At 35.8% G+C, this 72,089-nt stretch overlaps 2 protein-coding genes and 1 pseudogene across 5 annotated transcripts; 1 reads left to right on the top strand and 2 right to left on the bottom strand.

The window, feature by feature from the left end:
- Positions 1 to 17,994: 17,994 nt before the first annotated feature.
- Ifi44 (interferon induced protein 44) lies at positions 17,995 to 39,639 on the bottom strand. Of its 2 annotated transcripts, XM_070007378.1 has the most exons (9): positions 39,545 to 39,639; positions 38,213 to 38,679; positions 34,535 to 34,582; positions 34,047 to 34,083; positions 33,503 to 33,698; positions 33,073 to 33,219; positions 25,900 to 26,071; positions 24,526 to 24,626; positions 17,995 to 21,010 (listed from the first exon to the last, which is right to left on the bottom strand). In XM_070007378.1, the coding sequence occupies exons 2-9, from the start codon at positions 38,667 to 38,669 to the stop codon at positions 20,831 to 20,833; spliced, it is 1,338 nt and encodes a 445-aa protein (XP_069863479.1). In that variant the 5' UTR covers positions 38,670 to 38,679; positions 39,545 to 39,639; the 3' UTR covers positions 17,995 to 20,830. The 2 variants fall into 2 exon arrangements, with proteins under 2 accessions (XP_069863479.1, XP_069863480.1); XM_070007379.1 differs by lacking the exon at positions 34,535 to 34,582.
- Positions 39,640 to 41,883: 2,244 nt separating this feature from the next.
- On the bottom strand, positions 41,884 to 59,079 carry Ifi44l (interferon induced protein 44 like). 3 transcript variants are annotated; one of them, XM_070007376.1, is made up of 9 exons: positions 58,979 to 59,079; positions 54,400 to 54,881; positions 52,747 to 52,795; positions 51,858 to 52,053; positions 49,289 to 49,441; positions 47,368 to 47,536; positions 45,235 to 45,335; positions 42,783 to 42,957; positions 41,884 to 42,473 (listed from the first exon to the last, which is right to left on the bottom strand). In XM_070007376.1, exons 2-9 carry the CDS (start codon positions 54,869 to 54,871, stop codon positions 42,463 to 42,465), a joined length of 1,326 nt encoding a protein of 441 aa, XP_069863477.1. In that variant the 5' UTR covers positions 54,872 to 54,881; positions 58,979 to 59,079; the 3' UTR covers positions 41,884 to 42,462. The 3 variants fall into 3 exon arrangements, with proteins under 3 accessions (XP_069863477.1, XP_069863476.1, XP_069863478.1); XM_070007375.1 differs by having other exon boundaries at positions 41,884 to 42,957; XM_070007377.1 differs by lacking the exons at positions 51,858 to 52,053; positions 54,400 to 54,881 and having other exon boundaries at positions 41,884 to 42,957.
- LOC138816754 (transmembrane protein 230 pseudogene) lies at positions 43,114 to 43,798 on the top strand (annotated as a pseudogene).
- Positions 59,080 to 72,089: the final 13,010 nt, after the last annotated feature.

The following is a 72,089-nucleotide window of genomic DNA, read 5'->3' as shown; positions in this document are numbered from 1 at the left end:
TGGGTGGGTGAGGAGTGAATGGATATCTGATGAAAAGTCCGGGTTGCTTCCTTTCTACCATGTTTCCACATCTCTGAGAAATTCAGACTTTGTTCTCAAGCACACCAGCACACACAAATAAAAGCAACAATAAAACAGCTAAATGTGGCCAAAAATGTGGGAAATGGGATTTTGTAGATTCTGTGGGGGATTATTCTCTTAAAACTACTTTCAAACAGACACAAACTATGTTATACTTCTAGGAACATGATTGTATACCAACTTTTCCCTTCCCCCAAAATAAATAAATATTCTAAGCAAAATTGTATTGTGTACATTGATAGAAAATTGAATAGAAAGATTAAAATGAACATTTATGCAATATGACACATAATCATACTGCAAATACTTCTATATAATTTCAATTTTTTCTTTTGCTTTCTTTTTTGTATGTTTTTAATTGTAAAAATACTGTACAGAGGGGTTACAGTTACATGAGCAAAGTAATGAGTACATTTCCTATCAAGCATTGTTTCAAATATTTTAGAAACATTCAAGAAATATTAAAGGGCCATGTTTTCCCATTTAGTCTATAGAAGAAATTCCTATTGAAGTCAATGGAAATTTTAAAAAATCAATAGCAATTTGTGGTCCTTAATGAAAGAGGAAATCATAAGCATAGCAATGCTGGTACTATCACTACAGTTAAGGCTGAACAGCCTTTCCCATGATCACTTATCAGGATTTAATAGCTCAGCTCTTTTTAGTCCTACTTAGCTGTGATATACAACTCATTGGGTTGATATAATTAGTTACTATTATTTTAACTGCATAAATATTTTAATCAGTAGAGCATTTTTTAATTAGGGAGTTTAGAGGTACTTTTTTCCTGGCTCTGAGTTCCTGGTGACAGGTACAGGGATGGGAAAAATAAGGAGAAATGATTTTTAAGAGGGTCAATTACCTCTTTTAATGTATTAGGTCCTCAAGTAGAAGAAGTCCCCTTCCTTTGATTAGGAACACCAATATGATCTGATAGGAAAAAAACTCCTGCAAACTGTATGCAATTCAAGGAAATGTTATATCATTTTTCTATTTTTGGATGAGTGTATAATACATTACTTTGGCTTATCCGGCTTCTATTAATACCTACCATCGAGGCTTGTATACAATGGATGTGGATGGGCCTTAGATTCAACTTTCACATAGCTTCCCAAGGGAAGTTTTCAACCATTGTGTTGCAATGCTCCTTGGCTCATGCCTGTATGTGGGCCCTGTAGACCAATAATGATTATTCTTATTGATCCTCATGCACTGCAAAGGAAACTTGAGCAACAATGTCTTCTTTCTCCTTTTAGCTGATTTTTGCTTTCATACCAGAGTTTCTTGGCAAATGGAACAATTGTTACATTATGATTATGATGTTAAATTATGATTACTGTGAGACAGGGTTTTATCAAATGTAGTCAGGGGGAGAGACAAAGGAAATACTTGAAAACTGTCTATTAGTGTGTATTATCCATTCTACCTATGTTATAGCAATTACTCCTTATAACAACCTCAGAGTATGATGTTTCATTTTTATCCTCACTTTCTAGAGAAAACAAATGAAATACAAAGAAATGAAGTAAGTATTTTTCCCAGACAATCCTGATGGTGAGCAGCAGAGACGTATTGCAGTCTTGGAGCTTATCAGATAAGTTCACTGCTCATCCTGTTTCCCCCCTCACCTTCAAGATGAACACTGTCCATGAGGGATTTCATTCCCTTCCTTCAGGGAAACTTCTTTCATCAAGCCCATTCCCCAATCCAATAACCACTTTCCTGTCTTCATCCTTTACAACATCCCAGTGGCACCCAAGGCAATTGCCCTCTTTCTCCTTCTAGAAATCCTCCCTGATTTCCACCTTTCATAATGGCTACCAGCCAGAAGTGAGTGTTCTTCCTAGATCCAGGGTAGCTTCTTTGCAGTGGTCTTTGACAGCTTCTCCTCCTTTCCCAATGAGTCTCTAGCCATCCCAAGGCTCAATCCTGAACCCTCTTCACTGTTAACTCCTCAGCCAGGAGCTCCTATGCAGTTATGACTATTTTAATCCTTCTCTACCCCATGGCAACACTCAAATCACCATTCTGTATTGAGATGTGGACTTCGACATAGAACTGCTTACTCAATAATCCCATGACTTCTAGTAAACATCCTATATAAATGATGCCCTAAACAGACTCTGATCTACTTCTTCGAAAAGAAAAACAAAACATTGTTCTTCACAATTTTTGCCATCTTAGAAAATGGCATCACCCTTCTTCTGGCTGTCAAATGCAAAAGTGTTAGCTGGGCACTGGTGGCTCACGCCTATAATCCTAGCTACCAAGGAGGCTGAGATCTAAGGATCATGGTTCTAAGCCAGCCCAGGGAGGAAAGTCTGTGATACTCTTATCTCCAATTAACCTCCAGAAAACTCGAAATGTCACTGTGGCTCAAGTAGTAGCTTTCCTTGAGCTGAGTACTGAGGGACAGGGCCCAGGCCCAGAATTCAAGCCCCATGACCAACAACAACAACAACAAAAAGCAAAAAGTGTTATATCATCCCTTCCCTTCACTTATTATCTACTTATAATCCACCTGTCTTGATGCCTCTGCATCAAAATAACCAGTCTATTCAGTCTTTCTGGTACCAATATTCTAGGCCTGTAATAGCCTCTTTTTTTCTTAATTCTTTGAAATGCATGTCTATATTTTATCTGATATTGTATAATCCTCTGATCTTTTCCCACATTTTTATTAGCATCAATTCATTGTGCAATTGGATTTCCTTTTAACATTTCCTTATATGCATACAAAGTACTTTGATCAGAGGCAGGGCCTCTGTCATCCTCACCCATCCCTTCCTTTCTTCCCTTTCCCAACACACTTCATTGTCCCATTGTCACACCTGTATTTGAAGTATTTTGACAAAGTAGAGCTGTGGCTCAAGTGGTAGAGTGCTAGCCTTTTGCAAAACTACTTCAGGGACAGCACCAAGTCCCTGAGTTCAAGCCCCAGGACTGGCAACAGCAACAACAATAAAAATAAAACATAGCATGACAATATTCACTTTTCTCCATCTTCTATATTTGCACCACTCACAATAGTACCCACACCCCAAACTTTTTACATTCTTGTCATTTATTTTTTAATATATAATAATTGTTCAAGGATTTCACCCTTTGTGTTGGACACAGACATATACAGTATTTTAAGCAGATTAATCCACATTTATTCTCACTTTCCTCATTCCCAATGCTCCATATTATTCAACAGTTTTCAATGAGTTCTGTTTTGTCATTTTTATCACAGATGCAATGCATTTTGATGTTGCTCACCCTCATACATTTTTCTCCCCTTTTATCCTCAGTCACGCATTATTCTCGAATTCTAGCTTTGTGTGTGTGTGTGTGTGTGTGTGTGTGTGTGTGTGTGTTTCTCTTCAAGAGTAGGCTTTAAAATGCTGACTGTAGATCCAAATCTAAAATATTATATTTACTGTCTGAGATTTGCAATGGTCAGCATGTTATTTATTTAAAAAAATAAAATAGAGGGAGGGAGGCTTAAACCACAGAGATATATTTTCTCACCGTTCTAATTTCTGAAAGCCCAAAATCAGAGTAGAAGCATGGCATGACTTGGTGGTTACACTCTTCCTGACCTGCTGATGGGCTCCTTCTCATTGTTGTTTGTCCACATCGCAGAGAGGGTTCAAGCAGCTCTTCTAAGCCTGCCAGCCCTGTTGAATCAGGGTTCCATACCACTCCTTCATTTATTTATTGTCTATTCAAAGGCTATATCTCCACTGTGAAAGTTAGAACTTCACCTTGAATTTTGAGAGTATATAGCAATCCACATGGGTCTATAGAGAACAAGCCTTACCATTCCTGTGCCACATCAGCATTCTCACACAGATTCTTGAGTGACATATAGTCCTCCAGAATACATATTTATTTTTGCCACCACTGACAATTCCTGACTTTTCATGAGTTATCTTAAGAGATTTTAATTTCTCAGCAAGTGCAATATTTATCCAGAGACATTGTACTTAGATTATTGAACCTTACCCTGTCCTACACTAGCAAGATGCAACAAAAATTCCCACAATTTTGATAGCTAAATAGAAGCCACGACTCCAGATAGACATGCAATTAAGAGGCCTAGTGCTTCATACTTTGTAGTGTACTGTGTTGCTAAGCAATAATGTTTAATAGTTTAAGTATAATAAACATTTTGGACATTTTTAACTTAGGGTGGGCTTATTGGGATATTCGCTCTATTATAAGTTAAGAAGTATCTATATGTGCATTTATAATACACATGATATTGTTGCAGATCACAAACCAGTTATTCTCTTCTTATGACTATCTCACTTTTGTTCTTTTTTCAAAACATTATTAGAACAAGAGAGGAAAATGTCTGAAGGTGGAAAAAAATCCCATAACTTGTGTGTGTGTGTGTGAAAATACCGTACACAGGGGTTACAATTACATGAGCAAGGTAATGAGTACATTTCTTATCAAGCATTGTTTCCTCCTCCTTTGTTTCCCCTTCCCATCCCTTCCCATTCCCCGCCCCAAAGATGGTATGTCGAAAATCCCATAACTTTTGACCAAGAATATACATGCTTAACAAAAAAAAGTAAAACTTAGTAGTAGTAAGAAGTCCCTGAAGAAGATTTTCAGGAATAAGGAAAAATTCTAATAGAATTATGAGAATGTTTTTCTCAACACACACACACACACACACACATACCTTGATTTTTATACCTATTCACTATTTATTAAATTGTTATAAGCCATTTGACAACATATAATCTTTTCTAAAATCTAAGGATGTTCTAAGAAATGAAATGAGAAAAGAGAAAAGATCATCCCTCAGTAGCCAAAACTAAGTTTTGTTCATGACAATAGAATAAGAGTAAAGAGTAGTTAGAAATAAAAACACATTACTACTTATGAAAACTAAAAATATACTCATGAAAAAACAGCACCACCTTTCTAAGTGTACATAATGCCAAGAGTAGATAGCAAATACCTGAGTGTAAATGCCTATAGGGGAGATAAATTGGGAGGCCCAGAAAAAAGGAGGAAAATCATTTAGTTTGGGCAGAGGTTTGCAACCAATGCTAAAGCCAAGCCAGAAATGTACATGGCTTAAATATCTGCATCTGAAGTAGAGTAGAAAGAATGTTGGAGAGAGGGAGAGAAAGGGAAGAAGGAAAGGAGGGAGAGAAGAAGGGAGGGGTGGGAGAGGGGAAGAAGTATGGGAACAAACAGGATAATAGTGATGATAAGTACAATTCTCTCTGACCTCAACGTTTCATTGAGCTTTTAGCCCTTGTGCTCATGGACTATTTCTTGAATGTAGAATAAAGTCATCCTAGTGGTTAAGGGTGCTAAGACCAAAGACACAAACAGCATAAATTTAGACAGACTAGGTATACATAAAGATGCTGCCAAATGCTCTTTTTTTCTTTCACTGAGCCTCTGAGTCTATCCTGACTTATTATGCCATCTGCTGGTCCTTTCAGTACTTGCCTTTTCAAAACTCATTCTTGCTGTTTGGTTCAATGAACAAATATTACGGATTTCTCATGGAAGTACTCAATTCTTACAAAAGGTGTTTTCTCTAAAGCAATCTATTGCCTCCCAGATGGCATGGTCCAAGCTATGTTTTTGCTAGAGAAAGTCTGCAGAATTAACTCCTTTTCTAGAAATACTCTTTCAGAGCAAAAGAAAACATGGTTTCTGATAAATGTAAGGAAGCCATTTCAAAATTTTAGTGTAAGCAGTAGTTAGTTATGTTAAATCTTTTCTAATGCTAGATACCGGTCTTAAATAGAGGTATCCTGTATCCACCTAAAAGGCGTTGATGAGAGGTACTTATTAGAATTTAAAACGTATTTGCAAATTGATTATCACCTTTGGGACAATTTTCTAGAATTTTTAAATCCTTTCATGTAAATTTCTTCATGAAACAACCATAATCCATATGTTCTTTATTATTTTCTTGCCATCTTCACTGCCTTTATAACATCTTTACTCATTAAAGTATTCTCTGGCTTGACTCATCAAAAGTAATAAATGCCAATGTTCCTAACATGATTTCATTCATCTACTTCATTACCAATCATTCTTCTGAATGTGTGCAGGAATCTAATTTGGTCTTACATCTATTCATAACTATCAGCCATCCATTAACAAATATAAAATTTCAACAACTAAAATTCTGGTCTTATTTCACATTTCCTTCTTGACAGAACACTGAGTAATACTGAATCATTTCCTATTCATATGTTGAATCTATTACTCTGAAAAAGAAAAAAAATCAAGCAAGTTATTTCTGGAGCAAACTAATACTGGAATTACCAGTGATCTAACAAACGTATCTTCTCATTCTTGGTGATGTGGCTATTGAGCAGATGATGTTAATTCCAGGGACAGACTGTGTCTGAACATTTCCACGAAATCCCACATGGCTAATAATACTCTTCTTGCAGAGTAAAAAGTATATTGCATTCATTAATGTCTCTGGATGTTAGGGGAAACTTGAAACTCCAAAACAGGGAGCAGAAAACACCAGCTATGTGTGCTGGATATGTAACTCAAAAGGCAGTGTGTCTGCCTAGAAAGCTACAGCCATAGGCTAAATCTACTCCATCGCCTGCTTTGGTATAGCCTAGAAGTAAAAAATGGTCTTAGATTCTTCAAAAGAAGAATATTATTTCATGATACAGGAAAATCTTGTGGAATTTCAGTGTCCTTAAATGAAGTTTTTTTAGTCTAGAACCCAATATGTCCATTTATTTACTCTTGTTTCTGACTGTGCTACAAGGACACAGAGCTGAAACTTTATTAACTCGCCCTCTACAGGAAAATAAGAGATGCTGACCTCTACTCAGAAATCAAATTGATGAAAGAGCATGGAGGAGCTATTGGAGGAAGTCCATGGTTCAATCCAAGTCAAGTGCCCCAGTGAAGAAACTCCTAACAAAAGAAAAATGCAGTCCTACCCAGAAGAACTATTAGTCTTATTTCCTCACACATTTAAAATTTTCATCATAGATAATGTTTTCAAGAAAACAGAGGTTCTATCCTGAGGTTCATCATGAATTTTACCAAAGAAGGGAAGGTCTCAAACTAGAAACTCCCTGTGCAACTTTCCACAAATTTCTTGTAGTCTGTGAAGGTCACTTCTAACAAAGAGTTGAAAAGCTGTAGGTATATCCACAGAACACAAGCTGAGATTCATCAAAGTAAGATCCTGATTGATTTTTTAAAAACAGTACAAGGACAAACATCTTGCAGAAAAGGAGGTTCACATTTTTGTGGCGCCTGTTTCTTCAAGACCTTGCATGTGCAGTCATGAATTTTTTGGTATCTCCGATTCCTTGTATTTTATGTCACTAACCCAGTGAAACTCTGTGCCTCTGCTTTTGTTTAGCCTTTGGCCTTCAAAACTGTTAATCACCCAAAACCTCAATGAGTAAAAGTGACAGAGAAGAAGGAGGTCACCTTGGAGTCTGTTTTTTAATATTATGTCTGGTTGCTTTCAAATAGATTTTTTATTTATTCCTTTATAAAACTGTCTGTATCCAGCTTTTCTTGTTTGTTTCAAGACAGGAAATTTGTTCTGATGTAAGCTACTGCCTTGAGAACAGACGTAGAAATATTTTATTTTTAAAATATTCTTGTCTTATACTGTTTATTACCAAATATTAAATATGTATCCTTTATTCCCTTAAAATGAAACCTTAAACTGGAAATCCCAGCAATGTCTCTATTGCATGAAGTGTATGTGCACAGTGTCAAGTACGATGCTGTCCACAGCAGAGCTGTTACAGAAGAGCTTAAACTATGACCTAGAGAAGAGAAATCTGTCTTTCGTAGATGCTTAGCAAGTGGAATGCCATCAAGGAAGGTATCAGTGATGACATTTGGGTCTGATTTGTCAAGGAATGGCCTCAATTGTCCTTTCTATCCTGCTTGTAGGCAGCTATCCAGTGCTGAGAGGAAAGACTAAGGACCCAAGTGCTTCATCTTTCCCTGTTCACTGCTGCCTCCGTACTTAGTCATCAGAGAATGGTCATCTTCTCAAATCTGGAAGTGCAAACATTCAGTATGAGTTCAGATAACTTTTTTCTCATTTTTTTAATTTAAATTTTATTGTAAAGGTGTGTATGGAGGAGTTACAGTTATATAAGTGAGGTAATGAGTATATTTCTTTTTTAACAGTGTTACCCTCCTCTCCCATTTTCTACCATTTTTTCCACTCTGGACTACGAGACCCTCCCCTGAGTCACATAGTTCATTTCCAACATAGTATCTAGAGAGTATCACTGCTGAATTGGTTCACTCCTTGTCCCACCATTTCTGTGATTTGCCTTTCCTTCTCCAAATCAGAAAATTTTATGTACAAGACAAAGGGTACAGAAATAAAAAAACAGTGACAAAGGGAATAAACCAAGGAAGGAAAAAAGAAAGAAAAAAGAAATAACTGCGGACCATATAATAAAATAATCCTCATTTCCATTTCTTGGAGTTTATTTCAATAAGTATCATTTTGTATGGTCATAGGTATTAAGCCATTGTGATCCTCTCCTAAGAATATCTTCCATTGTTCAGTGTATGAATGCTTAGAGTGCTGTTTAATCATGTCTAAGTGGTAATTATTTGTCTTTTACTATCCATTGGATTAACTTGTAGATTTATAGACATATTCTAGTTATTACAAATAAGGGAAAACATGCAGCCTATGTTTCTTTGGGTCTGGCTTACTTCACTCAATATGATTTTTTCCAAGTCTTTTCCATTTCCTTACAAATGGGCTGATGTCATTCTTCTGATGGAAGCATAGAATTCCACTGTGTATATATACCACATTTTCTTCATCCATTCATCCACTGAGGGGCATCTAGGTTTATTCTATATTTTATGGTAAATAATGCTGCAATGAACATGGTTGTGCTAGTGGCATTAGTGCAGGATGATTTGTGGTCATTTGGGTAAATGTCCAGGAGGAGGATTTCTGGGTCGTAGAGAAGCTCTATTTTTAGTATTCTGAGGAACTCCTATACTGCTTTCCAAAATGGTTGAACAAGTTTACCTTCCTACCAACAGCATAGTGGTCACATCCCTGCCAGCATCTGTTATCATTAGTTTTCTTGATAATGTCCATTCTGACTGGGGTAAGGTGGAATCTCAATGTAGTTTTGATCTGCATTTCTTTTATATCCAGATATGTTGAGCATTTCTTCATGTGTCTATTAGCCATTCTAATTTTTTATTTGGAAAAGACTCTCTTTAAATCTTTAGCCCACTTATTAAGTTTGTTGTTTCTTTGACAATTTGTTGAGGGTAGTAATATTTGAGCTATAAGTATATATTAGATATGAGGCCCTTGTCTGATGTATGCCTGTTATAAACTTCTCCATTCTGTGGGCTTTCTGCTTATCTTGTGAGTTATATTCTTTGCCATACAGAAACTCTTCAGTTTAATGCAATCCCATTTATCAAATCTTTCTTTGATTTGTTGTTATTCTGAATCGTTACTTAGGAAGTTTCAAACTGTGCCAAGTTGCCTTAATATTTCCTCTGTCCCTTCCTGTAATATTTTCAAGGTATCAGATAACTTCTAAAAGGCAATGCTGCAGCCTCAGTACTAGCAGCACCAGTTTTGATTTAGGACTATAATGAATACCCTTGAACCTGTTTGATTAAAGTCAAAGAAAGTCTATCAACTTGAAATTGATTCTATACAAAATAATAATTTCCTAGTTCAAAGAGAACTCACAATGTTCCAATAGAAGAATAGGCTCCTATGAGATATGAGGGGTAGTTTTAGGGTATATTTAAGGAAAGAAATGGCAAAGCTGACTGCTCACTAAGATATCAGGATAAGAATCAAATTTTGTAAAGTAAAATCTGACAAACCATATGATCAAAACAGGAAAATTTACATACACACATAAATCTTAACACGTGTGTAATATTTGGAAACTGTGGAATTCTAGTGATCAATGCTTGATAAGAAATGTACTTACTATCTTGTCCATGTAATTGTAACCCCTCTGTATGGTATTTTTACAATAATAAAATGAAAAAAAAGAATGAGTGATCAGCCTGGCAGAGAAGTCCATGAGATTCTTATCTCCAATTAACCACCAGAAAACTGGAATTTGAGCTGTGGCTTGAAGTGGTAGAGCAGTAGCCTTGAACAAAAGAGCTCAGGGACAGAACCGAGGCCCTGAGTTTAAGCCCCACAGTGGACCATCAATCAATCAGTCAATCAATCAATGATGAAAGAAGCCATCAAAATAGAAATTTCAATGTATTTAAATATGAATGATAATCAAAACATGAACCTTTCTATATACCTATTATATACCTTTTGATTCATGTTCTTTTATTCTTCCTCAATTCCACCTGTAAGAGAAAATACTTTATACTGGTTAATACCACTCAACATGGAACCTCCAGTTCCATGCATTTTTTTGTACAGACAACATAATTGCTTCTTTTTTGGCTGAAGAAAACTCAATCTAGTTTATACATTACATTTTCTACATGCATTAATTGTTGATGGGCACCTAGGTTGATTCCACATTTTGACTCTTGTGAACAGGTCAACAATGATAAGGGTATGCAGCTATCTCTGTAGAAAGCTGACTTTCATATCTTTGAGCTACCGACAGGCTCAATAGATCTTATGGCAGTTATTATTTTAAACCTTTTGAGCAACTGATTTCCATAGAGTTGGATTTAGTTTGCATTCCCAACAGGTTATAAGGGTTTCTTCCCCAACCTTCACATCCTTACCAATGTGTGTTACATTTATTCTTGAAAATTCTACCTAGATATTCAAGTTGGGCTTAAATGGAGTTTCAATGTAATTTTGATTTGCACTTCCCTAATGACTAAAGATGTTGAATATTGTTTTCATGTATTTATTGACCAAAATTGTTGACTCCAGGCTCCCAAAGCCTCATTTTAGTGCTACCTCACGCCGATTATAGAATCTGGAGAAATGTCATGCATAGTAGACAATCGTATGAAGAATAATCACAGGGACTGAAAGAAATCAATTCTCTTGAATACAAATAACAAGTCTGTTCTCCTAACTTGCCATTTATGTGATTTTCACATAATAAACATTTGGAAGGCAAAGAAAATATAGCCCAGATAGGTACCAACATTTTTTTTATTGTGAAAATACCATACAGAAGGGTTACAATTACATGGGCAAGATAATGAGCACATTTCTTATCAAGCTTTGTTGCCTCCTCCAAATGTTTTAAACACAAAATATGCCTAGAGGAGAAGCAAAATTAGAACAGTAAAGCCATCAGCTTCAGCAATCTGTAGATGACAATCTCAGTTGACAGAGAATACAGAGGAATTGGATGGTTCTAGATACTATGTGATCATGGGACAATTGACAGAGACATGCATTTTGACATTCAATTCCTTGACATTGCTATGATGCAGCCAAAATGTGCTATTTTAGTAGCTCCAATCCTAACTCCTCAAAAAAAAAAAGATCTCATCCTCCCAGGGATCATTACAACCAAACCTCATATAGAACTGTCCTTCATAAATTATTCGCACAGTCCATGAACCATGGATGCACAGTAACAAATGTTACTACATGTGGATTAACTTTTCCCAGGATTCTAGAAATGTTTCATTTGACATACTTGGAAATCATAATTTGAGGTTATATTTGAAGCTACTGACCACCCCTAACATTTTATTACTTGAACAAGAAATATACACTGATTCTACTATCTTAGTGTTGGTAGCTTTATCTTGAAAGTCAGACTAGTGACCTTCTTTGTATTTACAAGGAGAAAGTATCTTCTAAAACATGTTAATGCAGGGCTGGGAATGTGGCTTAGCATTAGAGTGGTTACCTAACATGCATGAAGCCCTGGGCTCGATTCCTCAGTACCACATACACAGAAAAAGCCGGAAGTGGTGCTGAAGCTAAAGTGGTAGAGTGCTCCCTTTAAGCATAGAGAGGCTCAAGGACAGTGGCCAGGCCCTGAGTTCAAGTTCCACAACCAGCAAAAAAACAATCTAATGCATTTATTTTTACATAGAAACAGCTTAAGTCAAAGCTGAGAAGGCTTCAAAGAGAAAAGTGAAGGAAAATCTCTTCACCTTCCCATTCAAAGGAGAAAGTCCTTTATCTGTCAACTCTGAGCTACATCCTCTGTGTGGTCCATCAAGAAAAAGCAAATGCAGTGGTTACCAAGCTGTGGGTAGAGTCAGAAAAGCTAAGGCACTGTCCTCTGGAATTAATACACAGCTTTCGATGGAAGTGTACCCCTGCTTTCATTTACCCTTTGGGGTACAGTGCAGTGTCAGAACAGAAGAGTCACAGAATGAGGGCATTTCTGAGAATATGAGTGCAAAGGAAATTTGGAACTGAATCTAGCAACCACCACCCTTAAAACCCTCAGCACTGGTGAGAGAGAAGTGATCCTTCAGACAGTGCTGGAGTGAGGGAGCTGATTGGTTTTCATCCATTGAAAACAACAACAACAACAACACACACACACACACACACACACAGACACACACACACACACACAGGTCAACAGTTCTAGCAGGTAAACTCTAAGGCACCCAGAGGATTTGCCATGGAAAAAAAATTAAAGAAAATTTCATTGTTGTATATAAATCCAGACAAAATAATGGATATGTGTGTTAACAGTATGTTATTTTGAGATTGTTATTTTAGCCTATGGTCCTTTCTTCTTTGCCAATTATGAGAAATTGACACAATATTCAGATTAATTGAAAATATTTGACAATGTGAGGGCTGGGAAGGTGGCTCAGTGGTAGAGTGCTTGCCTTGCATGCCTGGGGCCCTGGGTTCGATTCCTCAGCACCACATAAGCAAAAAGAAAAAAAAAGCCGGAAGTGGCTCTGTGGCTCAAGTGGTAGAGCACTAGCCTTGAGCTGAAGAGCTGAGGGACAGCGCCCAGGCCCAGAGTTCAGGCCCCAAGACTGGACCCCCAAAAAAAAAATTTGACAATTTGATAATCCAGCCTATAAACAAGGAATACTCAAGTAGTCAGTTTCTATGTACATAGCACAACTTTTCTGTGAGTGACATTTCTTGGGTGGGACAAAGTCTTTTATTTTCCTAGTACAGTTAGTTGTACTCACAATTAATTTTCATTACTTTTTAGACTTTTTTGTCCTTAATATGTTTCAAAATATATCTTTTTTTTTGGAGGGTGGGGTATCATCGTGGGCCTGAACCCTGGGCCTGGGCACTGTCCCTCAGCTCTTCAACTCAAGGCTAGTGCTCTACCACTTGAGCCACAATGCCACTTCTGGCTTTTTTTTTCTGCTTATGTAGTGCTGAGGAATCGAACCCAGGTCCTCATGCATGCAAGGCAAGCACTCTACCATTGAGCAACTTTCCCAGCCCTCAAAATATATATTAAAGTGTGTGTGTGTGTGTGTGTGTGTGTGTGTGTGTGTGTGTGTGCACGCATGCGCGTGCACATGTGCAGGTTCTTAGGGCTTTGAACTCAGGACCTGGGCACTGTCCCTGAACTTTTCTTCCAAGGCTAGCACTCTACCACTTGAGCCACAGCTCCATTTCCAGAGTTTTGATGGTTTGTTAGAGATAAGCATCTCACAGACCTTCTGGAATAGCTTCAAACTTCAATCCTGAGATCTAAGCATCCTGAATATCTAGGATTACAGGCATTATCCACTAGCACCTGGCTTAGATTGTATTTTGAAACCTAACTTTAAAAGGTAAATTGTTTAAATAGGGATACAGGCTGACCCATTGTAACAATGAGATATATAAGACATTATGCCAAAAACGAACTGGGGGCTGGAGGGGGTGGCAGGGATGGGAAGGGGAAACAATGGAGAAGGCAATAATGCTTGATAAGAAATATATTCATTACCTTGCTCATGTAATTGTAACCCCTCTGTATGGTATTTTCACAGTAAAAAAAAAAATCTTATTAATAATAAAAAGGCAAGGTTTTAAAATTTCAGACTGAAACATAAAAAAGACTTAGAAGGAACAAAACTTTCTCCTCCCCTTTTGAAGTTGAATAATAGACACAGATATACCTCAGACATACATAAAAAACAATGATTTGCTATTAAAGGATCACTTTTTTAAAAAAAAATTTTTTTGGGGGGGTCCGGTCGTGGGGCTTAAACTCTGGGCCTGGGCGCTGTCCCTTAGCTCTTCAGCTCAAGGCTAGCGCTCTACCACTTGAGCCACAGCACCACTTCTGGCTTTTTTCTTTTTGCTTATGTAGTGCTGAGGAATTGAACCCAGGGTCTCATGCATGCAAGGCAAGCGCTCTACCACTGAGCCACCTTCCCAGCCCTAAAAAAAAAATCTCTAACCATTGACAAAAAGCATATCTAACTTTCATGGTACTGGTAATTTTTTTTCAGAACACCACTTTTGTCGTAGTAATAAGGAACTCCACACATCAAAGCACTAAAATTAATATTAAGTCTGTGAGGTTGTCTAGTCAAAGCAATGACCAAAACTGGGACAAGGAGGGAAATGTGGTGAGCTTGTTATGACTGTCCTGAGTTGTCCCACACAAGGGAAATGGGAAGACAGGAGAGGGGAGAATGAGAAAGAAAAGGAAAATTAAATACTTTTTTAAATATTGTAAAAAAAAAAAAAAAAAAGCCTGGTTCCAGTGGCTCACACCTCTAATCCTAGCTACTCAGGAGGCAGATCATGGTTCAAAGCCAGCCTGAGCAGGAAGGTCCATGAACCACTACAAAACCAGAAGTGGCGCTGTGGCTCAAGTGGTAGAGCGCTAGCCTTGAGCTGAATTGCTGAGGGACAGAGCCCGGGCCCAGAGTTCAAGCTCTATGACCTCATTAAAAAAAAATAAAATAAAATAAAATAAAAGAGGGAAAAAAGCATGTTGGTCAGTGAGTTATTCATTGGGCTGAAGCTACAGTTGTAGATATATTTAAGTGTGTTTCTGTGTTGTGACATAATCCTGTCACTATTTACTTATTATTTATTATTTGCTTATATATTTATGTTCTGTTTATTTATAGTTTTATAGATGCTATTGGTTCCATCTCTCTGGATAACCATACTGAAGTCAATGTCTAGTCAAAGTCACCAAAACAAATTAATGACAATTCTCTATAAACAAAGAAAGCATTGGCAAGAAATAGGGATACATTGTCATTTTTTGTAGTAATTTGCCATGGTAAACAACTCAAGCTTCTGTACAATAATATGAAAGCTGGAGATAGTGGCAATTGAAGCACAATGTTTCTTGTCTTTGAAAATGCCATTCATGTGTAAGTGTCTTCAAAACTTCATTATCCCCAAATCTTGTAATTGGTAACCACATATACAAAAAGCAAAAGTACTCATTTTGTTTTTATTTGTCACTATAAGCCCTAAATTATGGTTATATTTATGTTTATATTCCTATTGATGATGTGTCTGTTAAAATACGATACATTCATGTTAAAGTGTAAATATATATGAAAAATAAGTTCAATAAAAAGCCAGAATTGAGTACTAAAACACAGAATGGCATTTCGACATATTTTCACTTAATCAATGCAAAGGGAAAATTATATTCAATTTAAATGTTGTCTGTTTAATAGTTAATGCAAGCCAATGGATTAAATTTTGGGTTGTGATTTTTTTCTTAATGGCAATGTGAAGCCTTAGCAGTTTTTGTTCAAACTTCAGAATTCCATTCTCAACTTCTCTAGCTACAGCAGTGACCACTAGAGGTCAGACATTGTCAAGGTATTTAGAAAGTTTCTGCTACTTTAAAATTCATAGGCACTTGTGGTTATATTTTCTTTAGGAGTGAAATCCTTGACACTTTACCAAAAACTCAACTTTCAGTCTTTCACTTAGGAGCTACTTTTTTCTTAATTGCAATAAAATTCAATAGATAGTACAAGAACAAAGTAAGTTGTTAGTTTGTTATCATAGACTGGCAATACCCACAATCAGATTTGAGTATTTTTGTTTCTTAGTGTAGTTACTTATAATGTAGATAGGTAGAGTGTCTAATTTATTTTACAAAATACCTGTAAATTAACTACTGTCAGCCTCTGCAGGATGGGGAAATCATAGCCCTTTCAAAGATCAGAAGTTATAAAGCAGAATAGACCTAAATTTGTCTAATTCTAAACTTGGGTAAGTTATTACACAAGGTTATTTTTCTATAATTTTATATATTTTATAGATTTTCTATTTTTATATTTTTCTATAATTATGAAATATACAGTACATGCATGCAATGGATCCATACACCTATGATTTTAAAATAATTGTAATTCATATCACCACTTGGCCCTATTCAAAACAATTGTAGCCCTGCCAGAAGGGCTTTTTCCACCCTGTCCCCCAAGAAAACTACGATTTTCATTTCAGTGATTATTGTTCCCATTGGTTAGAACTTGGTGAGATTTTTATGAGTCTATTCATAGTGTGTTGATTCATTCACATCTTTCTTCTTTTTGTCAATGTTACATTTGTATGATTTATCTAAACTGTGGTATATAATTATAACTCTTTGGTGTTCAATGCTCTATGAAACAAATTTTCCTAAATAATATACCACAATTCTTCATATATTCTTTAATTGATAAGTGTGAGGGTTAATCACACTTTTACATGATCACAAAGATTTGTGCACATATATAACACATATATTTTGATATGGATATTAAAAAGTATCCCTAACATAAATGATTGAGTCCATATTTATTGTATCTGCAGTGTTACTGGAATCAGTACAAATACCAGGAAATAGGTGCACACATAAAAAAAATTGTGGTAAATCCATAAAATGTAACTATATTCAACAATGAAAAGGAAAGAATGGCTGATAGATGTAACAATAGCACTAAACCTGAGTGCTAAGAAAACTAGACAACCAAGAATGTAGGCTGCACGGTTCCATTTGTACCAGTTCAAAAAGCATAAACTAATTTAGAGTGAGAGAATGAAGACGTGGTCATCTGAGAGCTAGAATACTAGGAGGAACAGAGAAAATTATTCCAAGGACATCAGACACCTTGCAGAGAGATGAAGGTATTGTTAACCTGACTGTCAACATAGTTCTACAGATAGGCATAATCATATCCTCAGAATGCTTCAAATGGCAGTTACATAATGTGCAGTTTATAATGTTATTTAAATATTAATAAAGAAATAAGAGGATGTATTTTTGTTTGGTCCATCATGGGGCTTGAACTCTGGGCCTAGGCACTGTCCCTGAGCTCTTTGGCTCAAGGCTACTATTGTACCACTTGAGCCACAGCATCACTTTTGGTTTGCATTAATTGGAGATAAGAATCTCACAGACTTTTCTGCCCTGGCTGGCTTTGAACAGTGATTCTCAAACTCCTGAGTAGCTAGGACCACAGGCATGAGCCACCAGTGCCCGGCTATGTAATTGTTTTCATCTGGATTTTTAATGCTAGGGTATATTTTTCCCTATTAATAAACATTTGGATTTCCTATTCTGAAGAGAGATTTCTTAACTTACTTCTCCATTTGTTTTTATAATTCAGTTTTCTTCCAGACTTTCAAGATTCGTTATGCATCCTTTCATTCGTTCTTCGTCAGTCATGCGTGTTGCCAACATATTTTACTTTATCTGTCTGCATTGTCTCAACGTTAACATATAAATTAATAGTTATGTATTCAAATTTTTATTCTTTTTCGTAGCTATCTTTTGTGTTTCGCTTTAAAAACATGATTTGGAAAAAGATTTTTTTATCCCCTATATAAAAAGGTATATTTCTAACTTATCCCCTACAAATCTTAGCATGTAGATATTTAGTACACCTGGAATTGACTTGTATGCAGTGTGAAGAAGGGTTTATTTATTTATTTTATTCAGTTAGCATTCTTGTTTCAATCATACAGCTTAACTTTGTTGTGATCAGACTCAAGACCTCCGAAAGATCACCAGAGACCACAACCAATGCAAACAGAAAAAGAGTAGTTTATTCACAAGCTCTAGCTTGGTCCTCCACATACTCGGCAACCAGTGACGCTAAGAGGCCCTGAGCATAAAGTCAGCACAGCTTTTAGAGCATTAAACAAGTTTAGGGGATTTCCACACAAGCAGTTACATGATTGGTTGATATTTACAGAAATTGTACCATAGGTCCATGTTTAACGGTTCGAGCCCTGCAAAACCACACTCTCCTGTCTCCAGGACATCTGGCACTCGGGCAGTTTGTCTATTTTCTTTTCTTTTTTAATATATTTTTTATTGTGAAAATACCATACAGAGGGGTTAGAATTACATGGGCAAGGTAATGAGTACATTTCTTATCAAGTATTGTTGCCTCCTCCTTTGTTTCCCCTTACCGTCCCTACCAAAGTTGTAAAGTTCGTTTTTGGACATAACCTCTTGTACATCTCATTGTTGCAATGGGTCCACCTGTATCCCGATTTAAACAAGTTGTTTTTTCCCCTCTCCTCCACAATTATAGCAACATCAAATACAGTGAAAACAAGGGTTTTACAGTAAAATACAGGAGTGTCATCCTAAACTGTTTGTTTGTTTGTTTGGTGTGTGTGTGTGTGTGTGTGTGTGTGTGTGTGTGTGTGTGTGTGTGTGTGTGTGTGTGTGTGTGTGTTGTCTGCCGTGGGACCTGAACTCTGGGCCTGGGCTCTGTCCCTAAAGCTCAAGGCTAGTGTTCTAGCACTTGAGCTACAGTACCACTTCCGGCTTTTTCTGCTTATGTGGTGCTGAGGAACCAAACCGAGAGCCTCATGCATGCAAGGCAAGCGCTCTACCACTGAGCCACCTTCCCAGCCCCCCTAAACTTGTTTGTAAGTGCATTCGAAAAATAAAGTTGTGAGCTGATGCCACGGTCCAGCTGCAGCACAAGCAGGGACTCCCAAGGGGCAAGGGATGATGAAGGAGGATGAGAGAAGGCTGATGATACAACTTTGTTTATTTGAGCAAAAGCCTGTCATAGATCATCAGAATAAGATATAATGCTGAAGTCAGGCACCAGTGGCTCACACATGTAATCCTAGCTACTCAAGAGGCTAAGATGTGAAGATCAAGATTCAAAGCTGGCCTGGTCAAAAAGTCGGGAGACTCATCTCCAACTAACCACACACAAAAAAGCTGGAAGTGGAGTTGTGGTTCAAGTGGTAGAGCACTAGCCTTGGGCACAAAAGTTCATAGACAGTGCCTAGGCCTGGAGTTCAAGCCATATATATATATATCAAAGCTATGTGTAAATTTCATATTTTTATAAATCTAACCATAATTTCTCCTTAATTGACTTCATTTAGATTTGCCTTCTGCTCTTTTTGGCGAGTACCTCCTTAAGAGCTGTGTGTTAATTCTATCTAGGAACTAATCATCTGGAAACATGAGCTCCATCTGAGAGTTCCACCTTTAAAGAATCAATAAAACAAGTAATTTTAATTAAAAAATAACTAATGTGAATATTCCTCTTCTTTCTTGTTATTACTCCTACTTGATGTACTAAATAAAGTGTTTTGGTAAAGAAAAAAGTCTTTCTCATTATCCCACACCCATATACCAAAACTTTATAATGATTTTTTCTATGTTATATTGACATATCAAACCAGCCAGCCTTTCATGTATTTATCATCACTGGTCTTTAATTGACAGGTATTTTAATTGCCCATTATTATTATTTAGAGTGGGTAGAAGTAGAGAAAATGTGTGTGTGTGTGTGTGTGTGTGTTGCCCTGATTCACAGTCAACTTAAACTTAGGTTTCATAAGAAGAAACTTTATTTTCCCAGATATAGAATGTAAATCCAAGAAAAATGATTCCTCACAATTAATTTAAAATTTGCCTCTCCTGATTATTGAAAATACTATACTGTTATATAGAGATAAAGAAATAAATGCAGCCCATTTGGCCTCAGCAACTGATCTCCATTTTCTCTACTCTTAGTCTCACTTTTCTGTGATCAGATAGAAATATTAATAGGTAGAAAATACACATTTATTTTCTTCTTCAACATACTTTCAAAGAAAAACAAAAAAAAATTTTTACAGTTGATTTTCTAGAGAAAACAACCAAAGGTAAAAGGAATGTTGGGTCACTGAAGATCCAAATCCCTCCTGAGTTTACATGCATGTGCACTATGAAGAAGAAAAGAAAATGACAGAAGAGGAAAATGGCAGCCAGTACAGCCATGTAAGTACTATGAAACTTTCTCAGCAATATGACAATAACAGAGAATTTCCCAAGAACTACCATAATATATAATATATTAACACCCTCTGTGATCTTTAATTCTAACAATGAAGTAGATACTGTGTGCCGGTTGATAATAGGAAACACACATAGACCAGTTTCTGAACCAATAGGTATAAAAGCTCCAGGCTTTACCTAGCACTGACTGCACTGCAGAAATACAAATATGAAGGGAAGTGCAAAAAGTCAACTAATAAAGGCAGAAGCATATAATTACAATGTATTACATGTGATAAGAACAAGTGTTGATCCCATTCAGTTGTAGGTCCCAAAGAAAGAAGCATATTCTCATGAGAAAAGAGGCTGAAAATAAAGCATGCGATTCTTTTTCAGAAATGGGAATGACAGACTGACATGATCATTTCCAGATTTTCTCCTTAAAACAGGGAGAAATGAACTGGTGCTGATCTTCTAAGGATGTGTGGAGTGGCAGAAACAGAAAGGAAGGAAATGTGAGGAGAAAAATCTATCTAGCCAGTGAATTAAAGAGCAAGACTAACCACACAGCAAAACCACACAGACCCACAGGGGAACTGGCCAAGTAACACACCCTACAAGCTTTAACATGTTTCCTTCAAAGGCTGGTCCTCCAGGTAGTCATCCGCAGTCCACAGCATTTGCTGCAGGGCAGAGAGGATCAGAACATCCTTTACCGGATCCAGCTCCCACTCTGAGACATAATTACTAACCACCAAGATGTCAGAGAGTGCAAATCCAAGCTTTTTGTGGACTTCCTGTAGCTGTAAAACAGAAATTAAAAGCCAGAAATCTCAAAATAGCAAAAAATATTTCATGTCAGTATGAATGATAACAACAAAAGTAAAGCAGAATAGCTCAATACCCATGTATATATGACCATATAAGATGATGCTAAGTGAAATGAACTCCAAGACACGAACACAAGAGATTTTTCTTTGTTGTTGTTGTTGTTTTTAATGTACTATATGATTTCTTTTTTCTTTTTCGTGTGTTTTTTCCCCATGGTTTATCCCCTGTTGTCCCTGTATTTGATTTTGGTACTCTGGGTATTGTATATATATGTTTATATCTGACTTACAAAAGCTAGAGGAACAATAAAATAGTGAGACAAAGCACAAAGGGGGAACCAATGCAACAGCAATACTCACAAGACAATATGTTGGAAATGATCTGTACAACTGGGGGGGAGGGGTTTGGAGAAAGGGAAAGTGGGAGAAAAATGAGAGGGGGTAACAAGTTTGACAAAAAATGTACTCACTACCTTACTTATGTAACAGTAACCCCTCTGTACATCACCTTGACAATATTGTCAAGAGCTTGTCAATAATTTTTCCTGCTGGTAAAGAAATGGTGTTTTGACCCCATGAACTAATTTTTTGAAAAAATTCATGCATCTAGTTTTAATATCACTATTCATTTGTATTTAGAATACACATAATGAGTTCAACATGAGTTAGAAACAAAAGGCAACTAAGGTTCTCCAGAAATTATTATGAAATGGAGGCATTTTAATATAGTTACATTGGAGTCCACAATTTTCCTGTTTTGCAAGTTATTCTTGGGATCACTGGATTTCATTAAAATAATTTAACATTTAATTTTTCTTTTGTTGTGTGTGTGTATGGGTGTTGCAAGTATCAGAGATTGAACTCAGAGCCTTGAATTCTTATATTCTTGCTTGGCATTTTCACTGTTTTCTGCTTAATTGAAGATTAAATCTCAAGGCCTTTGCTTCAACCCCAAATCCTCAGACCTCAGCCTCCTGAATTTCTAGAATTACAGGCATAAGCCACATGTGCCTGGCTTACTGTTTAATTCTCGGTAAGATTAGTTTATCTCTGAAGTCAGACCAAAGAAAAATCAATAGGGTTCACAGTACAGCTGTGTCATTTTTTAACATTATAAATGGACAGATCCTGTGTGCTTTGATTTTCTCATCTGTAATATACAATAAAAACAGTTTCCATCTCATAGGATTCTTATTAGGATTAAGTAAGAAAATCTAGCACATAGTTAGTGGTCAGTAACTAGTAACTAGTGTTATATTCTTACAACTGGTGTTCCCACCTCAACAACCCTTGCCTCCCACCTATTCTGCCTGCAATGGCAAACAGATCAATAGCTGGGGAACTTTATACAAAAATATTTGTTTCCCTACAATGCACACATTCAATAGTGTCATGTCATAAACTGCTCTTTCTCATTTTATCTCCCCCAACACAGATGCAGCCCTCCACTAAACTGAGCAGCTCCATGATTCTGAGTGATGCTCATGTGCTGATGGTGGCCGTCTGGCAGGAAACATTTCCCTTTCTTCACTTCCTGAAACCCTACTCCTTGGAAGCCCTGTGACACCATACCTCCCTTGCAAAACCTTTCCAGTGACATTCTCCTCCTCTACACTTGGAATGCACTTTGTGTTTCATCATTTCTTGACATTTCTTCACTTAATCATGTTTCTAACTTCCTTTTTCAACCTTTTCTCATCCCATTTCCCCACCTCTTACCCCCACCTATAAAAGTAAATATTTCTTAGAGCTGGAGAATTGTTTTCATTATGCACCTATCTAGAAACTAGCATAATGGCTTGTTCATAAAGGTAATCATAAATATGGTAATGCAGTTAGAATCAAATAGCAGTGGATAGTGTAAGAACCTGAGGGGCATTCCCACCCACACTGAGCACGCCAGTCCTCTAGGGACAGGGCATCAAAGGTGGCTTGGGGGGGGGGGGCAGGCCACTGGAGAGGGAGAGGGAAAGGGGGGAAAGGGAGCAGAGGGAGAGGATGGAGAGGGAGAGGGGGAGGGAGGAGAAAGGGAGGGAAAGGGAAAGAGGGAGTAGTAGAGGGGGGAGAGGGAGAAGGTGGATAGGGAGAGTCTGTGAGAGGGGGAGGAAGAGGGGAAGAGAGAGCAGTAGAGGGGGGAAAGGGTGAGAGAGAAGGGGAGAGAGGGAAGAAAGAGTGGGGAGGAAGAGAGAGGAGAGGGAGAGGGAGACTGAAGAGATATGTGGCAGAGACACACCTTGCCTACCTGAGGGGAGACCCAGGCATACAGAGAGGCCCTGGGCAGAGAGAACAAGAGAGGCCCGGGCCAGTGCAGAGGCCCACACAGGGCTGAGAGGCCTACACAGAGCCAAGAGGCAAGAAAAGGACTGCAGAGGGACAAGAGGCTTTCACAGAGTTGAGAAGTCTGTGGAAAGGCCTGTGGAGAGCAGAGAGGCCTGTGAAAGGTAGAAAGGCCTGTGAAGAGCCAAGAGGCCTGTGGAGATTGGAGAGGCCTACAGAGACCAGAGAGGCCTGCAGAGAGCCTAGAGGTCTGCTCAGAGGCCTGTGAAGAGTGGAGAGGCCTGCAGAGATCAGAGAGACCTGTGGAAAGGTAGAGAGGCCTGTGGAGATCAGAGAGGCCTGCAGAGAGTGGAGAAGCCTGTAGGAAGAAGGAAGAAGGAAAATGGAAAAAAACTTGTCCCCTTGGAGGTTGCGGCTGCTCCTATTTCTGAAGCAACCTAGGACAGGGTTGCAGACCAACTAATAAAACTCCTTTGTTCCCCCGGCGCCGGTGGCTCACACTGTAATCCTAGCTACTCAGGAGGCTGAGATCTGAGGATCATGGTTCAAAGCCAGCCCAAGCAGTAAAGTCCATGAGACGCTTATCTCCAATAAACCACTAGAAAACCAGAAGTGGTGCTGTGGCTCAAGTGGTAGAGTGCTCGGTAAGCTGAGGGACAGTGCCCAAGCCTAGAGTTCAAGCCCCATGACCAATAAAAAACATTAAAAAACAACTCCTTTGTCACCTTTAACAATGCCTCCATGAATTTTCTTGCTGGCGGGTTATTAAAATAGAATTATTCACTAGAGTCAGTATAAAAACATTATAGCTGGGTACTGGTGGCCTGTAATACTAGCTACACAGGAGGCTGAGATCTGAGGATCACAGTTCCACAGCCAACCAGGGTAGGAAAGTCTGTGAGACTCTTATCTCCAATTAATCACCTGGAAACCAGAAGTGGCGCTGTGGCTCAAGTAGTAAGTGCGAGCCTTGAGCTGAAGAGCTCAGGGACAGGGCCCAGGCCCAGAGTTCAAGCCCCACAACTGACAAAATAAATAAAAATAGTACATATTATTAGATTTAATTTTTAAAATGAGGAATGCCTTCTAGTTCTTTTGATGTTTCTTAAAATTGCTGAGTGTATATGTTTTCTATTCATGTCCAGTAAATAACATATATTACAGCGTAATAATCCAAAAAAAGTGCCTAAACAAAAAGCACCACCGATTACCTTGAGTTTCACAGGCACACAGCTGTATATATCCATTAAATCTCCTTTTATGATCAGATCCATGCTGTCCACATGGGTGAGCAAAACCACATGCATTGTGCCTACATCAAACAGATAGAGATGGACTTTTACCTTTTCAGAGATCATTATTATTTTTAAGTTAACAAACTATCAGTTATGTATTAGGCATATTTATATAAGGCAATTCAATGGAGCAATTTAGACAAACCCCCCCTACAACCACCCCTCAAAAGAAATATTCCTGGATAATCATAGAATCTAGTATTTCTCTAACAAGTGAAGTCCCCTTCATTGACTTCCCTGTGAAGGAATGTAGCTTGAAATGAATCTACTTCTCTCAGAAGAGCTAACTAAAATTCATGCTACCATTTTATTAATTTATCCTCTCCATGTAGGGGTGTTTGTGGTGAAGATTAGAGAAAAAAAACCAAGGTATGTGATAAAGTAGGCAAGAGAGAGAAAGGATACAAGAATGAGATAGGTCACAGCAGAGCACCACAAATAAACAGCAATTTCAAGGTGTTCATGACCATCTCCTTGCACGCATCCTTTGCAGAATTTTATATTTTAGCAGGCAGATAACTAAATCAACTTTTGCTCCTAACTTAACCAAATTTATGATAAACTGGTTCTTTTCCACTCAAAATAGATAAAAAGCAAGGCAAGTCAAAGTGGGGCACCTTATTAGCTAGCCCCTAATCCTCTTGAACTTGTCCAAACCCTTTTTATTATTTCTCCTTACAAAATACTTACTTTCTTACTTACTTTTCTTACCAAAATATTACTTCTATTTCATAATCCTTTAAGGCCCAAGAAGGTATGTATAAGTTTCAGTCAACAAACGTATATCAGTTGGGGCTGGGAAGGTGGCTCAGTGGTAGAAAGTTTGCCTTGCATGCATGAGGCCCTGGGTTCGATTCCTCAGCATCACATAAGTAAAAAGAAAACAGCCAGAAGTGGCGCTGTGGCTCAAGTGGTAGAGCACTAGCCTTGAGCTGAAGAGTTGAGGGACAGCACCCAGGCTCAGAGTTCAGGCCCCACAAGCGGACCCCCCCAAAAAATAAAAAGAAAGTATGTCAGTTGATTAGGACTATATTACTCTTCAGTTTGCTTAATTCTAAGAAGTTCTCTGAGACATTTAATACTTTTATAAAGTGTTATTAAGAAGTTGAAGCTCAGAGAGATTAAATCACTTGAACAGTTTCACAGCTGCAGAGACTGTAAAGGGATTTGATCATACCAATAAGACACAAAGATTCAAATTTGCAACTGCTTTTTTTCACTCTGCTCCCAAATAATTTTACAATAAAGTCTAATCAATTAACTTCAGAAGCAAAGTGGAATGACACTCACCATGTTTTATCAACTCTCTTTGAATTGTTTTGATCTTTGCCACCATCTCCTGAGAAAGCCCTTCAATAGAGTTAGCATCAAACACAAATGCCACACAATGAATTCTGTCCTTCAGGTTTGGGAAATGAATATAGCTTGGATGGCTTGATGTGATTGGCTTCATGGACTCAAACTGCAACATATACACATACAAAAAAAATGGTTGTTTCATTCATTATATACTGGACACCACACAATGCACAAAACATAAACATCTCTAGAATTAAGAGAAAACATTCTGATGCAAGTAGCTAGCAGTCCTTTCACTTAGTCAGGTAAGGTTTCTCTTCTTTTTCTTTTTATCTTTCTTTCTTTCTTTTCTTTTCTTTTTTTTTTTTTGTCAGTTGTGGGGCTTGAACTCTGTTCCTGAGCTCTTCAGCTCAAGGCTAGTGCTCTACCACTTTGAGCCACAGCATCACTTCCACTTTTCTGGTGGTTAATTGGAGATTAGAGTCTCACAGACTCAACTGCCCAGGCTGGCTTTGAATCTCAATCCTCGGATCTCAGACTCCTGAGTACCTAGGATTACAGGCATGAGCCACTGGTGCCCACCAGTCTGGTAAGTTTTCTGTGATCAAAGGACATGTAATATCAAAGCTTTGAAGAGTAAGATTTCATATCACAAACTGAATTAGCATATAGAAGAAAGTGTTATAAGAAACTAAGTGAGTAAGTATAGAGCATTCAGAAAATAAATCTGAATCATTATGAAGTATGGCAGGAAAATAATGGGTGACATGATGTCTTTACTCTTGAACTACCAACTAACTCATTAGAGATCAGCCCCCACAGATATAGTGGTAAATATAGAAACAATGTATACACAAAGATATTTACTGCAGGACTATTTGTAGGACTAAAAGTCTGATATGTCAATAAAAAAAATTCTTTAATTAAAAAGTAAAACACTTACAGATTTGTGTGTTTTGTTTTATATAACAAAAGGGAAGTAAACCACAAATTTTACCTGGCTACATACAAGAAAAGAGAAGGAATTTATTTGAATCAGGGGGAAAAGACATTTTCTTTGAGTAATCCTTATTTTGTAATTTTTTTTTTTTTTTTTTTTTTTTTTTTTTGCCAGTCATGGGGCCTGAACTCTGGACCTGGGCGCTGTCCCTCAGCTCTTCAGCTCAAAGCTAGCACTCTACCACTTGAGCCACAGCACCACTTCGGCTTTTTCTGCTTATGTGGTGCTGAGGAATCGAACCCAGGGCCTCATGCATGCAAGGCAAGCACTCTACCACTGAGCCACCTTCCCAGCCCCATTATTTTGTATATTTGACAATAGTTATACAAATGATAAATATGAATAAAAACCAAAAGAAATTCAAAGCTAAATTTCTAAGTTAAATGAATTTTGACACTTGGATGAGATAAATATAGATACAAGTTACTCTTGGTTGACCATAAAACACTATAATTTGCATATGCTTATATTTATATATGATGCATTCTACATATAATATGAAAATCTAATAAAATTTTTATGTTGATTCCAATATTGTCTGTGATTACATTAATAATAGCAAATTAGTTATTGTTAGATTGCTCATGGTCATCATAGAGGTTTTATTCTGAAACTACTCTCTGAGTATTAAATGAGATAAGGCTAAAGAGTTATGGTATGATATTCCATCATGTCTGGTGTATTTGAGAATGAAAATCTTTACTTTGGAAGAAAGTATATCATATGTAAGATAGAGATTAAGTAAAAACCACTTGTCCTTTATTTTTATAATGTGTACATAATATGTAATACATTTATATTATACTCTATCAGGTAATCCATGTTTCTTTACTATTTCCCCTGACAACATGGCCTCAAAAAATAGCTAGGAAAGTAGTGATAGCATTTCTAATGCCTCAGACCTGGGCTTCTTGGGGAAATAGTTGATTCAAAATCCTGGACAGGAAAAACATAGTATGAGGCTGGGGTGTCATACTATCTCAGAAAGCAATAGACACAGCAAAACTCGATAGGTATATGACAAAGGACTCAGGATCTTAATTATAGAGGCTCTTACTGGCTCAAATAGTACATCTTTGTTACTATAGTTTTTAATGTATTTATAATGTATTATGTGATTTTTTTTGTTTCTTTAGTAGTTCTTCCCCCATGGTATAACCCCTGTTTTCACATATTTGATTCCAGCATCTTGTATATTCATTTTTCTAATTTGGGGAGGGGAAGGGAAATAACAAAATGCTGAAATAAGGATACATACTGGTTGACCCATTGTAACAATGAGATGTACAAGACACTATGTTGAAAACAAATTTTAAAACTTCAGGGGAAGAAGGGAGGGAGGAGTTGGGGAGGTGAGGAGGGAAGGGATGGTAGGGGAAAAACAAAGGTGGAGGTAACAATGCTGGACAGGAAATGTACTCATTATGTTACTTGTGTAACTATAATCCCTCGGTACAGTATTTTTACAATTAAAAATATATATATTAAAAAAAGAGAAAAAAAGTACATCTGAAAAGTAGGATGAAGAAAAGCCACGAAAGACTAAGTCACATCAAATGTGCCCAAGTTCATAATAATTAACTAAATTCTCAGAAACAATTTCTTATTTTTGAGTTCATTAAATGGACAAAAAACAAGCATATATCCTATCTTTTTTTGTAAAATACATGTACCATTAGATAATCAAACAGTAGAGAAGGGGAAGTTTCTCTTCAAATGTGAAATGAAGAGAGATAATAGAAAAATCATTAATTCACACTCAAATAAATGGATATCAAAATTGAGCACAAATTAATATCAATATTAAAAGAGTGAGATAATGTAAAATTATATACCTCCTCATGGAAGAACACACTATCTTTGAAGTAGAATCTAATTAGGAGTATACCTCGATAGGCAGCTACCAATTTTCAGGCCCAGTAGTTTTAAACTGAGGATTGCAAGGAGTTCAGACTACATAGAAGTCCACCCAACAACCAACCAAATTTCTCTGAAAAAACACTTTAGGAAAAAAATCCAGAACTGAAAAAGATAGCAATGTATAGACAAAAGAGGTTAAATCAGTTAAAGATATTTATTTTTAAGAAAAAGTTAAAAGCTGAATGTTAGCTACATAATTGATAAGATGAAAATAGTGTACATGTTTTTGTGACAAGGATATTATGGCTACACTTGAAGAAATGTAAATACACACATATACATGTACATATACCTCTATGAATTTAGTCATATGCATATAAATATATGAATTATGAATTTAAGAATGTCATGACTTCTCTGACTTAAAGTAATAAAGGAAAGGAGGTAAAATGATATAGATGAATCAACTTTGATTATGAATCAAAATTTTTGAAGCTGAGTATATGGAAATTCATTCATCTATTTGTCTCCATTTAGATAACTGTAAAGCACTTCTAAAAAATGACTTTTTAGGAAGTGGCACTATGGTTCAAGTGGTAGAATGCTAGCCTGGAGCTGAAGAGCTGAGGGACAGAGCTCAGGCGCAGAGTACAAGCCCCACGTCTGACAAAAAAAAAAAAAAAAAAAGAGAAAGAAATTGTAAAAATGACTTTTTAAAAGGGATATTTTTAAATGAACATCATGGCCACAGGATAACTATTAACAAACAGAAGAAGTTGCAAAATATTTACAACTGTAAAAAAGAAACCAAATATCAACATGAAATGTCAATATAATTTAAATTGAAATATTGAAAAACCAAAACATTCAAGCAACAATTAACTTCAATAACAAGAAAACTAACTTCAAAAACTATATGTGTAACCCATAAGCATAGGTAGGAACTTTATGAAGAGTCCCAGACATACAGCAAATAGGAGAGATACTTGAAGGGATTACATCAAAATATAAAGTTTCTGCACAGCAAACAATATAGTAACTAAGCTAGAAAGACTGCCAACAGACTTAGAGAACCTCTTTACCAGCAATACATACAACAAAAGCCCAATTTCCAATGTACACCACAGGTTGACCTATTATAACAATGAGATGTACAAGATGCTATGTCAAAAAATGAACTTTACAATTTAAGTGGGGGGTAAGGGAGGAAGGAGGGGGAATGTAGTTGTGGAGATGAAAGGGAAGGGATGGTAGGGGAAAAACAAAGGAGGAGGCAAAATGCTTGACAAGAAAAGTACTCATTACCTTGCTCATGTGATTGTAACCCCTCTGTACAGTATTTTCACAATAAAAAACTTATTTAAAAAAAAAGAAGTTCAAAAACTTAACACCTCCCCAAACCTAATAAACCAATCAATAAAAGTGAAAAAGAGCTTAAAAGAGACTTCTCAGAACAAGTAGTAAGAATGGCAAATAGACACATAAGGAAATGCATAATATTCCTAGCCATAAAGGAAACGCAAATCAAAACAATTTTGAGATTCCATCTCACCCCAGTTAGATTTGCCACCATCAAGAAATCGAACAACAATAAATGCCAGCGGAGATGAGGAGGAAATGGAAACCTATATAGACTGCTGGTGGAAATGTAAACTAATAAAACCACTCAGGAGGTTTAGGGCTTCCTCACAAAACTAAACCTAGAATTTCCCTACGACCCAGAAATAACATTCTCAAGTGGTCATTACATGTTAGGATACAGTAAAGACACTTGCACATCCATATTCATTGCTGGACTCTTCACAAAAGCCAAGTTATAGAAACAGCCCAGATGCCCTACAATAGATAAGTGGATCACTAAAATGTGGTGGCTATGCACAATGGAATTTTACTCATCCATTAGAAAGAATAAGATTATTTCTAAGTGAGGTAGCCAAAGCTCAGAGAGACAAGTGGAGCATATTTTATCTCCTATGTGGAAACTAGACCTGAAATATAAATGGATATGATAATCTATCCAGGACTCTAGACATTCACACACAAAGTGTCCAACTAAAGGAGAATATCCTGAAGGGAGGAACCCAAAGGTGTGACTTCTCTGAACATTTAACATACTAGTTATTGAAATATATTCCAGGAAATGGAAACATGGGTTTTCTGTTGTCGTTGTTGATAATGGTGGTGGTGGTGGTAGTGGTGTCTGTTTGTGCTTTGGGTTTCTTTTAGGGGGAGCAAAAGGAGGGAGGCAGTAATTGAGAGAAGAAGACTAACAAATGCAATCATGCTATTTAGTATACATTATGCAGAAAATGAACTCTATAACTTGTTGGCAGGTTCAAATTGGAAAACTGCGGGGAAAGTGAAGGAAAGGGTGACCTTGTCCAAAAAAAGTACTCATCTGACATGAAATGGTTGTACTTCTTGTATAACACTTTAATAGTGACAAGAAAATTATGAAAGAATCGAAATTATATGTTTGTACATCTGTGTGTCTGTGTTTGTGTGTGTATGTATGTAAAAACTTCCAAGAAAAGCGAGAATGAGGAACAAGGGACAAGTTTACTTGTTTAGTGACCTCCAGAAATAATTGATTTCTATGATAAAACAATTAATATGGTCATTAAGATGTAGTATAAAGAGAAAAGTGCACCAACAAACAAGGAGAATATATTTTAATGTTGGTATTTAGAAAGGAAAAGGTTCAAAAGTCACTCATTGAAAGATGCTAGCACAACTATTTGATACAATGTAGCTTAGTGATTAAATTCAGATCTATCTGTGTATGAAAATGACTGGAAATTTACCACTACACAGAGACTCAATTTTTTTTTAAATTTCTCCTGTTCTTCCTAGCACAATGACAGAGATGATGTTCTGCACAAGTACCTTGAGAAGATACAGAAGATGACCATGCTACCACAGGCAGGTGGCTAAAACAACCAATATTTATCTTTGCAGCTCTGGAGACTGTAAAGTCTAGCTTTCAGATGATTTGATGTCTCTTGAGGACCCTCTTCCTGCCTTGGAGGCAGACACCCTCTTGCTGTGTCCTCACATGTCAAAAAGAGACCTCTAGGGGCTGGGAAGGTGGCTCAGTGGTAGAGCACTTGCCTTGCATGCATGAGGCCCTGGGTTCGACTCCCCAGCACCACATAAGCAGAAAAAGCCACAAGTGATGCTGTGGCTCAAGTGGTAAGGTGCTTGCCTTGAGCTAAAGAGCTGAGGGACAGCGCCTAGGCCCAGAGTTCAGGCCCCACAACCATCAACAACAACAACAAAAAAGAGAGACTTCTAGGATCCCTTCTTCTAGAGGCACTAATGGCGTCCAGGAGGCTCACAGGGACTGTACCTCACCACCTAGCCACTGCCAAAGGTGTCATCTTTAAATCGCTTTGGGTTTTTTTGTTTGTTTTGTTTTTTATGGTCAAGATGATGTACAGAGGGGTTACAGTTACATACATAAGGTAGTGAGTACATCTTATTGAACTTGTTACCCCCTTCCTCATTTTTCTCCGGCTTCTACATGTAGACTTAGTAGGTATACAAACATCAGCCCAAAGTACACTACACAGCTTGAAAATTCTGAAATTAGTAACTCTAGAAAGCTGTCACTCTAACTCCACACTTCTTGCCTATAGACTTCCTGTTCTATAAGAAAAATGAATTAGGTGTATAGCTGATATCATTTGATTTCTATCTTCTATTGAACAGTCCAAACAAATTGAAGGTAAAATAGAATTCGTACCAGTTATGATAGCTATGATAGAAGAGTGGGGATTTTTTTATTCTTTCTGAGATATACTAGCAAAAGGGAACAAAATAATGTTGATATGAATAATTTAAAAAGATAAATGCAGTTGGGTGCCGGTGGCTCACGCCTGTATTCCTAGCTACTCAGGAGGATGAGACCTGAGGATCACGTTTCAAAGCCAGTCTGGGCAGGAAAGTCTATGAGACTCTTATCTCCAACTAACCACCAGAAAACCAGAAGTGGTGCTGTGATTCAAGAGGTAGAGCATTTGCCTGGAGCTGTAGAGCTCAGGGACAGCACCTAGGCCCAAAGTTCAAGCCCCACAACCAAGAAAAAGAAAAAGAAAGAGGGGGGGAGGGAAGGAAGGAAGGAAGGAAGGAAGGAAGGAAGGAAGGAAGGAAGGAAGGAAGGAAGGAAGGAAGGAAGGAAGGAAGGAAGGAAGGAAGGAAGGAAGGAAGGAAGGAAAAGAAAACTGCAGAGTCTAACATTAGGGACAGCAGGCAAAATAAACATTTTTAAAAATCAATTTTCTTAATGACCAGCCAAGTCTTACCTGGTATCTGTCAGCGGTGTGGCCCTTCAAAATGTTTGGAATGTCATCCATACACAGTCCATCTTTCTCACTCAGCCCCAGTGAATCACATAGCACAAACGGCAGGAATTTACCACAATTCTTATCCTTTATCCAGTATGTCCTATACTGAAAAGAGAAAAAAAAAGGTAACTTTAGAGTATGTTTTTTTGCGGTAAACTGATATTTTAAAAAACTTACTAATGAAGTTAATTAGCAAAAGGCTTTCAGGTACTGTCCAATGAATTTGAAACAAAGAATAAAGGCATCAGAAGTGGCGCTAGGGTTCAAGTAGTAGAGCACTAGCCTTGAGCTGAAGAGCTGAGGGACAGCACCCAGGCCCAGAGTTCAAGCCCCACAACTGACAAAAAAAAATTAAAGAATAAAGGCATAGTAGCATGAACATGCTTACCTTCTTAGATATCCCAGCTGCCTCAGAGCCCACCAAAGCCTTTTGTGTTACATGACCTTGGAAGACAGACTTCACTGAGTTGAAAAAGCTAGATTTCCCAGCTCCAAATGGACCCAGCAGCAGAATTCGACTTTGTGGAACCAGGTCTTCAAAGGGCTTGTAAGTTCTCAAGGCAGACAATAAACTATCTCTGAGACTATTTAAACACATTAAAACATTAGATTTCAACAATTGAATGCAGTCAAATTCATTAATGTATACTCTCTACCTGATAATTATTTGTTCCATTGTAATTCCTTATAGTTGAAAGTGCTGAAAAAATTATCAGCAAAAGAGTCATACAGTCAAATAATTCTTTCCCTTCAAGCATATAACATAGAAATTAATTCCCTCAGTTGTGTTATTTTTAATGTAATATAGGTAGAATTTGGGCTTGTATTTGATCCTGTGATGATTTGAATTATTGATTTTATTAGCATAACCTCTTTTAGAATAAACTGAAAATAAAGAAATAAGTAAAAGAAAGTTAACAACATTGACTTACACAGTGGCCCCTTCTATCTTTCTTTGGTCCAATAAATCTAGGGAAAATAAAAAATCATGGATATTTTAAGTTGAGTGGCTGACTAAATGAATGAGTGACTTCACTAAGAACAAATAACCTTCTCATGCAAACAATTCTAAAGAGTTAAATCAAGTGGAGAAAGATGAAGACAATAAATGTTTTTTCATCCAGTTGAAGTTAAAGGATGGTCTAGTTTCTTTGAAAACATGCTAATAATCTTCTGTCCTAATAAACCAACTAATGATATTTATAAGAGTGTTCAACTTTTTCATGATTGTTGTTAACAAGAATTGTGGTTAAGAATTACAGTAGCGGGGCACTGGTGGCTCACACCTGTAATCCTAGCTACTCAGGAGGCTGAGATCTGAGGATCATGGTTCAAAGCTAGCCCAGGCAGGAAAGTCCATGAGACTCTTATCTCCAATTTACCAGAAAACTGGAAATAGTGCTATGGCTCAAGTACTCACTTTGAGCTGAAGAGCTGAGGGACAGTGCCCAGACCCAAAGTTCAAGCCCTATGACCAACCAAAATAAATAAATAAATAACTTATAGTAAATAAATACAGTTTCATAGAATTTCTGAAGGTATGCCACCCTGGAAAAAATATTAGGAAAGATTGTAGGTAAAGCTTACATCATTTACAGATGCTTATGACACTCAGTTTAACCTAGTACACTACAAGGTATAGATATAGATATTCGCATACATATATCTTATTCATTATATATGTATTCATAAGTATATATATATATATATATATATATATATCCTTCACTATGTAGAGTACATTTAAAAGAAATCAAAAGAATTTTAAAACCCCAAATTTAAATTCCTGCGCATGAATTAAACTGCCCAGCCAGAGGGGAGGAGTTCTCAGCCTCACACTATCCTGTTTTGTTTAAACCATTATTTGACATGTTGATTTCCTGTTCATGAATATCTATCTCTCCAATACCAAAAAGTGGTCCAAAAGAAAAGTAAAAGTACTTTAATTAAGTAAAAATTTCAGATGTATTCAAAGTAGGATGTCTTTAGATGAAGTTAGGCATCGTAATGGGGAAAATGAATCCAACAGCTTCAGTACAACACTGAATTCTGAGCACAAGTGTGTCTTCTGCAATGTATCCTCCTTGGAGCCATACATTTGCCATTACCAAATCTCTGCTATGCCCCCTAGCCTAACTGCTCTCCAGTATGGAAGAAGGAGGTCCATAACTTCACTTAAAATCTATGACTGTTGTTCTTATTTAGGAAGCTCATGTCCAGTTTGGCAAAGTATGCAGACAACCATAGAGAATACCCCAGAACTGTTTCTTTTTGCTCTAGAGAGTTAATTCAGGGCCTCATGCTTGTAGGTAAACACTCTAAAGACTTGAACCACACCCTAATCCTGTTTTTCATTTGTTTTGGGATTAGGTTCTCATGCTTTTGCCAGGGCAACACCTGGACCACATTCTTCCTACCTCTACTTCCTAAGTGACAGGGATTATAGGTATGAACTGCCATGCTTGGCACTTCTCTGAGATTCTTTTTTTTTCAGTTGTAGGACTTGAACTCTAGGCCTGGGTGCTGTTCCTCCACTCTTCAGCTCAAGGCTAGCACTCTACCACTTGAGCCACAGCACTACTTCCAGTTTTCTGGTGGTTTATTGGAGATAAGAGTCTCATGGTCTTTCCTGCCCTGGCTGGCTTTGAACCATGATCCTTAGGTCTCAGCCTTCTGAGTAGCTAGGATTACAGGAGTGAGCCACCAGTGCCCTGCTTCTCTGAGATTCTTGATGGTCACTTTCTTTAAGAGTATTAGTACAACTTGAAAATAGGTAAGATATTTAGTTACTAGAGTCATATTTGTCACTTCAATCCTTGTATTAATTCAATTGCACAGATATAATATTGAATGAAGGAACCAGACTCAAGACAGTATATAATTGGTATGCTTACATAAATATATATATATATATATTTAATATTCAAAAAAAGTAATATGCCAGGCTCACAGTTCGAAGACAGCCCAGGCAGGAAATTCCATGAGACACTTATCTCCAATAAACTACTCAGAAAAAGTCGGAAGTGGTAGAGAGCTAGCTTTGAGCAAAAGAAGCTCAAGGACAGTGTGTAGGGCTAGAATTCAAGCCCCAGGACTGGCAAAATAATAATAATAATAATAATAATTAATGTTTATATGATAAGATAATTGTTTATTTTTGGTAATAAATAGAAATAGTCATGAAGAAATCTACTGAAATAAAAAATATAATGATGATAATCTTCATCTGTCTTGAGATTACAAAAGAGTGTTCACTATGTAAAAGCTTTTGAGTGGTAATGTAGCTATTAAGCATTGTGCTTTACTTCACTAAAACTTTATTTAATTGATCCAGGACGTATAACATCATGATATGCTCATGTTTAACTTCTAGATTTTCAAAAACTGAAAATTTTTAATGAATAGAACAATCAGAAGAGAAATCAAAGTCACTCAGAGGAAAACAAAATATGTAATAAGAAATAAACTTAATTATAGGCTTTTCTCTACACCTTCAATATTGTCCAAATATTAGAATACTCTCCAAAATAAAATGTAGTCAGAGAATGACCCACTCTGCTGGTCATTCACCACAGGCAGTTAGATTGGAACAAATTTTTAAATGTCCAGATATAAAAAACTATTTCATAGAATAAATTGAAGTAGTCGATGCACATAGACTTGTTAGTGATCAGGAATAAACAAAAATAAAAATGATTCCTTATTCATCAATGGCAAATATTCTCACATTTGATGATATCAAAGGTTATCAATAATACTGGGAAACAGACATAACACTACTGGAAATGGTATAGATAATTGAAATTTAAAATAATATCTATTCAAATCTAACTAAGCTACAATTTTACTTTCAGGTAGTCAATACAAATGAGTTTTTATAAACAAATGCCTATATAATGAAACTGTAAGAACACTGAACAGCATGAATACCCTTTAGTAGGAAAGTAAATTCATTTTGGTCTTTTGGTATAGTAGAAAAGTCCAATATAGAAACAAGTTAAATTTACAAAATAGAAAAGAGATTTTTTTTGCCAGCTATACAACAATGTGGCCTAATAACCAGTAATAATAGGAGATCAAGAAAGTAAACCTTCAAAGATTCAAGATCCCAACTAAGAAATGTGCTAAGGAACTAAATACATAATTCCAGAAGAAGAAATAAAAAAGACAATAGACACAAGAAGAAGCACTAAACATCTCCAGCCATAAAGGAAATACAAAACAAAACACTGAGATTCCACCTCACCCCATAAGAATGAGCATCAACAAGAATACAAACAACAGAATCTGGTGCAGATATGGGGGGAAAGAAGCCCTAATATACTGTTGGTGGGAATGTAAATTAAGACAACTACTCTCAAAAGCAGTTTGGAGATTTCTCAAAAAATGAAACATAGAATTACCTTATAATTCAGCAATACAATTCTTGTGCATCTGTCCAAAAAGGCTAAAAATTAGGATGCAATCAATCCACATATATGAATGAATTTTAAAATGTATAAGATAATGGAGTATTATTCAACCCTAAAAAGGGAGGAAGTTCTGCCAGTAGGAACAATATGTAGGATATTATAAATGAATATGCCAAACATAAAAGGGAAAATACTTATAATCTTGTCTACATGAATAATCTGAATCACCAAATTCATAAAAGCCAACATTTAGATGATGGCTTCCAGGGGCTATAAGGAAGAAAGGAGATATGTTAGCCAAAAAAATACCTTCAATTATGCAAAATAAGTCCTGGAGATGTACTGTATAACATAACATTAATTAACAAGATTGAGTTTAACATTTCATCTTGTTAGGAGGTGAGATATTCTGTTAAATATAAACTACAAACACATACTTGTATATGTATATACATATATTCATATACATGCATGTATCTGTAAATAATATATGAATATGTGTATATATATATATGTATTCATTTAATTATAGTTGTACTTTAGCAAACAGTTTGTGCCCTGATTTTAGTGTTGGTCCAACTGTCTAGATGTAAGGCAAGAGAAATTATCACTTTTTTTAAAGCAATACTCAGAAACTATCAAACATTCAAAAAGAATTCTAAGTAGAATTATTTGGTTAAACCTACCTTCACATCGAAAGACTTCACACTCCTCAATGGAAATAGTAGAATTTTCACGTAATCCAAGTTTTTTATTTATATCCTTCTGCAGGATCACCTTTTTATCACTTAGTTGTACAGAGAAGTTTGGATAAGGCATCCCAAAAACTGGGTCAGCCCTGAGCAAGGCAATTGGTTCATATGGTCCTATTTTACATTCTGAAATTTTAGCATTTTGAAGTACAAAAACCGTGCTGAAATCTCTCTTTTCTTCCTGATAACTCTGTTCCATGTATGTTCCAAAAACAAAACACTTATTGTACATCACAGTTAAAGTTGGACCTTGGGTAGAGCATCTTTGCAATAAAGCAGAATTGGAGAATCCATGGACACTAGCCTTATAGAGAAGGCTAAATTGTTTTCCTCCAAAATAATTTTGCAGAGACTTTTCTTCCAGCCAAGTCAAGCATGTTTTCACTTCCATACTTCTCAATCTAGTAGGAAATCCAACAGACATTCCATTAAATATTTTAAAATAGATCTTTTTTCACTTTTATTTTATTTTATTTTATTTTTGTGAACATACTGTACAGAGGGGTTACAATTACATGGGCAGGATAATGCATACATTTCTTATCAAGCATTGCAGCCTCCTCCTTTGTTTACCCTTCACATCCCTTCCCAGCCTCCCCTCCCACCCACCCCCCAATCCCCCCACCACCACCAATGTTGTAAAGCTCGTTTTCCACATGACAACTTGTACTTCTCATTGTTGCAACAGGTCCTTAAACGACTTGTTTTTCCCCATCTCCTCCACAAGTTATACTGCCATCAAATATAGTGAAAGCAGGGGTTATACTGTGGGGAGGGATTTTAAAATAGATCTATGTCCATCAAGCTCCCAGTTATTCTAAATTTCCTCTACAAATCACATGTAATCAATAAACAGAGTGAACAGGCAGCAAGAAAATAAAACTCCAACTAGTCATCTTAAAACACATATGTGTGTGTGTGTGTGTGTAATTTTAGTAAAGAAAAAGAAAATAAGCCAGGCTATGAGAAAGGAGGTAGGTAATTGTAGGAAGAGGTCAAGGACATCAAAAGGCAGAAGGAGTGAATATGGCCCGGGGAAAGTATAGACATATATGGAAATAGAACAGTGAAAAAAAAAAACCTGTTGAAATTGTTTAAGAAAAGAGGGAGAATGAGAGCAAGCTGAGAGAAGTGATTTTGATGTATGTATGCATAAAAATGTCACAATGGATGCCTCCTTCTACAACTAATATATGGTTATAAAACATCTTTCTTTGAAAAAGAAAATTCTCGATGGCTAGTCATTTTAAAAAGCAGGTCACTTACCTGTCCGAAGAATCTTCACAAAAGCTGAAAATTAGCGTTAGTGTCTAATAACTAGGCAGGCTCGAAGTGGGGGAAATGTTCGGGAAGATGGAACTTCTGAGCCTTGGGAAAGGAAAATGAAACTCAGTAAGCCCCGCCCATTAGGCAGGCTGCCAAGTCCTCATGCACTGCCCCAGCAATGACTAATGCGGCTCACTTCAGATAGTACAGGCAGTTTTAAATTGTTCGACGTCCATTCTTCAGTTCTCTGTTACCCACACAGATCCTATATCCTCTATACTTGAGCGGTTTTAGTGAACTTAGTTTACTTGCAGGGCCAGAAAGGAATTTAAGTTCCTGACATCTTGTATATATATTTTTCTAATTTGGAGAGGGAAAGGGAAATAACAAAATGCTGAAATAAGGATACAGGATGACCCATTGTAACAATGAGATGTACAAGACACTGTGTTGAAAACGAACTTTACAACTTTGCCGGGGGAGGGAGGGGGAGAGGAGAGAGGTAGGGGAAAAACAAAAAGGAGGTAACAATGCTTAATAGGAAATGGAATCATTACCTTGCTCCTGTAACTGTAACCCCTCTGTACAGTATCTTTATTATATATATATTTTTTAATAGCTAAGCAAACTAACAATAACAGATGCTGGCAGGGATGTGGCCCAAAGGGAGCGCTAATACATTGTTGGTGGGAATGCAAACTTGTTCAACTATTCTGGAAAGCAATATGGAGGTTCCTTAAAAGACTAAACATAGAGCTTCCCTATGACCCAGCAATCCTATTCCAGGGCATTTATCCAATTGGACATAAACCAGTCCAGCACAACTATATTCATCACAGTATTGTTTACCATCATCAAATATGGAATCAGCCCAGATATCCCTCAGTGGACAAATCAATTGAGGAAATGGTGTGTGTGTGTGTGTGTATATATATATATATATATATATATATATATATATATATATATATATATATATATATGTAGATATATATATATGCAATGGAGTTCTATGTTTCCATCAGAAAGAATGATATTGCCCCATTGGTAAGGAAATGGAAAGACTTGGAAAAAAATTATATTAGCTGAAGGTAGACCAAAGAAACCCAGACCCAAAGACATATATGTGCATGGTTTCCCTCAGTTGTAGTAATTAGAATGTGCCTATAAATCTACAAGTAAACACAATGGATAGTAAAAGACAAAAAAAAAATATTTGGCCATGAAACGTTAAACTGGACTCTCAATATTCACTTAAAGTGAACAGCCAATTTCAATTGATAAGAGCAATCAGTCCTGCTCCTCCAAGTCCTGCTCCTCTCATCTTCTTTTACAAGTTATGAATATTAAAAATGATACAAGTCAGTAGAAAAGTAGTTCTATAGAACTTGCAGATGGCATGATACTCACTAGACACTATGTTGAAAATGAATTATGTAACTTGGGGGGTGGAATAATTGGGAGACAGTGAGAGAAGGAGTGATACTGTTCAAATGGAAATTGACTCATTACCTGACATGTGACTGTAACCCCTCTACCTCACTTTTACAGTAATGATTTAAAAAAAAAAAGAATAAAAGGATATGGAGATAAGGATTCAATAGTAAATCTTTGTATCACAACCTTTCAGGAAACAGAAAGGAGACCCATCAATCAACAAACTACCTTCAAGGATTCCAAATCTCACTGTTTAACCTCAGGCCAACTCTGTAATGAGAAAGAAGGTGCAAAATGATTGGCATGTGCTGAAATGCTGTCTTCTCTTAGTAAATCTAGGCTACATGTTTTCTTTCTCTGCCATATTTCTCATTTAATAAATTTCCTATCACCAATATTTATCCCCACTCTTAAATTCTTTTGCCAGACCCAGTAACAAGGTAGCTGCCCTAAATTTTTGGTGCATTTGACAGGAAGTTAGGAATTAAGTACGTCTTTTTCTGACGTGGTCCCATCCAATGGTTACAAAAGGACTATTTAGAAGGTCTAAGAAAGTGTGACTATAAAAGTAGAGTAAAACCATAAGAATGAGTCACCTTGGAACTAAGCCATCCTAGAAGGAGGAAGTGACTGATGGTATCTGATAATGAGACTTACTTTCTTCTATACATTAGAAAAGAATCTCTTCCTGGGGAGCTGTGAGTTTATCTACACTTATGAAAAAAAAGCATTTGAGTGGTACTCCTCAGATGAGATTTTCTCTATGAATTGTCCTAACTTTGAGAAGCTACGATGGGGATTGCAGAATCATTTTGAACATTTATATAAGACAACTTTCTTGTTATTCCACTTTGGACATAGTTTTCAACTTAATTAATTAAAATCAGGCAGGCATGACTCCATTAGAGGAAAAAAAAATCTTTATTTTTTTCACAGAAATAAACTTGCTAAGTAATGTTGGTACTTTTTCTTTCATTTGAATTCAACTTTTTATAGATATTCATATTTAAATCCAGATATATGCAAAATGTTCTCCCTTCCTTAGTTTTATGTCTTCTCTCCAGTGGTTCATTCTTTCCCAGTCTTTCGATCTCTGTGGAGAAAAAGTTTAGTAAATGTTGCCTCTCTAAAACAAGTGGGCCAGAAGAAAAATGACAAGTATGCTGGCTGATTAGCAGACACTCTGCTAAACTCTGTGACTAGAAAGGTAAAAATCTAACTTCTGTTTCTCATAGAAAGCACAATCTATTTAGAAATGCAGCTACTGTATGATCATTTTCTAACCATTATTCGCACTGATTAGTACTTTATTAATATTCTAGAAAACTAAGGGCATAATAGTTCATTTTTCCTCAAGAGATTGAAAAAGATCTCACAGAAACTCAATTGTAAGTAGTACAGAAACATGGAAGATGATTTGTAGATATCACTGCTCAGGGGTGACCTTCAGATTTGAAGAGTGACTGATCCTGGAGGAACCATCATTTAGATGCTGTCAAAGACAAAAGGTAAAACATGAGCAAAAGCAGAGTCTGAAAGAGGCTGTCACTAGATTGACTATAACCAGAGTATCCCATTCAGGACTGGGCCAAGTGTTAGAATACAAGAAACCAAGGATACAAGGACACATTGCAATCCTGCACATCCATCAGGAAATAAAACAAGACAAGAAATGAAGCATGTATCTTAATACAAAAGTCAGGATTAAGCGGACAAACTATAGCCATCCAACTAAAACACAGCTGAGAGTTTTCAAATGAGCCAAGTGCTTTAGAAGAGATGCAGAAAGGGGTTAAATTACCAGTTTCCTCCAGAGGCAAATCTTCTAAGAAGTCATCAGCATTCCGAAGCATCTGTCTCAGGGCAGTGAGGATCAGAACATCCTTTATTGGGTCCAGTTCCTTCTTGGAAGCAGAATTTCCAATCATCAAGATATTACAAACAGGAATGTTTAACATTTTATTGACATTCATTACCTGTGGAAAATATATTTAAGAAGCATGTCATATTTGTAAGTTGACTAAATTTTAAGTGTATTAATGAACAAAGCTGAAAAAGGCAATGGTTTGGGGCACCACGGGAGGTATGTGACAGGCATCTAGGGCTGCCTCAGTTGGCAAGTTATCTGTGTCATGGTGTTTATGATGTCATCTCATAGAAGAGCTACTGGAATCCCCAGTCTTAAAGTAAAATACTGACAGCTTTCCAGCACAGATGATGGCCACATTGACCTTAAGTTTAAGAAAAGCCCACCTAAGATCCCTTATAAGGACCATCATACTGTTTTTGATTGGAGCTTTTCTTTTTTTTCTCCCTACCATCTCTTTCCTCCCCATTCCCCAACTCCTCCACACAAACAACTCCAACACAAAGTTGTAAAATTCATTTTCAACCTACTGTCTTGTACATCTCATTGTTACAATGGATCATCCTGTATCCTTATTTCAGCATTTTGTTATTTCCCTTTCTCTCCCCAAATTAGAAAAATGTATATATAGGATGCAGGATAACGGAATCAAATACAGTGACAATAGGGTTGTACCATGGGGAAAGAGCATACAAAGAAACAAAAAAAAAATCACATAGTACATTATAAGAGCATTAAAAAGCACTGCAAGAAGGAGCTTTTCTCATTATAATAGGCTCCCTCCTACTGTTGGGCTGCCTCAGCAAAGATGGGCAGACCGGGCCATTCCTGTCTTGAGTATTGGCATTCTGGTATTCCTGCCAGGATTTTAACATTTGCACATCACCTACTATGCATTCAAAGGCTACCAGGGCTACTCTTATGGTAACATCCCAGATTTTGATGACTAGCACTCATCTCAGCCCTGAGAAGAATCATAGTGTGACTGCACCCAGCGTTAAGATATTGAACAGAAACCACAGCTAAGCACTGAAAAATTCTGCGCTTTGCAGGTGTTTAGAAAACAATGGCCAGATTCTATGAGTCCATCACAAAAATGTGCACTAAGCTTACAATTAGCTAATTAGGACATGCTCTGTTCTTCATCTCCTGGCCCTGGCAAAGCTCAAGTTTTTCCACACAAATATGTATCATGGAAGAATAGTAAGGTTAATTGTCTGGTAAAGCAGGAGATTATTCTGTAGTGGAAAATATTACCACTACCAGCTCTTTAGAGTTGAAATCTCATAAATACCCTTCATTAATGATTTTTTTCCTTATAACAAATGGAAAAACGTACTGTGTCTAATTTCTTATTACTAAGTAAGTTATTTTTAAATATCTTAAGTATTATGTCCCTTACATTTTTCTCTACTTTCATGTTGAGGTGAAAAAAAAAAACATGGTAAAATCCATCTATAATTTCTTTTTTCTTATCAATAGAAACCAGGACTTCTTTAAATTGCCAAGTAGTTTTCAAAATGTTAAGCACTTTCTCTGATAACCAATCATTGGCCAGCTCTGAACTAATTTCCTCACAGGTTGGTCAACATAATTTGGCTCATTCTATCCTGTGGAGATCAAGAAGTTCTGCATATCATACCTTTAAGTACTGGTCTTTTGGCTGCTTATTAATGAGAAATGTTGATGGGTGATTGCTCTTAAGAGTTTATAACCCTATTACTAACACTTGTTACTATGATATTGTTCTGCTAAAGACTGCAATACTTCCTGGAAGATTAAATTGCTTTTCAAGTTAATTCTATTTCCTAGCTTGCAAAAAAGTTACTTTTTTCAAGAAGAAATGCCAAAACACAAATTCTAGACTTAAGTGAACTAGAAGCAAGATTTTTTAAAGGCAAATGGCTTGATAAATTCTCTTCAGAATTTAATTTTATCTCTTATAATTATTATTTAAAAGTGAGATATAAACTTGAATGAACAGGCAATTCTTCCAATCCTCTGTCTGTGTGTCTGTGTGCATGTTACACACACATGTGCAACAGTACTAGAACTTGAATTGTCACTCGCACTTGGCTTGTTTTAGTTATCTGGTGCACTACCACTTGAGCCATGCCTCCACTTCTGGGCTTTGTGCTGGTTAACTGGAGATAAGAGTCTAAGATATTTGTCTGCTCAGGCTGGCTTTGAACAGGCTCTCGCCCTCTTGAGAAGAATCAGCTCTCAGCCTCTTGAGAAGATAGCATTATAGGCATGAGACCCCATCAGTAAGCTGTTCCAGTTCTTTATTCATCTATGAATGTGTTGCATGAACACACAGGGATGCACACAGAGTATGACTGTGCTTCCATTATTGTGAGTATTAGGTATAAGCATCATTCTTTACCTGATTTTGAGACGTTGTATAACTTGTCATGTTTAAAAAGTTACTTTCAAGAACTTCATCACAATTATTTACTTTTGTAAGCAAGGCTACATGTGCTACACCTGTATCAAAGAGATAAATCAGTTATTTTATATCACAAATAAGATATATCAGTACAAATTCCACACTGAAAAAGAGAGATCAAGTGGATAATAATAACCAAATAAATAAAATAATTAAAAATTTTTCTTCTTTGTTCTAGTCTACTGGGAGTTGTATATGCTTCTGTTAAATAGGAAAGATTCTCTATCTTAAGAGTGGGAAGTTCTCAGCTATTATTTTACTGAATAGATTTTTGATACCTTTACTATTAAATTCTTCCCCTTCATTGATCCCAATTATATGTAGATTTGATTTCTTAGCTGAGTCTGCCAATTTCTGGACTCCTCTTCAGTAGATTCTGAATGTTTTTTCCATACTTTTGACTTTTTGTTCTAGCTCCTGTTTTACCCTCGACTCCTGAAGTTCTCTTTGACAATTCACTTATTTTGTTAATTATGGATTACACTGTGGTTTGCATTGTGGAAATTGAACTTTCTATGTTTCTGAGATCAGTTCTCATAGTGTCCATTTCATCTTTTAATGTGCTGTATAGCATGTATATGTTTCTCTCCATATCTTTCTGGGTGTCTTGGATTTTCTTTGTCATTTCTTCTTTGAGCTTTTGAAGTTGTTTTTGCATTCCCCCTTTTATTTTATTAACCAATTCTGTCATCATTTTTTAATGGTTCTTTTGTCTTCCATCTCTTCTTCATTCTCACTGGAGTCCTTCACTGGATTGTGGATGGATTTGGTTTCTTGTATTGATTGCTCATGAATCTTGTAATTTTTCATTGTGATTTAGGGATTTGGGTTCAGATATTGTCAGGACCTTGGTCCCAGTTTGGCCTATTTGCAACTAACAACCCTAAATTGGGTTGGACTAGTTCACACTGGGTAGGCTAGCCCACACTGGGTCCAAAAGCCAACAAACACCTGTGCACATGCTCAGCCCAGAGCTAGTTTGAGGGAGTTCAGTCAGGTCTGTGGCAGAGAGTGGAAAGGTTAGATTCAGGTCTCTGAGATGGACCTGCACGGGCCCTTCTGTTTCCCAAAGCCCGAGTCGCTATACTCATATCTGATAAAGGAGACTTCAAAGCAAAATTTGCCATAAGAAGGTCACTTCACATTAATAAAGAGAAAAATTCATCTACAACTGTTAATATAAACCTTGGTGTGCCAAACTTCATCAAACAAACACTGCTGGACCTAGAAGCACAGATAGATCCCAAACACAACAAAAGTGTCTCAATAATAAATATTGTCTCAACAATATATAGATCATCATAACAAAATATCAACAAGGAAATCTCAGGATTAAATGACATTATAAACTAAATTGTCCTCAAGACATCTACAGGGTATTTCACTGGACACAATACACATTCTTAAAGTAGCTTATAAACCTCCTCCAAATTATATCATATTCTAAGATTTAAAACATGTTAGAAAATATAAGAAATTGAAGCAAAACCCTGTAGCTATCAAGCCATAATGCAATTGAAACATATTCCTCAACATGGAATATTACCAACAATAAAAAAAGAGTGACCAATCAATTCACACAACACCTAGGATGGACTACACGGGATATTAAGCCGTTAAAAAAAAATCCAGTCTCATAAAAGGTGACATACCATATGATCTCATTTTCATAACATGCTCAAATAAATAATTATGGAGAGAAGACATCAATAATTCCCAGTAGTAAAAGATGCTCTCTGTACTCTCTTTTCAGCTTCCTATGAATTATAAACATTTCAAATTTTAAAATGTTTTTATAGCAGGACAGCAGTGGCTTATGTCTATAATCCTAGATACCCAGGATGCTGAGATCTGAAAATTATACTTCAGAACTAGCCAGGAAGACCAAAGTTTAGCTTTATCTTTTTTTTTATTTAGGTATCAAAAAGCTGGAAGTAAGGAGTGGCTAAAGTGGTAGCCTGCCAGCTCTGAGCAAAAAAAAGCCTAGCAAGAGCATGAGCTCTGAGGTCAAGCCTCAGTATCAACACACACACACACACACACACACACAAATTATACAATGAAACTTACCACAATTCAATACTTCTTTGTGAATTTGTTTGAGCTTTGAAATCATTTGAGTGGAGAGTTTGTCAACAGAGTTGATATCTAAGACATATGCCACACAGTGAATCCTGTTCAGTGATGAAGATGTAACAGGAGAAAGATGTTTGCATGCAATTGGTTCACGTGGATTAAACTGATATAGAAACATAAGAAATATTCAGAACTCAGAATTCCTGCTTAACTTTTTAAGACACAATCCATATAGCCAAAGCTATTGCTACTTGACCTCTACCCTAAAACTCTTCCTCCTGATCCCTAGCTATTCTACTCCTCCTGGTTAGTCATAACCCTTCATCACTCCATTCTACTGTTAGCATAAGGTCACTGTAACTTCCTTTTTCTTTTTATTTATTTATTTTTTTATTTTTATTTTTTGGGGGTCCGGTCATGGGGCCTGAACTCTGGGCCTGGGCACTGTCCCTCAGCTCTTCAGCTCAAGGCTAGCACTCTACCACTTGAGCCACAGTGACACTTCTGGCTTCTTTTCTTTTTGCTTATGTGGTGCTAAGGAATCGAACCCTGGGCCTCATACATGCAAGGCAAGCACTCTACCACTGGGCCACCTTCCCAGCCCTCACTGTAACTTCCTAATAGAACAAGTACACTATTACTCTGGTAAAATTTGCACTTACCAACTATAATTCTTTCAGGGAATTATAAGTTAAAAAAAACTAGAATTCTAATGTCCATTAACTTCATTTAAGTATCCTCTGTAAGTCTTCTGTCTGCTTAAGTGCATTAATTAGTTGTAGAGAGTAAAAAAGAGAAAAATATAGTGAAATAGCATTTAAACTAATGTTTTTTAACCATTTAAACTATGATTTCTTATAGTCTTGCAGAGGGAAAGAAACTGAATTGAAAGAAAAGAAATATCAACTTTCAAGTTAATGTTTCCTTATCGTAAGGCAATATGCTCTTACGTTGAGGAAACTGAGTAGAAAATATCCCAAACCTTGGAAATACTCAGCTTTTAAGCTATAATAGTTCTATGTTGGATTATCTTCCAGTTGTGAAAAAATACAGTTTTGGTATGCTGGTATTTTCCCTATCTCCTCTGTTCTTCTCCCTACATCTTTATGACTTATCTTTCTCATTTTTTGAGGAACTCTTTCAGAATAAGGTGTGTGTGTGTGTGTGTGTGTGTGTGTGTGTGTGTGTGTGTGTGTGTGTGTGTAACTGATTGTTTTCAGTAACTATATGGCTGACACCAATGCTTTGTAATAAATGGTTTGAAAATACATAAATGGTTAAGGTTTTCAATCAAGCAAAATCACTGTTTAGGAAGTTAGTCTGATTTTATTACACCCAATTCCTGAAGGAACTTTTGGGAGACTTACAGCACATCATCTCATCTAATATCAACTAGCTTATCTGGTGGATAGTACTAAAATAATATTTAAGATAATTTTACATGTAAGGCTAAGAGAAACAGGTATCTGACTTCCTTATGTATATGTGTTTATTCAGTGTCAGTGCCAACTTTTGTATCTAGCAATTAAGTAATGAGACTTAAACATTTACGGTATAATATTACACTCTAATAGTAGTTACATATTCTGTGTTTTATCTACATCAGCAAACAAGTGCAAAAGAGGAAACCATTACTTTGCTGTCAGTTCTTAGTTATATAATATGGACACAGATATAATATCCTCTTGACCTTTTTGAGGAATAGAGTAGAATCTTACCCTTTGGCTTTATTTCTTAATGATATAACAAAAGTCACTCTATATTTCTTACAAATATACTTATTGATTTAAAATAGAACAGTATTTGTGGCTGTGGAACCATATTATAGTAGTTGAAATAGTCTAATAGGGTAAAAAGTCACTGAAAGGTATTGATGAAAATTACTTTAAACATGTTGGAATTGAAAAAGTCTTACTTGATATCTGTTTGGCACGCAGCCTTTTAGGATGTGAGGTATGTCATCTGTGCACAATCCTTCACCATCCCTCTCATCAAGGCCCATGGTATCACACACCATAAATGGCAGATATTTTCCACTTTTTCCATCTTTAACAGAATATATCCTATACTATAACAATATGCGTAATGGGTTAATGAACTCGCATGCTATACAGAGGGGTTACAGTTACATGAGTAAGGCAATGAGTACATGACTTGTCAATCATTGTTACCCCTTCCCTTGTTGTTGTCCCACTATTCTTTCCCTCCCCCACCTCCCACACTCCTCCTCACCCCACCCAAACCCCCACCCCTGAAGTTGTAAAGTTTGTTTCCAATATCCTGTCCTGTGATATTCTTGGAATTTGTTGATGATCTCAAAAATATTACCTACAGGGTTATGTCTTTGTATCAAAGATATTAAAGGATAAAACTAAAATATTAAATGTCTCTTTTGTAAACAGATAAAATTACAAGTATTATGTACAACATTATGTTTTGAAGTACACACACATGATGGAATGACAAAAATCTAGGTCACCCACATTTACATTGCCTTACATAGTAAATTTTGTGCTGAAAAAGTTTCTATTCACTCTCAACATTATCCAGAAATACATACCCCATATAACATATATATATATATATATATATATATATATATGTTTCAAATAGTCATCATGCTGTACAATGAATCTCTTGATCTTGTAGAAGTTCTTACATAGGAAACCTTATTCTCCTATTTATCTTAACCTTATTTTATCCTATTTATCTTGTTTCTTTGACTGAAACCACAATTTTCCCCTCCCAATTTTCTTCATGTAGATATACAGTTTTCCTTAAGACTATTTGTTGAAAAAATATCTCACTATTATTTGTTCTCTACACTACATCTTTCTTGAAAATAAATTGGCTACATATGCATGAATTTATTTCTGGGATTCCTTTCTGTTCCATTAGTGTGGCTTTATGTCTATTTTTCCAGTACCATGTTGTTTTGATGCTACAGTTTTGTAACATATTTTGAAGTTGGGTTGTACAATGTCTACCAGTATAGTCATGCATTATGATGCATGACTGTACATAAAAACAATCTTGTCTCCCCCAAACACTTGTAATACAAAAGGAGAAAGCATTTATTGTAATAGCTTTGGACAATTATTAATGTTCTTCATAACAATGTATCAATATTCAATGACTGACAATTTCTTAAATATGCGATGAGAAATCTTTAATGTTTGCATACTCTGCCACATTAAATGCATTTGTCTCCTTATCAAAGGGACTAAGTTAGCCAGATTGGGGGCTCATGCCTGTAATGCTAGTTACTCAGGAGGCTGAGATCTGAGAATTGAGGTTCAAAGCCAGCCCATGGAAGGAAACTCTGTGAGACTCTTATCTCCAATAAACCACTCAGAAAACCCAAAGTGATGCTGTGGCTCAAGTGGTAGACTGCTCACCTTACACTAAAGAGCTGAGGGATAGTGCCCAATCCCAGAGTTCAAGCCCCATGACTGACAAAAAGAAGGGGGGGGAGTAAGTCTAACATATTAAAATACACTCAAGAATATAGGCCCTAACCAACATCCAACAGCAAGAAACAATATTTGATTTACAGAAGTCCAAGAAAATGCTTCTTGTTATTGAACATGGCACAAAACCTAATGAATCTTTTTAATATGTTTTTATCGTAAAAATAGTGTACAGAGGTGTTACAATTACATGAGTAAGGTCATGAGTATATTTCCTATCCAGCATTGTTACCTCCTCCTTTGTTCTAGACTGAATCTTTATTACCTTGTGTTAAATTTGTATTGACAATCCATAGAATTTTCTCCATCAGGTAATTGTGTTAGTATAGTAATCACAGAAAAACAAAGTCTGATTTCTGACATTTTCTCTTCATTTCATTGATTATTTTTGTTTGATTTGTGATAATTTCAGAGTCAGAAGTAATCCAAAAGGAAAGTTCTAGATAAATGCTGTAGCATAACTGGTATATTTTTAGAGCAATAGTAAAGAAAACAGAATACAGCTGTTTCCTTAAATAAGCCTTGCTTGTTTGTAAATTATGTAGATTTTATAGAAGATAGATTTACTTTGGAAGACTAATGAACCAAACAAAACTTGTGTTTTTCTCTCATGATCATTTCCTGTTGACTAGTCATGTATAGTAAAGAAGCTATTTTATTGCACATTCTCATTCTTTTGGCATAAAATATTTCCAACTTGGTAAAAACAGATGGAAAATATAATCAATAAGATTTTGATACAGTTTTCAAAATTTTGTTTTTTTCACAACAAATATCAACAAGGTATTTTTCATATAACTGCTTCTTAAATACACACACACACACACACACACACACACACACACATCTCTGCTTCTCTACTCCATAGAGATAATTCTGATTTTACACTTACTTTACAACTGATTCCACATTTAATTTTTGACAGATTAAGAAAAGTTTTATATTCTGAGATAGAATAGCAAAAAATGAACAAATATAATAATTGTAACCTTAGAAAATCCCCAAATAACTTACTTGCTCAGTAATGCTGTTATAACTTGAGCCTACTATGGCTTGACGAGTTGTATGACCTTGAAAAACAGACTTCACCGAGTTGAAAAAGCTGGACTTCCCAGAGCCTACTGGACCCAGTAACAGAATATGAATTTCTGAAACCGAGTCTGTATAGGGTTTGTAGGCGCGAAGCTCTGCTAGCAACTTTTCTTTGTGACTATTAAAATACACCAAACACAATAAACTTCCATTTAAAAAAAAGTACAATTAATCTGGAGCCTCTTTCTCTTTCCTTTTAACAATTGTTTTAGTTACTTACTACTTTTATAGTAGCATCTTCTATAAAATATTAAGCACCGAAAAAGTTACGTACTTTATGCATTAAGAGGATATATATATATATATATATATATATATGACTAAAAACATTAAGCAGTAACCAAACTACTATGAAACCATTAGTGTTAGAATCTCATGAAAACCTCTACAATTATTTTCAAGAAACTATCAAAATAAAATATGTGCAATGCTGTAAATCTGTAAACTTGGAAATATAAATTTTGTCTTTAATATTAACTCAGATCCCCCAAAAGCTGTATTTTCAAGGAAAGGAGTAGAAATTATATAGAGGGGTTATAAAGACTTATCTTAAATAAGCATTATTGAATAAATCCTAAGCAAAGAATCCAGAGTCAGCAGGACACTTATTACCAAGTGGATTTTGTAGAGTTTCCTGATTGGTAATGGTTTTATTATAGTTGTTCTAAACCATTTTGAATATTTTATAACTCATTCTTTATCATGCAAAGTAATAAGATTTTTTAACCATTCTTAACTATTTCATTATCAGCATTATTATACAGTTATTCTAAGTTAAATGCGTAATAGATGGGCCAGAAAGCCAACTTACTGTGTGACTGTTGATAATTTCCTTATGTATTGTGGATCTTTCTTAATTCCTATGGAAATAAGCATAAAATAAGTTTTTTTATTTTTAGTAGTTGTAGGCCTGTTTAGTTATGATAGCAGTTGTTCACAACCGTGGGGATTTGGCAATAGGGAAGAGGGAAACAAACAGATGACTGGCAGGCATGCATGCATAGTGTGGAGCAAGAGAGAATGCTACTAAGCTTGTTAGACAATTTGTTATCTATTTTATTAATTCAATTATTGAATGGTTTATGCTAAAATGGATCACTATACTTCTCTCTTAATTGTAACAGAGTAATGAAGAGATCAACTCCAAGTTCTCTTCCAGCTGTAAAATTTTATGATCTACTACAAAGTAAGTTATGGCACACATATAATAAAGTCTTTTAGGCTCTTATTTTTTCCAATTTAAATTATCTTCTTAAATTTCTGGCACCTACAACATGAGGACATAGTGACTATGTAGTTTAACTATAAGTAAGACAGGACACTAGTGGTTGTATATCAAAAGGGCATCCTGAAACTATTATCCTGAGTTACAACATTGGTAACTGCTGTAATGTGCATTATAAATGTTTATAGTATTAATTATTATCCAAAATAAGGCTGTGTTAAAGAGACTCTTCTTGACAGATTACAAAATATGAGTATACTAATAATATAGTTAATGGTTGACCTGTCTTCCTGTTCTTTAGACAGATTGTTAGGTCATATGTGTGTAAAGTGTACAATGGAATCAGCCCATATGCCCTTCAATGCACAAATGTCCATTTGTGCAAAAACATTTATATATATATATATATATATATATATATATATATATATATAATGGAATTTTACTCCTTCATTAGAAAGAATGATATTGTACCATTCCATTTGTAAAGAAATGGAAAGAATTTGAAAAAATGTGTTAAGTGAAGTAAGCCAAGCCCAGAGGAGCAAAGGATGAATGTTTTCTCTCATATTTGAAAAGCTATATTGAGCTTATAAACATAAATATGCTGCCCAGTATGCAATTATATACAAATGTATTAACTGCAGCTAGGGGTACAGGTGCAAGCCACTAGTAGGTCTTGAAAGTTTTTAACAGTATATGATTACATGTGTTCAAGCCTACTAGCTCCTAAACATTGAATCTGCTTTAATTACCCTGAGCTTTGCAATTAAGAGAGGGTTAGCTGTGTCATGTAAAGAGAAGCAAAAACAACCCTCTCTGCACATTAATGCTCTTAGAAGTGCTAAGGCTGATCTTCAACCCATGTGCCTCCACCTCTCTCTCTCTCTCTCTCTCTCTCTCTCTCTCTCTCTCTCTCTCTCTCTCTCTCTCTCTCTCTCCCTCATATGCTTCTTTTTGTTAATGTTTTATTGTTATTATAAAGGTGATATACAGAGGGGTTACAGTTACATAAGTCAGGTAAATAGTTGATTTCTTTTTTGGATATCTTAGCTTAAACATTGCTCAAAGTCTGTATTTTCTTAATAATAAACTTAATTTTTATATCACCCAGATTTCACTTGACAGTTTACCAAAATTATCAACTGACAAAAAACAAAATATTGATTTTAATTTATTCTTGTACGTATGAAATACAAAAGCTAAAGCTAACAGGTAGAGTACAAATTTTTAACATACCTTCAACTCGAAAAATTTCAAGTTCTTTGTAGGATAGTGTTCCAAATAGAGGTGCAAATTTTTCCTTTAATGAATCATATAAATACATTCTAGATTTATTTGTGTCTATACAGGCTATCAGTTTATCTGAGATATAAAATTTCAGGCAATTATTAGTAATTTTGAATATTATATTTAAAAATAAAGTTGTCTCTTCAGTTACATTACTTTTTTTAGATAAAAACCAAGAAGTATATGATGTTTTTGAATTTTCAGTGGAGTTAGGAAAATTCTGCAGCATAAAAAAACCAAAAATATAATTAGGATTGTCCAGCACTGTCACAGTGGATCCCTGAAGACTGCATCTTTGAACCATGCCCTTTAGGCCATCTTTATTATCACCAGACTTATAAAGAAGAGTCAAGGAAACATTTCCGAGTAGCTTTCGTAGAATCCTTTCCTCAGCCCACGTCAATATGGTTGTCTCTGCCATTTTCTTTTATCTGGTGAAAACAATTGTTAAATTGAATGGCTGGTATAAGCACAGATTTATCTTTCTATGTCCAGTGAACTTTTAATTCTCTGACTCAACTAAAGCCTGTTGAGATTATAAGGCAAAAGCATGTAGAAATGGCATAATAACAGGTAAATATGAGAATGAGATAATGTGGAGATGGTGTATATTATTACTATCTCAATATTAGTGACAAAGTAAACTGCAAAATGGATGAAGAATAACCAATACGTTAAAACAAGAGTTGATAAGTTTTATTCTTAATAAACCAGATAGTAAATACTTTAGAGGGGGTTACATAGTCTCTGTCATGATTACTCAACTTCACCACTATGTCAAAAAGTAGTCACAGATAATCTGGGTTTTATATGATTTCTTCTAAAGTTCATGTGTTGGGGACCTTATTTTTAATATGTTCATGTTAGCAGCTGGAACCTCTAAGAAGTAGGTCCTAGTGAGAGCTAGTTAGGTCAACTTGAAGCAGAATCTCATAAGAGAGTATGCCATTTCTCATGGACATTGGTTAGGTCTTGTTTTGTTTGTTGTTTTTGTGCCGGCAGTGGGGTTTGAGCTCAGGGCCACAAACTATTGCTTAGATTTTTCAACTCAAGACTGGTGCTTCTACTAAAGCCACATCTTCACCTTCATTGGTTAGCTCTTATAAAGTCTAGTATAAAAGCCTAAATTTGTTGCCACTCAGTTTCTCTAACAACCTGTTTAGCTCTGTGATCTCTTCCTCACACATCTGCTCCCACATTGATGAAATCCTTATGACATAATCAACATGCGTTAAACTCATAGGTTGGCATATTGAATGAAAACCATTTAATATGACTAAAGGGAATTTGAATATAAGTAAATTAATAATGAATAAATAAATAGATATAAAACAAAGAAAATGAGGAACCTTCTACTTTGGAAAGAAAAAAAGTATTAATGAAGTCTAAAGAAAATTAAAATAATTAGCAGCTACTATAGAGCAAATTCACTACATTTCCCAAGACTGCTAAATATAAGTTGCTGTGGTTTGAAGATGTGTTCCAAATCCACATATTGTAGACTTAATCTCCAATGTAACTGTGTTGGGAGATGGAAAGTAGTTTATTATGAAGATTCCACCATCATGAATGTGTTAATCCCATTTATGAAGAGAATAAGGACTGCGAATTCGATCTCATGCACTTGAGCATGTATATTCTTTTCTATTTCCATCTTCCACTGTGGAATGACAGGCCATGAAGGCTCTTATCACAACAGGCTATCGACCTTGAATATTCCAACATCCAGAAATACTAAGAAATACATCTCTGTTCTTTACAAATTATCCAGTCTTTGATATTATGTTGAAGCAACCTAACATCCACTAAATCATAAGGTCAGCATATTAAAATCACCCTTATTTCTATATACCTAAAAAAAAGTTTCACATAATAATCTTAAAGTACCACTTACCCAAAACATGCAAGATAAAGAAAAGTATACAGAAAAAATAGTAAACAAAATTAGATAAACCTTAAATAAATGGAAATATATTGTATTTTTATGTGGGCATAAATTCTATATTATAATCTTAATAAGATTATGTGGGCATCCATAAGGTAATTCTAGAATTCATGTAGAAATAGTACTTTGACATCAGCCTTGTATTGGACTCAGATATATAATTCTTAATTTCCCTACCTTAGAGACTATATACAAATGCATTTTATTTTAAGTTTATATATTTGTTATAAATTAAGGCAACTAACAGAGCAAGAAAATATGAGATAAATAACTTATGGCCCTGGTTAGATAGATGTTCCCAAATATGTTGATGACAATTAAAAATGCTTCGGTATTTTTTCATAGCACCACAAAGGAAAGAAATACAGTGTGTGTGGGGGAGTTGGGAAAGTGGGAAGGAAAGGGATGGTAGGGGGAAAACAAAGGAGGGGGTAACAATGTTCTATAGGAAGTATACTCATTACCTTACTCATGTAACTGTAACCCCTCTGTACAGTATCTTTACAATAAAAATATATATTTAAAAAAGAAATATACATTGTGTGTCTTTGTATGTGCTGATACAGGTGCTTTAATTCAGGGCCTGGGTGCTGTTCCTTGTTTTGTTTTATTTCTCTCAAGTTTAGTACTTTACCACCTGAGCCACCAGTGTTTTGATAGTTAATTGGAGATAAAGAGCCTCATGTACTTTCCTACTTAAGTTAGCTCAGATCTCCCCAGTAGTTAAAATGCTCATATCTCCCCAGTAGTTAAAACTATAGACGTTAGCCACCAGTACCCAAATTGTGAAATATACATTTGCAAAGTTATTAGATGCAAGAAACTTAATACGTATTTGTATCTTAATAATATATTAGCTGTTAAAAATGTTACATTAGGGCTGGGAAGGTGGCTCAGTAGTAGAGCGCTTGCCTTGCATGCCTGAGGCCCTGGGTTCGATTCCTCAGCACCACATAAGCAAAAAATAAAAAGCCGGAAGTGGCGCTGTGGCTCAAGTGGTAGAGCGCTAGCCTTGAGCTGAAGAGCTGAGGGACAGTGCCCAGGCTCAGAGTTCAGGCCCCACGACCGGACCCCCCAAAAAATGTTACATTAAACTAAAAAAATAACATGTTCTATTATTAAATTCAATTGCTTACTAAGAAGAGGTGCATGTTTAAAAGCTATGGAACAATCTGACTTTGGACCATGATCTTCCATAGGCTGAGAGTATGATCTAAGTAGTAGAAAACTGGCCAACTTCAAGAGTTCAAACCCCAAGACTGCTAAAATAATTACTAATAATAGCAAAACACTCTGCAAATATAGAGAAAGATGATAAAAAAAAATCCAGCACTGGAAACATAGAATTCTTCTATCAAATTCAACTTAAGGAGGAGTCATCAAGGAGTTCTGAGCATACACAAACCCTTGAAAAATCCAAACACAGATCATTCTGAAAGTAAGAAGAGATAAGAAACCTTTCACAGAAAGGGGGAACAAAAGTGGCTATCAGTTTACTGCTCTACACAACTGCAAATCAGAAGATAGTGAGATGATATATTCAAATTATTGAAAGAAACAAATAAGGGTACTTTAAATGTACTTTAAAAATAAAGAGGTCATAATTACAGACTGTAATCCCAGCTACTTTCAAAAACAGAGATTTGGTTACTGAAGTTCAATGTCAGCCCAGGCAATAAAAGTTTGTGAGACTCAATCTCAACCAGTGACTGCGTGCTGTGGTGCAAGCCTGTTATCCCAGCTACAAAGGCTGGGTACAGTAGAACACCTTTGTCATCCCCAGCAATGCAGGAAAGCACAAATAGCCCAGACTAGCCCACACATAAAGTAAGATCCTTCCCCCAAAGTTACCAACAAAAAAGCAAGCCTCAAAATGCAGAACTAGGAAGTATGAGGCCTTGAGTTCAATCCCCAGGACCAAGAAGCAAAAGTAAGAGAAAGAAAGAAGCTGGAGAAAGAAGAGCTTAAAAGGAAAATGCTGAAAGCAGAATCATCACACCATGAGGAGAGAAAAGTATATTGCTGCACCTCTTACTATGATAACTAACATGTAAAGATGGAGTACAAACAGTTCACATGGACACAGTGAAATATTAGCTAGAAGTTGAAGTGGTTGAACTAGAATTATTTGTGTAAGTAAAAACTGAGAAATTCAATGTGATATCACTTATATAAAATGTTAAAACACAAATCAGTACTAGAGATTATATTTATATACATTATTCACATACAGCAAAAGTATAAAAATGAGCAGAACAATTATACCAAATCTACATAATGTTTCTGTAGAGTCATAGATTAAGTTTATAGGTAATAACTTTGTTTTTAGATTAAAAACTCCTAATTAAATAAAAAACATCATATTTAAAATCTGAGAGAAATGTGAAGATAGTATGCTAAAGTTCATTTCTGACTATTGTTACCAGTATGTGAAATTTTAATGGAGCAAATGAAACAGAAAATTATTAGTAGCAATTAAGAGAAAATTATTTGTAGCAACTTCACCCTGAAACTCTTGAAGAAAAGAAAGAAAGCTATTTTCTTAACAGGCAGCTAGGAACAGAATGGCAGGAAGTTGTTTACCTGTTGCTGAGGTGGATGTGAGTGGCAAAGAAGATTCAGTTTGTCTGAGTTACAGAGCAGCTAGACGTTTAGAGAGTGAAGGTTCTTTATATGGTCTTTGCTTCCAGACTGAAGAGAAGAAAGGAAACTGAAACTCAATTCCAGGAAGTTCAACTGGCAGCAAGCCAACTGCCCTTAACTTTCTGTTTCCTCACTCAGAAGAACAGAAGTAAGAGAACTCTTGCTCAGAGCAAGAAAGATATCCGTGGTTGTCTGTGTAACCCACATGGAAGCATATATGAATTGCCTATTCTAATTTTAAAAATTCAGAAAAATAATAACATTTCGAATCCATTCAACTAGGCACTTGTCTATACAACTACAATCTTTTCTATTTCCTCAAGAACAACCCCATAATATGGAAATAATTAGTATTCTTGCTTCTCAAAGTACAAAAAAAAGTTTAAAAAATGAAAACAAATGTTGCAATAGCAACTTGACTGACAGAATAATGGACCTGACTTTTTGTCAGAACCTGGACTTCTTTCACTGGAACAAACAGACAATGATTTGGCTTTTCCTAAATTCTGATCACACTGTGTTCTGCTTTCTCACCTATATTTCCCATCCATCCATACTGATTTAAACATCAGGAAAAGAGAATGCTGACAAGATCCCTTTTGGATAGGTTTAACTTTAGAACTGTAGTAATGCTAGATAATAAATAAATAAACAAACAATGAATATCAGCCAAACCGTGTGGATGCCAAAACAGAAGGTAGCAAAAGTAGGTAGCAAAGAGCAAAATTATGTATCAATAAGCAACATAACAATACAAAAGAGGAAGGAGATGAAAAGAAGGAATAAAAGTGGTCCATGCAGCAGGAACCAGAAGACACAGCTACAGTTAATAACTGTGTGAGCAATTAGGGCTCAGCTGTGCAATTTGAAACTAATTAGTGTTTACACTAGAATTAAAGAAAATACATTGTTGCCAATAGTGGGACAGCTTCTCTATGTCAGAGAAATTACAAATGAAGAAAGGGATAAGAGTAATAGACCCCTATGGTGTCGTATTGAAATTACAGGAATTAGAATAAACACATAGATAAATACAAAAAGAATATATATGAATGTGTGGGTGTGTGTTAGTGTGTGAACATGTTTCTATACTATGTACTAAGAAAGTCAGAAAGAATGAAATAATGGCATTCCTCTGTCAGTGAGCACACTTAGTTCAATGTGTTTTCAGTTTCTTTTGTATTTTATTTTATTTGTTTTCATTCTGAACTTAGGGCCTGGCTCTTGCCAGGCTTACATTCTACCACATGAGCCATTCCCTCAGCCTGTGATTTTGCTTTTTTTTCAAGTAAGATCTCCTTTTCACATATATGTAAATAACTATGTGTATATATTATATATTAATTATTATAGTTTTTATATTATATGTAATGAAGGAAGCAGCAAATCAGTGTAAGAAAAATTCCACAGTACTAACTTTTTAAAAATTAAGCTCAGGCCCTCACACTCCTGCCAGGTTTTGCACTTTATGCTGGTGCTCTGCCACTTAAGCAATGCCTCCAGTTCCAATATTGTAATAAATTCTGCAGGTAAGATCAATCACTGTATGTTAAAATTAATTCCTAGGAGCCTGATGAGAAGTAAAGTATTTAACTAGTCTCAAAGAAGTTTCCCCTAAAAGATTATATTTTTTATTTCAAAAGAACAAGAAGGTCATGATTTAAAAGCCAACAAATAACTCCTGCAGACTTTGTCAGGGTAGACTGATGCTAGGCTTACCTAGCTACCATGCATTAGAGACTTAATAGGAGGCATTATAAGAGAAGAGGGGAAAACTACAAACTAATATGAACACGCGTGAAGGAAATATTAAGAAAAATATTAGAAATTACATCTTGGAATAAATTAAAAGTCATTTCAATGACAGGTGCATTGTGGTGATGTGTTTTTAATATTAGAAAAGTAATATATTTAGACAAATTAATAAGTAAATCTGATTTTAAAAGAATAAGACCACATCAATACATTAGAAACTATTCGACAATACAATGGTAATTAAAGAGATAGATCCTTAACAAACTAGGGACATAGTCTTTTTAAATCTGATCTAAATTATTTGATAAAAATCAAAGTGAATAAACAAAAAATAGCATGTCAAATAGATAATGGTATGATACAGAAAACAAAATTTTCTCTAACAAAAATGGTTTCTATTGTCAGTCCTAGTTAACATTATTTTAGTCTGACCAGCCAAAAAAGTCAAAATGTAACCATAAAAGGCAAAAGTCTCAGAAAAAATTGAAAATATAAGAGAATTTATAGACAAACTATGGCATGTCTATTTGGCAAGTTATGTGAATAAATTAAATAATAAAAGTCACAAACATTACTATATGAAACAGCTAAATTATTTATAATAATGTAACTATACATCAGAATTTAGGAATATATCTATCAGTAGAATATAACAGTAAAACAAATTTGAATTGGAAAATACACCATATTTGCCAGGTTCCAGCAGCTCATGCCCATAATCCTAGCTCGCTACTCAGGAGGCTGTGAGATCTTTGAGCTGAAGATCACAGCTCAAAGCCAGCCCAGGCAGGAAAATCCATGAAACTCTTAACTCCAATTAACCACCCAAAGTTAGAAGTGGAACTATAACTCAAATGGTTGAATGGTAGCAGAAAAACAACTGGTACAGAACCCAGCCTCTGAATTCAATCCCTAAGACTAGCGCGCACACACACACACACACACACACACACACATGCACGCACGCACACACATACATATTCATGGATTGGATGATAAAAAGCTATTATATTGAATTTTAGATTGAGCAAAGAGCTTAAATAGATATTTTTCCCATCAAGAAATAACAAATCATCAAAATTAGTAGGAAAAGAGCTTATTACCTCTATGAGACATCATTTTGCATCCATTAAGGACTGCGATGAACTTCCACAGCCTCTCCCAAAGCAACCAATGCTGGTGAAGTTGTAGAGAAGCAGAAATCCTTACACATAATTATCATATGCCCAAAATAGTGTGGAAAGCAGTGTGGAGTAGGAAGATTCCTTAAAAAAAAAAAAAAAACTATGAGAACCTCTGATTGACCCAGCAGTCCTAATTCTTGGTATTTGATCAAAAGAATTGAAATCAAGATCTCAAAAACATATTCACGCGATATGAAGATTATTATAATCTTCACAATAGTAAACATGTGGAAAGAAATAGCTATCCATAGACAAATGGAATAAATGTGGCTGCTACAGAAAAATGATCAGTTTTAGCTTTAAGGATGAAGGAAATTCATTAATTCTACAGCATAAGTGAACTTTGAGGCATTGTCCTAAGTGAAATGAACACATCACAGAGAAAAAATTCTGAAAGACTCCTGTTCTATGAGATATCTAAATATTAACAAGAATTCATTATCAGGCATAAAAATTGATGCAAGCAAAACAAGTGTTTCAGAGAGTTGTGCAAGATTGTGCCTATAAATAATAAAACTATATCATAGACTTTACAATCTGTTGAGAGAGCAGATGCCATGTAAAGTGTTCTTATCACAATAAAACACTTCTTAAAAGATGTTATGTTTACCCCATACCAAAACCCATAGATTAAAATATAAGTAGCAGAGGCTTACAGTAATAATGAATTGATGAAAAGCAAAAATGAAAGATTAGTAGATCTCACATGTAAGGACTAGTTTTCCCACATAGAATGAATGATCTAGGACAGAAAAATGTCCTGGTCACATTGATATAGACCTTGGATGATGAAGACTCACTACCTGACTAAGAAACACCTTTTTGGAGCACTGGTGTGAACTCACCCTCAACAGTAATGGGGAGGGGAAAGCTGGTCTCTCCATGGAGTCAAACTGCTACAAAGCCACCTTAGGGGGGAAGCTGGAGAAAACGGAGGGTGCTGGGTGCTGCTGGCCACCATGCAAGTTGGCACTGTCAGCTGCAGGAGTGGACCTCAGAACCTCTTCTTCACTGTCTCTCCAGTGCCCTCTACTGTACGATCCATACAAAACCATCATAAATACTTAGTATGGTCTGAAATTTGGGCCCTCTAAATTTCTTGTGTTAAAACCTAACCCACAATGTCATGTATTTGTAGATGAGGTAACTAGTGCCTTTATAAAAGTGGTACCTCATGTCCCTCTCTCTCTGAAACCATTTGAGAACACAGCTAGAAGTTTCTATGAACAAAAATATGGGCCCTAGGTGGAGAATAGATCTGTCTAAATTTTGATCTGGCATTCTCTAGCCTTCAGAACTATTTAAAAACTCATTACATCCTGTTTTGTTAAGCATCATGAATAGACAGTGTGCTACTGATGTACTGACATAAAAAATTGACCAAATGAACAAAGTAGAGTACAAAGACAGATTCACATAAGGACAGTGAAGAAAGCATGTTATATATATATATATAAATTATTTATATATTTAAATATATATAATATTATATATAAAATATATATAAATTATTTATATATATATATATACATGATTCTGGGCATCCATTAACTGGTATATCAAAAAATTAATGTTCAGGGTACACCTCAAATAAATTCCTGGTAAATTACATATATTTGTAAATATATGTAAAATGCATGAAAAATACCATTGTCAAATAAGATGCAAAAAATGCCAGCCTCACAACATATTAGATATATAATATATAATATGTATTATAGGAAATATATAATAGAAACACTGAATTTGAGAACTTCTTGTCAAAATACACACCACTAGGAATAAAAATACATTCCATTAACTTAGGGAATTTATTTACAATTCCTTTAGTATTCAACAGGGTATTTATATCTGAAGTATTTGACAGACAGCTACAAATAAATATAGACCAACAGTAGAAAGAGGCTATTTGGAATGTGGCCAATGGGTATTAGTAAAGGTATTCAACTCTGCCAATCATCCAGAAAACAATAATTGAAACCATAATGAAATATCGCTACTTATCTATCAGAGTGAGGAAACTCAGAAAGGCCACCCCATGTGATAATGCAGCACAATGAGAAAGTTAACTGTGAAAGACTAAATTAGTAGCATTCTAAACATATTAGGAGATACAAAAGCTGAACATGTGTGTACCTAAGAAGCCAATGATTCTATTCCTCCTTACACATATTCAGGTACACACTCAACACAGGTCATGTGTAAGAATGCTCTTGACAACACAATTTGTGCTAGTGCCAAACTGAAAACTAAACAAATATTTATTAGCACTAGGATATATATATATATATATATATATATATATATATACATATATATGTATGTATATATATATATATATATATATATATATATATATGTATATATATATAAAATGGTTTGTTTCCAAAAAGAAGTGCCACAGCAGTGAAAATAAAGTACATCTGCATGGAGTATATATATGTATATATGTATATATATGTGTGTGTGTGTGTGTGTGTGTGTGTGTGTGTGTGTGTGTGTATGTGAGTCCATATACACAAGGTTAAGTAAAGGAAAACAGAATGAGAACTGCATATTATGAATCATTTATCAAAGTTAAAGCAGAATTAAGACTTATTATGTTGAAAGAATAGTATCTGGCCTTTCAGAGCAGTGATTGAAAGAATTCAGGAGAAAGTTCTGTATACTAGGAACTTATAATATACTGTGTGATTTTTTTTGTTTCTTTTGTATGTTCTTCCCCCATGGTATAACCCATTTTCACTTTGATTTTGTGCCCTGCAGCTTGTATATACATTTTTTTCTAATTTGAGGAGGGGAAGGGGAATAACAAAATGCTGAAATAAGGAACCATTGTTATTGCTGAGAAGTATGTCTTAATAATCAAATCTACCTTTTGCAGTTTCTAACATTTTCTGCTTCACCTTTTGTAACCAAATTTCTCTATTTAAGACAGTGTATAGACTACAATTAGGAAAGTGAAGTGCTCTTTTATCAGATACATCCTAACATAGTCTATAATCTTTTCTTCAAAGATTTTTTTTATTGTCAAGGTGATGTACAGAGGGGTTACAGTTACATAAGTAAGGAATTAAGTAAGTTTCTTGTCAAACTTTTTATCCCTTCCCTCATTTTTCTTCTGCCTTCCCTTCTCCCATCCCCCCCAAGTTGTACAGATCATTTCCAACATTGTGTATATCACTGTTGCATTGGTTTCCCTTTGTCCTTTGTCTCACCATTCTCTTGTTCCTCTTCCCTTTCCTAATTCAGATACATGTATATACCATACCAGGATACCAAATCAAATACAGTGACAGCAGGCGATATACCATAAGGGGAAGAACATGCAAAGGAAACAAAAATCACACAGTACATTAAAAATAACAAAAACAAAAACCTCTTGGGTGCATGTCTTGAGTTTATTTTGCCCAGCAAAATCTTACATGGTCATATGTATATAGCTATTGAGCTATTCTGCTCATCTAAGATGATCCTAGATGTTTACTAATTATTGCAGATAAGGGAAACCATGGGACCTATGTGTGTTTGGGTCCGGATTAATATTATTTTTTCCAAGTCTTTCCATTTCCTTACAAATTGAACAGTATCATCTTTCTGATATATCACATTTTTATCCATTCATCTACTGATAGGCATGTGGATTAGTTCCATATCTCTAGCTATGATTAATAATGCTATAATAAACATAGTTGTACTGGTAGCTTTAGTTTGTTTGTGATCATTTGGGTAAATGCCCAGAAGTGGGATTGCTGGGTCATAGAGGAGCTCTATGTGGAGTCTTTTGAGGAACTTTCCAACAAGTTTACACTCTCACCAATGGGGCAGTAGCATTCTCTTTTAGCCATATCCCCTCCAGCATCCCGGTGTTATTAGGTTTTTTGATTATAGCCATTCTAATTGGAGTGAGGTGGAATCTCAAAGTTGTTTTGATTTGCATGTCTTTTATGGCCCGAGAGGTTGAGCATTTCTTCACGTGTCTATCGGCCATTCTTATTTCCTCTTCAGAGCAGTCTCTCTTTAAGTCTTTAGCCCACTTATTAATGGGTGGTTGTTTCTTTGAAGATTTGTTTTTGGGGAATTTAATTTTTGAGTTCTAAGTATATTTCAGACATGAGGCCTTTGTCTGTTGTATAGCTAGTGAAGATCTTCTCCCAATCTGTGGGCTTTTTATTGATCTTGCTAGCTATGTCCTTTGCCATGCAGAAGCTCTGCAGTTTCAAGCAATCCCATTTGTGCAACCTTTCTTTGATTTGTTGTGTTTATGAGTCTTAAATTTTGGCCTGTGCCAAGGAATCCTAGAGTTTCTCCTATTCCTTCCTGTAATGTTTTCAAGGTGTCTACTTAGACTTCGAGGTTTTAGATCCATTTGGAGTTGATTATGGTGAAGGATGATATATACGGGTCTAACTTTAGTTTTCTGCAGGTGTTTAACCAATTTTGCCAGCACTATTTACTGAAGAGACAGTCTTTCTTCCATCCTATTTTTTTGGCTCCCTTATCAAAGATTAGGTGGCTATAGGTCGTGGGTTCATTTCTGGTTCTCCAGCTCTATTCCATTGGTCCTCAGGCCTGTTCTTGTGCCAGTACCAAGCTGTTTTGATTACTATGGCTTTGTAGTTGAGTTTGAAGTTTGGTATTGATATTCCTTCAGCACTGTTCTTTCTGCCAAGGATTGTTTTTGTTATTTGGGAGTCTTTTATTGTTCCATGTGAATTTTTAGATTGCTTCTTCAATTCAATTGAAGAATGAGGTTGGGATATTGATGGGTATTGCAAAGAATTTGTAGATAACATCACCTATTCTTAAATTGATGGTTTCTTAGATTATTCTTAAACTGATAGTAATTTTTCCCCTGTTTGTTGTCATGTTTAAACCATTTATAAAATCTGCATTGCAGAACTTCATTAATCTTTATTAACTTTCTGTCAGATTTAGACAATCATTTAAATCTGTATATTCTTTAATCTTATTGCTATCAAATTTGATCACATGTTTTGGGTTGTACACAAATATATTGAATGTGTCATATCTCATAAAGTTCCTAGAACAAACATGGGATCTTAGTAGTTTTCACTCAATTCAGTTTGGTGAAAAAAATATTTCAGAACAGAGTAACTGGAAACCAAATAGTAATAAACTTAATTTATATATCTCTGTTATCCACACAAATTTTATAATACCTTCTCTTTTTTCTTTACATTTTCCATGTCTATAGCATTGGCCAAGATTTGGTCTAGAAAAATCCTTACAAAAAGAATTAAGTTATTCTGGTGGAACCTGTTTTAGATTAATTTATGTTAGGACAGGCTGATCATTACTCTCTGCTATAGGTTTACTCAATCATTCATTCACAAAATGAATAAGATATAGAGTCAGACACCTTCTATCAGCTAGAAGTAGAAACCCTTAATATGAAAAGTTCTTAATTTTTTGTGAATAAGAAAGAAGAAAGATAAACAATAAAAATGATGTAAACATAATTTCACAGAGCGCAATGTTCTGTTAGACAAGCCTATATGGTAGAAAGTTCAAGAAGGAATGATTCTATTGATAGGTTTTTACAGCTAACAACTTCTTTGGAGAAGGAACATCTAAGTTGAGACATGAATAGCGAGGAACTAACCTTCAAAACAACCAAAGAACTACTTTCAGGAAAATAATAACCAACCTCAGAGGTAGCAGTTATCATTATGAGGAAAAGATAGAGGCCAAAACAATACACAGAGAGCAACCAGGGATGCAGAGTGGGATGAGGTGATAAATAACACTGCTCGGAACTAGACCAAACGTAGACTGAGAGGCCATGTCATGGAGTTTGCATTGACTTCCATGTGCAATGGGAAGCCACTGAAGGGTTTTAGTGGGAGAATGACACAACATGGTTGATATCATGTGAATGCTGGGAAGAAAATGGCTTACATAACTGGGGATGTAATAGAAATGGATGCTGATCTAAATGAATTAAGTTGAAGGTGTTGACGATATAAATAAAATAAGTAAAAAGTTAGGGAAAATACTTTGGAGATGAAGCCACAAGTTGCGGCAGTTTGGTCTATGCATGGCAGGTTTAGAAGAAAGGAGAGAATAAGAAGGAAGAGGGAAGATGAAGATGATGAAGAAGAAAAGGAGAAGGAAGGGGAGAAAGAGGAGGAGAAGGAGGAGGAGAAAGGGAGGAAGAGAGAAGGAGAGGGAGGAGTGGAAGGAAAAGAGGAGGAGAAGGAAGTAGAAAAAGAAGAAAAGGAACAGAAAGAGAAAGGAAAGAGGAGGGGAGGAGGAGGAAGGGGAGAAGGAAGAAGAAAAAGGAGTCATAAATGCTCATCTAAAACAACTTGCTGTATGGAGGTGCCATTTTCTGAACTAAAAAGAAATAGGGAACACGAGATTTGGCTCAGGGGCCTAAGAAGTCCATTAGACATTCAAAGTTAGGTGCTTCTTTGTTAGCCATGGGATATAGGAAAGTTAAAGAACTCTGTAAGAGTGTCTATCTCCTTTGGTGATTTGTCTTCTCCTCCTCTCTCTATATCTGTGAATTGCTCTTTGAAAACTCCAAAGTTCAGGCCCTTCAGCTGTACTGAGATAAGGGATCACATTCTTCCATTCCTTTACCCCACATCATGACATCTCTCAAATAGCCATGACTTAGAATAGAATGCAGTTTACCTTTTGCCTCCACAGAGGATTTATTTCATTTCTCTCCCCAGAAAGCAATAAAATGTCAGAGGTCTAGAATTGTTTCTTGTCTGGATTTGTGCTGTAAAACCAATGCTAACAATTATGTAAAACAGATTACCTAAACAAAGATTACACAAACAAAATATCATCACTTAGAAAGTACTTTTGAAGCCAAATCATAGACCAAAATTGACCGTTTTTTATCAGACAGGTAACTACAGTTTGCTTGCTTATGGGTTTTCTTCATTCAGGTAAATTGTAGTCAAACCAGTTTGACAAAAAACACATACAGGTTTCATGAGTCTGGAATTGAACACTATTTATATAGGTCCACAAATGTGTCACAAAGTAATTCATTTGTTGAAATTAAAGGGAAACATCCAGATCCTACCACATCTACAAACATCTTCCCTACAACTGTGTAAAACTTGAATGATGAAGAACAATATTATAGCTGGCACTGTGGAGAAGCTGAGACCTGAGGATTATCCATCAGTCTATTACCTCCAATGAACTTCCACAGTCAGAAATGGAGCTGTGACTCAACCAAAACAAAAACAAAAAGCTTAGGGAGAGCACACAGGCCCTGAGTTTTAGCCCCAGGATCAACACCAAAAATAAAAAAATAAAAAAAAAATAAAGACAGTAAATGGTTCAGGGAGTTTAAATGAAGTAGCTAAGCCTGAATAAATCAAAGAAAGATATATTTATAATTTGTTAGAGATTTTCATGCTAAGAAGTCAGGAAAAAATTCATTGATGGTGTTTTAAATTTTAAAAGAAAGGGTGGGTATACTATATATTTTATGATGTGGCACAGTCTCATTTTAATTTCTTTTAATAGTGTGTCATTTTATTTCACATCTAGTAGTATATTTAAATGCTAAGTTTTTAATGCATACAAATTTTCATCTATTATTTTTGTTATTAAAACATCTGGCCTTTGGTTATACTTTGCTTTGTTATATGAATGTTTCATAAAATTCTACAATGATTATTTATTTTTATATGTTTTTATTGTAAAAATACTGTACAGAGGGTTACAGTTACATGAGTAAGGTACTGAGTACATTTCCTATCGAACATTGTTACCTCCTCCTTTGATTTTCCCCAACCATCCCTTCACTCCCCACCTCCCTGACTCCTCCCTCCCCCACCCAGTTGTAAAGTTAGTTTGCAATACAGTGTCTTTTACATATCATTGTTAAAATGGATCAACCTGTATACTTGTTTCAGTATTTTGTTATTTCCCTTCCCCTCCCCAAATTAGAAAAAATGTATATACAAGATACAGGGCACTGGAATCAAATACAATGAAAACAGGAGTTATACTTTGGGGGAAAAACATACAAAAGAAACAAAATACCACTTAGTACATTATAAATACATTAAAAACAATAGCAAGAAAGAAAAAAACCACTGTGTCCTTATATTGGGATTCATTTCATTTAATATCATATTTTATGGTCATATATACATAACTTGACCTTTTATGCTTGTCCTAGACATATACTACTTATTCCAAATAAGAGAAACCATGGTTCTTTGGGCCTGGCTTACTTCACTTAGTATAATTTTTCCAAATCTTTCCACTTCCTAACAAATGGGGCGGTGTCATTCTTTCTGATGGATGCATAGAATTCCATTACACACCACACACACACACACACACACACACACACACACACACACTCACACACACACACACACATCACAGCACATCACATTTTCTTGATCCATTCATCTACTGAGGGACATCTGGGTTGGTTCCATATCTTAGCTATGGTAAATAAGGCTGTGATAAACATAATTGTGCTGGTAGAATGGCTATAATCAAGAAATCTAATAATAACAGATGCTGGAGGGGATGAGACCAAAAGGGAACCCTACTGCATTGCTGGTGGGAGTGTAAACTTGTTCAACCATTTTGGAAAGCAGTATGGAGGTTCCTCAAAAGACTCCACATAGAGCTCCCCTATGACCCAGCAATCCCACTTTTGGGCATTTACCCAAATGATCACAAACAAGGCTATTCAATGATTATTTCTATCTAGTTATCTGTACATTCCTAGCACATTGTTAAAATAAGTTTTTATTGTGAAAATACCATACAGAGGGTTACAATTGCATGAGCAAGGTAATAAGTGCATTTCTTATCAAACATTGTTGCCTCTTCCTTTGATTTCCCTTACCATCCCTGCCCTCCCATCTCCATGATTATATTCCCCCACACACAAAAGCTGTAGGGTTCATTATTCAACATAGTGCCTTGCACATCTCATTGTTGCAATGGGTCCACCTGTATCCCTATTTAAACAATTTTTTTCCCTTCCTCTCCCACAAATTATACCAACATCAAATACAGTGAAAACAGGGGTTATTTTGTGAGCTATTTCTGAATTATATATTATGCTGAAACTAACTCATGACTAAATTTGTTACTGTAATCAATACTGACATAAAACTATCCTGATTATTTTTTAATCCTTTCATTGATTTCCATTTTGTTCCTCTTGTGTTTTGTTTCTTCATCATTCCTTCATTTTTTAAGCAACTTTGTCATATTACTTTACAGAAGAATATTGTTGAACTATTCTGACATTATCAACCTATCAATCAATATGACAGTGTTACTAAGCAATGGGTAATATTAATCTATATGTGTCTATATGTGCCACCTCTCTCATACTTTCTTTTTTAAAAAAAGTTGTATTAATTTTGTTTTAGTGTATACTACATATTCTTAGTTATTATCTACTCTGGTGATTTTATGAAAACACCAAAATATCTTTGCTTATTAAAACCAAAGATACTTTACTTCATGTGGAATATGACTTTACTTATTTTTTTTCTTCCTACTCTCTCACATCTCTAAATATAATGATGAAAGGGCAATATATAGTGTTCAGATCAAGTTATTGTTTTTAATATTGCACTTGTTTTAAAGAAATATTTGCTTAATATTCCCAGTGTTTTAAAACTTTAGCAATTATTTGCAGAGAGTTGTTGATGGTGCATGACTGTGATCCTAACTACTCAGAAAGCTGAGATCTGAAGGATGATGGTTCAAAGCTAAGAGCAAGAAAAGAGAGCAGCAGTGCTATTTCTCTCTTTCATTCTGTCTTACCCCTACTTCCACACTATGAAGTTTAAACAGTGAAGTTTAAACAGTTTAAACAACTGTCATCTGTCCACCTTCCTTTCATCAGACATTAATAAAATTCTCCTTATACCTTCAGATTTAAGTCGGAATGGTGTGCCACTGTAACTGGGCTCCATGAGTCTCAACATTACCACTTGTTCATCCCTTTACCCTTTCCTTACCTTTGTTAAACTTGGTTTTTTTCTTTTTTTTAACTTTGATCTAAAACTGGGACTTGAACACACTACCTGAATGCTGTCACTCATTAACCAGTGCTCTACCTATGCCTCCCATCA

The sequence above is a fragment of the Dipodomys merriami genome, unplaced genomic scaffold (assembly GCF_024711535.1).
Source record: "Dipodomys merriami isolate MVZ:Mamm:240054 unplaced genomic scaffold, mDipMer1.0.p SCAF_7, whole genome shotgun sequence".
NCBI lineage: Eukaryota > Metazoa > Chordata > Mammalia > Rodentia > Heteromyidae > Dipodomys > Dipodomys merriami.
This window is presented reverse-complemented; position numbering and strand designations above follow the sequence as displayed.

Bases quoted from the DNA above. Each gene is read 5' to 3' on its own strand.
- Ifi44 (XM_070007378.1), bottom strand. From the start codon at position 38,669: ATGGAAGTGAAAACATGCTTGACTTGGCTGGAAGAAAAGTCTCTGCAA. The intron at 33,699-34,046 runs GTAAGTCAATGT...GTGTTTAAATAG, and splicing joins AAGATAGAAGGGGCCACTGT to TCTCAGAGATAGTTTATTGT. The intron at 33,220-33,502 runs GTAAGCATGTTC...TTCTCTTTTCAG, and splicing joins CAGCTGGGATATCTAAGAAG to TATAGGACATACTGGATAAA.
- Ifi44l (XM_070007375.1), bottom strand. From the start codon at position 54,871: ATGGCAGAGACAACCATATTGACGTGGGCTGAGGAAAGGATTCTACGA. The intron at 45,336-47,367 runs GTAAGTTTCATT...TCTTTGATACAG, and splicing joins CAAAGAAGTATTGAATTGTG to GTGTAGCACATGTAGCCTTG. The intron at 42,958-45,234 runs GTAAAGAATGAT...TATTTTCCACAG, and splicing joins ATACAACGTCTCAAAATCAG to GTAATGAATGTCAATAAAAT.